Source organism: Coregonus clupeaformis, unplaced genomic scaffold (assembly GCF_020615455.1).
Source record: "Coregonus clupeaformis isolate EN_2021a unplaced genomic scaffold, ASM2061545v1 scaf0860, whole genome shotgun sequence".
Classification (NCBI taxonomy): Eukaryota; Metazoa; Chordata; class Actinopteri; order Salmoniformes; family Salmonidae; genus Coregonus; species Coregonus clupeaformis.
In genome coordinates this window covers 104849-176937 of record NW_025534314.1, presented here as the reverse complement: position 1 = coordinate 176937, position 72089 = coordinate 104849, and the positions used below count along the sequence as shown (strand labels likewise).

General features: G+C 48.3%; 2 protein-coding genes across 3 annotated transcripts; both read left to right on the top strand.

Moving 5' to 3' along the window:
- The first annotated feature begins 3985 nt into the window (after window positions 1-3985).
- LOC121557554 (beta-microseminoprotein) lies at window positions 3986-6132 on the top strand. The gene is made up of 4 exons (XM_041871147.1): window positions 3986-4062; window positions 4336-4447; window positions 4768-4870; window positions 5925-6132. Exons 1-4 carry the CDS (start codon window positions 4057-4059, stop codon window positions 6055-6057), a joined length of 354 nt encoding a protein of 117 aa, XP_041727081.1. The 5' UTR covers window positions 3986-4056; the 3' UTR covers window positions 6058-6132.
- A 14490-nt stretch (window positions 6133-20622) lies between these two features.
- On the top strand, window positions 20623-62394 carry mrpl2 (mitochondrial ribosomal protein L2). Of its 2 annotated transcripts, XM_041871144.2 has the most exons (8): window positions 20623-20716; window positions 24183-24277; window positions 27551-27872; window positions 28725-28866; window positions 49423-49538; window positions 51619-51729; window positions 60951-61024; window positions 61752-62394. In XM_041871144.2, exons 2-8 carry the CDS (start codon window positions 24206-24208, stop codon window positions 61959-61961), a joined length of 1047 nt encoding a protein of 348 aa, XP_041727078.1. In that variant the 5' UTR covers window positions 20623-20716; window positions 24183-24205; the 3' UTR covers window positions 61962-62394. The 2 variants fall into 2 exon arrangements, with proteins under 2 accessions (XP_041727078.1, XP_041727079.1); XM_041871145.2 differs by lacking the exon at window positions 20623-20716 and having other exon boundaries at window positions 24191-24277; window positions 27517-27872.
- Window positions 62395-72089: the final 9695 nt, after the last annotated feature.

Sequence of the window (72089 nt, the reverse complement as noted above, 5' to 3'; positions counted from 1 at the left end):
GGTGTTTTGACTACTGTGTGATATAAAGACATTGGGAGGGGTGTTTTGACTACTGTGTGATATAAAGACATTGGGAGGGGTGTTTTGACTACTGTGTGATATAAAGACATTGGGAGGGGTGTTTTGACTACTGTGTGATATAAAGACATTGGGAGGGGTGTTTTGACTACTGTGTGATATAAAGACATTGGGAGGGGTGTTTTGACTACTGTGTGATATAAAGACATTGGGAGGGGTGTTTTGACTACTGTGTGATATAAAGACATTGGGAGGGGTGTTTTGACTACTGTGTGATATAAAGACATTGGGAGGGGTGTTTTGACTACTGTGTGATATAAAGACATTGGGAGGGGTGTTTTGACTACTGTGTGATATAAAGACATTGGGAGGGGTGTTTTGACTACTGTGTGATATAAAGACATTGGGAGGGGTGTTTTGACTACTGTGTGATATAAAGACATTGGGAGGGGTGTTTTGACTACTGTGTGATATAAAGACATTGGGAGGGGTGTTTTGACTACTGTGTGATATAAAGACATTGGGAGGGGTGTTTTGACTACTGTGTGATATAAAGACATTGGGAGGGGTGTTTTGACTACTGTGTGATATAAAGACATTGGGAGGGGTGTTTTGACTACTGTGTGATATAAAGACATTGGGAGGGGTGTTTTGACTACTGTGTGATATAAAGACATTGGGAGGGGTGTTTTGACTACTGTGTGATATAAAGACATTGGGAGGGGTGTTTTGACTACTGTGTGATATAAAGACATTGGGAGGGGTGTTTTGACTACTGTGTGATATAAAGACATTGGGAGGGGTGTTTTGACTACTGTGTGATATAAAGACATTGGGAGGGGTGTTTTGACTACTGTGTGATATAAAGACATTGGGAGGGGTGTTTTGACTACTGTGTGATATAAAGACATTGGGAGGGGTGTTTTGACTACTGTGTGATATAAAGACATTGGGAGGGGTGTTTTGACTACTGTGTGATATAAAGACATTGGGAGGGGTGTTTTCACTACTGTGTGATATAAAGACATTGGGAGGGGGTGTTTTGACTACTGTGTGATATAAAGACATTGGGAGGGGTGTTTTGACTACTGTGTGATATAAAGACATTGGGAGGGGTGTTTTGACTACTGTGTGATATAAAGACATTGGGAGGGGTGTTTTGACTACTGTGTGATATAAAGACATTGGGAGGGGTGTTTTGACTACTGTGTGATATAAAGACATTGGGAGGGGTGTTTTGACTACTGTGTGATATAAAGACATTGGGAGGGGTGTTTTGACTACTGTGTGATATAAAGACATTGGGAGGGGTGTTTTGACTACTGTGTGATATAAAGACATTGGGAGGGGTGTTTTCACTACTGTGTGATATAAAGACATTGGGAGGGGTGTTACTATCTTATATAAAGCTGTGAACGAGGAGACATAAAACACTTCAACTTGCATTTTGACAAGAAGACTTCTGTCAGCATGGTACGTACCCTAACCCACATCATTTAGTAAGGACCCTAGAGTAGGGCCTCTCTGTTATGAGAGATTATAAGTTATTACGTATCACATGTGAAATGATATCAGTTATGAATTGGCTTTATTATTTCAACTTTAATATCAGACGTTTATTAATAAGTATTTAATAAGTAAATATGTGAGCGCTGTGTGTGTGTGAGCGCTGTGTTGAGTCTGTCAGTGAACGCTGAGGGCCTATTGAAACAACCTAACCCTAACCCTAACCCTAACCCTAACGCACTAAAATCACCCGCACAGGTCTCATTCACCACCAATTGAATGTTCCTTAAAGCAGATGTCAGGTTTCACTTTTAGTCCTGATCGTTGCCAACATTTTGAAAGAATATTTCACCCCCGGTGGGTATTATCATGGGACCCAATGAATCCTGCTTTTTAGGGGCGAATTATCTATTTGACAATCATTCCGTATAACTGAAATAAAGTATTTCCTCGTTGACGTTGGCAAATCTACTGTGGCAATTCACCTTGTATGACTGGAAACTGTATACTAAATACTATACAAATACTGTTGGCTTATTATTATTTATTTTTTGTTTCCAATTTATGTAATCCATCTATAAAAATAATGTTTTCGTAAAAAAAGATCGTCATTTCTTATCAAGATCAGGGGAACGTATCCCTGGACGGTCCATTTTTGAAATGTGTAACTAAGGGCTGGATTCAATCCGTATTGCCGAAGTATCGCGGAAAATCAAGTAACATTTTTAAGGTACACTACCTGTCAAAAGTTTTAGAACACCTTCTCATTCAAGGGTTTTTCTTTATTTTACAATGTTTTACATTGTAGAATAATAGTGAAGACATCAAAACTAGGAAATAACACATATGGAATCATGTAGTAACCAAAAAAGTGTTAAACAAATCAAAATATATTTTATAGCCACCCTTTGTCTTGATGACAGCTTTGCACACTCTTGGCATTCTCTCAACAAGCTTCACCTGGAATGCTTTTCCAACAGTCTTGAAGGAGTTCCCACATATGCTGAGCACTTGTTGGCTGCTTTTCCTTCACTCTGCCGTCCGACTCAACCCAAACCATCTCAATTAGGTTGAGGTCGGGGGATTGTGGAGGCCAGGTCATCTGATGCAGCACTCCATCACTCTCCTTCTTGGTAAAATAGCCCTTACACAGCCTGGAGGTGTGTTGGGTCATTGTCCTGCTGAAAACAAATGATAGTCCCACTAAGCCCAAACCAGATGGGATGGCTTATCGCTGCAGAATACTGTGGTAGCCATGCTGGTTAAGTGTGCCTTGAATTCTAAATAAATCACAGACAGTGTCACCAGCAAGGCACCCCCACACCATAACACCTCCTCCTCCATGATTTACGGTGGGAAATACACATGCGGAGATCATCCGTTCACCCACACCGTGTCTCACAAAGACACAGTGGTTGGAACCAAAAATCTCCAATTTAGACTCCAGACCAAAGGACAAATATCCACCGGTCTAATGTCCATTGCTCGTGTTTCTTGGCCCAAGCAAGTCTCTTCTTATTATTGGTGTCCTTTCGACCATGAAGGCCTGATTCACACAGTCTCCTCTGAACAGCTGATGTTGAGATGTGACTGTTACTTGAACTCTGTGAAGCATTTATTTGGGCTGCAATTTCTTAGGCTGGTAACACTAATGAACTTATTCTCTGCAGCATAGGTAACTTTGGGTCTTCCATTCCTCATGAGAGCCAGTTTCATCATAGCGCTTGATGGTTTTTGCGACTGCACTAAAAGTTATTGAAATGTTCCGTATTGACTGACCTTCATGCCTTAAAGTAATGATGGACTGTCGTTTCTCTTTGCTTTTTTGAGCTGTTCTTGCCCCCCCCACCTTGTCACAACACAACTGATTGGCTCAAATGCATTAAGAAGGAAAGAAATTCCACAAATTAACTTTTAAGAAAGCACACCTGTTAATTGAAATGCATTCCATGTGACTACCTCATGAAGCTGGTTGAGAGAATGCCAAGAGTGTGCAAAGCTGTCATCAAAGCAAAGGGTGGCTATTTGAAGAATCTCAAATATAAAATATATTTTCATTTGTTTAACACTTTTTCGGTTAGTACATGATTCCCTATGTGTTATTTCATAGTTTTGATGTCTTCACTATTATTATACAATGTAGAAAATAGTAAAAATAAAGAAAAACCCTTGAATGAGAAGGTGTTCTAAAACTTTTGACTGGTAGTCTAATTTCCGATTGAGCCGACATATGCAGCATGAATGCAGTCTCCGTGACCACGGGAACATTGTTTATAACTGTCTATCGCGCTGTAACGCTGATTTTCCGCGATACGGAAGGAATAGAGCCCTAAATCAAGTCTAAGTATTTTTACATTCATCTGCCTTACGGTTTCCGATGCTCCTGATAGGTCAATATTTCATTGGGGGCAGGAGTAGGGAACCTAGATGCAGCTGTCTGGTATCATAATCACTTGACACAATAACAATGAGACCAACTGATCTGTTAGTTTATTATTGTGGGTTTTTGGTTGCAAGCAAGTTTGTTTTATCATGCAGGTGAATGTAATCTCCCGTCAGTAGCATTTTAAAGGGATCATTCGGGATTTTGGCAATGAAGCCCTTTATCTACTCCCTCAGAGTGAACTCGTAGCCCTTTATCTACTCGATATAATATTTAACTAACCCTAACCCCAATGAAGCCCTTTATCTACTCCCTCAGAGTGAACTCGTGGATATAATATTTAACGAAAGAAATCCAGCGCTAACCTGCAGGAGCGCGCAAAATTATTTAGTGTTTGTTGCAATCGACCAATCGTGTGTCTGTTTCAGGGTTCTCTCGTCCGTGTGGTAGTGTGTGTTCTGGCGTTGGTGGTCGTGTGCCGAGCTCAATGCTTCTTCCAGGGGCTGGAGACCAAAGACTCCAAGACTCCTCCACCAAAGGGTGAGTCTAGTACTATACTACCACAATATTACTACAATACTATTACAATACTATTACAATACTATTACAATACTATTACAATACTATTACAATACTATTACAATACTATTACAATACTATTACAATACTATTACAATACTACTACAATACTATTACAATGTTAATTCGACAGTAATGTTAGCACTGTAACCAGGATAAGGAGGGTGTGATGCTGTATGCGTTAGGTCATGTTGCTTAAACTGGTGAGTGTGTGTGTGTGTGTGTGTGTGTGTGTGTGTGTGTGTGTGTGTGTGTGTGTGTGTGTGTGTGTGTGTGTGTAGGGTGTGTGGATAAGGAGGGAAAGCAGCATGTGTTCGGTTCTTCATGGGTGAAGGACTGCTACGACTGTTCCTGCTCCGAGGAAGGCATCGGCTGCTGCAACAAGTAACACCAAATATCTCTTTCAAATTCAAATAAGCTTTATTGGCATGAGTATAACCCTATCTGTCTATACTTCTCTGAGAGATGCACTAGTTATATTGAGAGATGGAACTCAGCAAACAAGAGCCTGATTTGACCCCCCTCTCGCTCTCTCTCGATCTGTCTTCACCCCCCTCTCTCTCCCCCTCTCTCTCTCCCCCTCTCCCTCTCTCTCTTTCTCCCTCTCCCTTTCTGTCTCCACCCCCCGCTCTCTCTCTCACCCTCGATCTGTCTCCACCCCCTCTCCCTCCCAACCACCGCCCCTCTCTCTCCCTTTCTCTTTCTCTCTCCTCTCTCCTTCTACCTCTCCCTCTCTCCCTTCTACCTCTCCCCCTCTCCCTCTCTCCCGTCTTCCTTCTACCTCTCCCCCTCTCCCTTCTACCTCTCCTTCTCCCCCTCTCCCTTCTTCCTTTTCTCTCTCTGTCACCACCCACCTCTCTCCCCCTCTCCCCCTCTCCCTTCTACCTCCTTCTTCCTTCTACCTCTCCCCCTCTCCCTTCTACCTCTCCCTCTCTCCCGTCTTCCTTCTACCTCTCCCTCTCTCCCTCTCCCTTCTACCTCTCCCTCTCTCCCGTCTCCCTTCTACCTCTCCCCCCTCTCCCCTTCTCCCTTCTACCTCCCTCTCCCTTCTACCTCTCCCCCTCTCCCTTCTACCTCACCCCCTCTCCCGTCTTCCTTCTACCTCTCCCGCTCTCCCTTCTACCTCACCCCCTCTCCCGTCTTCCTTCTACCTCTCCCCCTCTCCCTTCTACCTCACCCCCTCTCCCGTCTTCCTTCTACCTCTCCCTCTACCTCCCTCTCCCTTCTACCTCTCCCCCTCTCCCCTTCTTCCTTCTACCTCTCCCCCTCTCCCTTCTACCTCACCCCCTCTCCCGTATTCCTTCTACCTCTCCCTCTCTCCCCCTTTCCCTTCTACCTCTATCTTCTGCCTCTCCCTCTCTCCCGTATTCCTTCTACCTCGCCCTCTCCCCCCCTCTCCCCTCTCCCCCTCTCCCTTCTACCTATCTTTCCATCTCAGGATCCCAACGGTGGTGAATCTCCCTTCAGAGTGTGAGCTGGTGGTGGACAGAAACGCCTGCTCATCCAGAGTGGTGATGAGGTCAGACAAGACCAAGGACTGTGACCAAGGACCCATCAGTATGATCTTATAAAAACACGGTTTAATGTACACACCAACATATATAGAAGGAACTTACATCAAATAAAACAAGGCAATAGTGAACATGTCTATGTTTATTTGTTTATTTGGATCCCCATTAGCTTTTTCAGAAGCAGCAGTTACTCTTCCTGGGTTCCACAAAAAAACACAAAACATGACAAGTAACAAAACACTGATACATTGACAGATAAGGACAGTAACACAAATGTAAAATCTAATGATATACAAACAATGCAACAAAAAAATACAAACAATACAAAAAATGTTTTGTGTTAGTGTGTTTGTGTGTCGCCTTACAGTCCCTGCCGTTCCATGAGTTGTTCTTTAATCTGTTTTTTAAATGTCATTTTGATGTTTGGAAGGGAGTTCCATGCGATCATGGCTCTGTATAAAACTGTGCGTTGCATTTAATTCGTGGAGGAAAATGTTGGTTCCACTGATATTGGCAACTACTATAATGACTTTTTCATTGGCAAGATTATCAAATTTATGCATGACATGCCAACAACAAACGCTGACACTACACATCCAAGTATATCTGACCAAATTATAAAAGACAAGCTTTGTAATTTTGAATTCCTTAAAGTGAGTGTGGAAGAGGTGAAAAAATTATTGTTGTCTATCAACAATGACAAGCCACCGGGGTCTGACAACTTGGATGGAATTTACTGAGGATAATAGTGGACGATATTACCACTCCTATTTGCCATATCTTCAATCTAAGCCGACAAGAAAGTGTGTGCCCTCAGGCCTGGAGGGAAGCAAAAGTCATTCCGCTACCCAAGAATGGTAAGGCCCCCTTTGCTGGCTCAAATAGCCGACCAATCAGCCTGTTAACAACCCTTAGTAAACTTTTGGAAAAAAACGTGTTTACCAGATACAATGCTATTTTACAGTAAACAAATTGACAACAGACTTTCAGCATGCTTATAGGGAAGGGCATTCAACATGCACATGCAACTTACACAAATGACAAATTGATGATAGGAATATTGTGGGAGCTGTTTTGTTGGACTTCAGTGTGGTTTTTGACATTATCGATCATAGTCTGCTGCTGGAAAAACGTGTGTGTTATGGCTTTACACCCCCTGCTATATTGTGGATAAAGAGTTACCTGTCTAACAGAACACAGAGGGTGTTCTTTAATGGAAGCCTCTCCAACACAATCCAGGTAGAATCAGGAATTCCCCAGGGCAGCTGTCTAGGCCCCTTACGTTTATCAATCTTTACTAACGACATGCCACTGGCTTTGAGTAAAGCCAGTATGTTTATGTATGCGGATGACTCAACACTATACTCGTCAGCTACTACAGCGAGTGAAATTACTGCAACAATTAACAAAGAGCTGCAGTTAGTTTCAGAGTGGATGGCAATAAATAAGTTAGTCCTAAATATTTCAAAAACTAAAAACATTGTATTTGGGACAAATCATTCACTAAACCCTAAACCTAACTAAATCTTGTAATGAATACTGTGGAAATTGAGCAAGTTGAGGTGATTGGAGTAACCCTGGTTGGCACTGTACACACGTACACATGGATTTTGTATTGTAGATATGTGGTAGTAGAGTAGTGGCCTGAGGGCACACAGTTAATATGTTGTGAAAAGTGTTATGAAATGTACTGTAATATAATATTTGTAATTATATATAACTGCCTTATGTTGCTGGACCCCAGGAAGAGTAGCTAATGGGGATCCTTAATAAATGCAAAATAAAAATAATTCCACTCTAAAATGTGCAGTTTTGTTACAAAACACAATGCCACATATGTCTCAAGTTTTGAGGGAGATTGCAATTTACATTCTGACTGCAGGAATGTCCACCAGAGCTGTTTCCAGAGAATTGAATGTTCATTTCTCTACCATAAGCCGCATCCAACATCTGAGACCAGCCACCTGGACAGCTGATGAAGCTGTGGGTTTGCACAACCAAAGGATTTCTGCACAAACTGTCAGAAACCGTCTCAGGGAAGCTCATCTGCATGCTGGTCGTCCTCACAAGTGTCTTGACCTGACTGCAGTTCAGCTTCATTACCAACTTCAGTGGGCAAATGCTCACCTTCGATGGCTACTGGCATGCTGGAGAAGTGTGCTCTTCATGGATGAATCCCGGTTTCAACTGTACCGGGCAGATGGCAGACAGTGTGTATGGCGTTGTATGGGCGAGCGGTTTGCTGATGTCAATGTTGTAAACAGAGTGCCCCATGGTGGCAGTGGGGTTATGGTATGGACAGGCATAAGCTACGGACAATGAACACGATTGCATTTTATCGATGGCAATTTGAATGCACAGAGATACCGTGACGAGATCCTGAGGCCCATTGTTGTGCCATTCATCCGCCGCCATCACCTCCTGTTTCAGTATGATAATGCACGGCCCCATCTTGCAAGGATCTGTACACAATTCCTGGAAGCTGAAAATGTCCCAGTTCTTCCATGGCCTGCATACTCACCAGACATGTCACCCATTGAGCATGTTTGGGATGCTCTAGATTGACGTATATGACAGCGTGTTCCAGTTCCCGCCAATATCCAGCAACTTCGCACAGCAATTGAAGAGGAGTGGGACAACATTCCACAGGCCACAATCAACAGCCTGATCAACTCAATGCGAAGGAGATGTGTCACGCTGCATGAGGCAAATGGTGGTCACACCAGATACTGACTGGTTTTCTGATCCACACCCCTACGGTATCTGTGACCAACAGATGCATATCTGTATTCCCAGTCATGTGAAATCCATAGGTTAGGGCCTAATGAATTTATTTCAATTGACTGATTTCCTTATATGAACAGTTACTCAGTAAAATCTTTGAAATTGTTGCATGTGGCATTTATATTTTTGTTCAGTGTATATATACAGTGCCTTCAGACAGTATTCACACCCCTTGACTTTTTTGACATTTTGTTGTGTTACAGCCTGAATTGAAAATGGATTAAATTGAGATTTTGTGTCACTGGCTTACACACAATACCCCATAATGTCAATGTGGAATTATGTTTTTAGACATTTTTACAAATGAATTAAAAATGAAAGCTGAAATGTCTTAAGTACTCAACCCCTTTGTTATGGCAAGCCTAAATACGTTCAGGAGTGTCACGGTTTCGGCCGAGGCTGCTCCTCCTCCTGGTTCGGGCAGGCTTCGGCGATCGCCGTCCCCGGAGTACTAGCTGCCACCGCTCTATGTTTCGTCATTCGATTGCTTTTGTCTGTCTGTATCACCTGTGTCCATTTGTGTGTTGATTGCGTGTCTTATAAGTTCCTTGTTTTGTTCTAGTATGATTGTGTGTTGTTAATTGCTGCCACAGTGTCGGAGCTACGTCTTTGCTCCCTGTTTTGTTTTGTGTTTTAGTGTTTACGCGTGTGCGTAATTTTCCCTCGCCTCTTTGTGTTTTTGAGGTCGGAGGTTTTCCTATTATACTTTGGACTATTAAATACTGTTGGACTTAACCTCAGTGTCCTGCGCCTGACTCCTCCACCACATCCACATCGGTTTAGTGACAGAACAACACACCACCATGGAGTCAGCAGGAACAGCGGCGGCACCCGAATCCCTGGAGGACCGGATCAACTACCAGGACACCATGATCCGGCAACTCGGGGCCGCCATGGAAGAGGTGTCCAACACTCTGCGCCGATTGGTGAATCGAGAGGTGCCCACGCACTCTTACAACATCCCATCACCAACGGCCAGTCCTCCTCTCTCAGCACCGGAACCCAGTGGCATTCGGCTCTCGCTCCCGAGGGCATATGACGGTTCTGCAGCCGGGTGTCAGGGATTCCTCCTGCAGGTGGAACTTTACCTTGCCACCATACACCCGGCGCCTCGGGATACGAGAGCGTCTCCGCCCTCATCTCCTGTCTATCCGGCAAGGCGTTGGAGTGGGCCAACGCCGAATGGAGGGGAATAGACGCCGCAACCATCACCTACGCTGAGTTCTCCCGCCGCTTCAGGGCTGTCTTCGATCATCCACCTGAGGGGAAAGCGGCGGGAGAGCGTCTGTTCCACCTCCGACAGGGGAAGAGGAGCGCACAGGAGTTCGCACTGGAGTTCCGGACACTAGCGGCGGATGCGGGGTGGAATGAGAGGGCCCTCATCGACCACTACCGGTGTAGCCTACGAAGGGACGTTCGTCGTGAGCTGGCCTGCAGGGTCACCAACCTGTCGTTCGACCAGTTGGTGGACATTTCCATCCGTCTAGACACCCTGCTGGCTACCCGCGGACGTCCCGAGTGGGGGTCGTCCATTCCACCCTCCAGCACCTCCGAGCCGATTCCCATGGAGCTCGGGGGTGCTGGCGCTAGAGAGAGGAGGAGAGGGAACCCGAGGGGGGCCATCCCCTGCACCACCTGTGGTCGTGGAGGACACACCGTGGCCAGGTGCTGGGGAGGGTCTCCTGGGAGAGGTGACAACAGGCCACGCACTGGGGAGTCATTTCAGGTGAGTAGGCGGCCCGCTTACACAGATCTTTCTGTTGGTCACATGAGTATTCCTGTGAGATTTCCACAGGTGGCACCTCATTCCCAGCATAAGGCGCTAGTAGATTCAGGCGCAGCTGGGAACTTTATTGATCAGGCATTTTGTGGTAGGTTAGGAATTCCCCTTCAGCCGGTAGAAGCTCCATTTCCTGTCCACGCATTAGACAGCCGGCCGTTGGGGTCGGGTCTGATCAGGGATGTCACAGCACCACTGACGATGACGACGCAGGGGGGTCATGAGGAGATCATTCAGTTTTATCTGATTAACTCTCCTGCGTACCCCGTGGTGTTGGGCCTTCCCTGGTTAAGCACCCATGATCCTACCATAGCGTGGCAACAGAGGGCTCTTATGGAGTGGTCTGCCCAGTGTGTAGGGAGATGTCTAGGTGTTTCCGTAGGGGCGACCTCGGTAGAGAGTCCGAACCAAGTGCCCACACTGCGCATTCCCCCTGAGTATGAGGATTTAGCACTCGTGTTTAGCAAATCGAGGGCAGCACGGCTACCTCCTCATAGACAAGGGGACTGTGCGATAAATCTCCAGACAGGAGCAGCTCTTCCCCGGAGTCGTGTGTATCCCCTGTCTCAAGAGGAAACAGCGGCTATGGAGACTTACATAGCCGAGTCCTTGGCACAGGGATACATACGGTCCTCCACTTCCCGGTCTCCTCGAGTTTCTTCTTTGTGAAGAAGAAGGACGGGGATTGCGCCCGTGTATTGATTACCGTAGTCTCAATCAGATCACAGTTAAATACAGTTACCCACTTCCACTGATTGCGACGATGACGGAGTCATTACGCCGGGACGCGGTTCTTCACAAAGTTGGATCTCAGGAGCGCGTACAATCTGGTGCGCATTAGGGAGGGGGATGAATGGAAAACAGCATTTAGCACCACCTCGGGTCATTACGAGTATCTCGTCATGCCATACGGGTTAATGAATGCTCCTTCAGTCTTCCAATCCTTTGTAGACGAGATTTTCCGGGACATGCATGGGCAGGGTGTAGTAGTTTACATCGACGACATCCTAGTGTATTCTTCTACACGAGCCGAGCATGTAGCCCAGGTGCGCGAGTGTTGAGAAGACTGTTGGAGCATGACTTGTATGTCAAGGCAGAGAAATGCCTGTTCTTCCAGGAGTCCGTCTCCTTTTTGGGTTATCGGTTGTCTGCGTCTGGCGTGGAGATTGAGGTAGACCGGGTATCGGCCGTGCGTAATTGGCAAACTCCAACCACTGTAAAAGAGGTGCAGCAGTTCGTGGGTTTTGCTAATTACTACCGGAGGTTTATTCGGGGTTTTGGACAGGTTGCAGCTCCCATTACGTCCCTGCTAAAGGGGGGTCCGGTTCGTTTGCAGTGGTCGGCTGAGGCGGACAGGGCATTTGTCAAACTAAAGAACCTGTTCACCTCGGCTCCTGTGCTGGCGCATCCGGATCCCTCTATACCATTCCAAGTAGAGGTAGACGCGTCCGAGACCGGTATTGGGGCAGTTCTGTCACAACGGTCCGGCACGCCACCTAAACTCCGCCCCTGTGCGTTCTACTCCAAGAAGCTCAGCTCGGCGGAGCGTAACTATGATGTTGGGGACAGGGAGCTGTTAGCCGTAGTCCAGGCCCTAAAGGTGTGGAGGCATTGGCTTGAGGAGGCTCAACACCCTTTCCTCATTCTGACTGATCACCGTAACCTGGAGTACATCCGGGCAGCTAGGAGATTGAACCCTCGTCAGGCTAGGTGGAACATGTTCCTAACCCGGTTCGTTTTTAAGATCACATACATCCCTGGGTCCCAGAATGGTAAGGCAGACGCCCTGTCCCGGCGGTATGACACAGAGGAGAGGTCCAACGAGCCTACTTCCATATTGCCGGAGTCTTGTTTGGTGGCTCCGGTGGTATGGGAGGTCGATGCGGAAATCGAGCGGGCACTGCGTACCGACCCTACTCCCCCCGAGTGTCCTGTGGGGCGGATGTACGTTCTGCTCGAGATTCGTGATCGACTGATTTATTGGGCTCATACATCACCCTCCTCTGGACATCCAGGTATTGGCCGGACCGTGCACTGTCTTAGCATGAAATACTGGTGGCCAACGTTAGCTAGGGATGTGAGGGTTTATGTCTCCTCCTGCTCGGTGTGTGCCCAGTGTAAGGCGCCTAGACATTTGCCCAGGGGTAAGCTACATCCCCTGCCCATTCCACAACGACCATGGTAACCGATCTTCCCCCCTCCCAGGGGAATACCACCATTTTGGTCGTTGTGGATCGGTTTTCCAAGGCCTGTCGTCTCCTTCCCATGCCGGGTCTCCCTACTGCCCTACAAACCGCTGAGGCCCTATTTACCCATGTCTTCCTGCACTATGGGGTCCCCAAGGATATAGTGTCTGACCGAGGTCCCCAGTTCACCTCCAGAGTTTGGGGGGCGTTCATGGAACGGTTGGGGGTCTCGGTAAGCCTTACCTCGGGGTACCACCCAGAGAGCAATGGGCAGGTGGAACGTGTCAACCAGGATGTGGGTAGGTTTTTGAGGTCCTATTGCCGGGACCGGCCGGAGGAGTGGTCTAGGTTCATCCCTGGGCAGAGATGGCCCAGAACTCTCTCCGCCACTCCTCCACCAATTTAACACCTTTCCAGTGTGTTTTAGGTTATCAGCCGGTCCTGGCACCATGGCACGAGATCCAGATCGAGGCCCCTGCGGTGGACGAGTGGATTCGGCGCTCGGAGGAGACGTGGGACGCTGCCCATGTCCATCTGCAGCGTGCCATCCGTCAACAAAAGGCGAGCGCCGACCGCCACCGCAGTGAGGGACCGGTGTACGCACCGGGAGATCGAGTCTGGCTCTCGACTCGAAACCTGCCCCTCCGCCTGCCCTGCCGGGAAGCTGGGTCGGGCGGTTTGTGGGGCCCTTCAAAGTCCTGAGAAGATTGAACGAGGTGTGTTACAGGTTACAACTGCCTATAGAGTATAAAAATATTAACCCCTCGTTCCATGTGTCTCTTCTCAGGCCGGTGGTAGCTGGCCCACTCCAAGAAGATGAGATAGGAGAGACCCCTCCGCCCCCTTTGGACATCGAGGGGGCCCCGGCGTACAGGATCCGGACCATCTTGGACTCGAGGCGCCGGATGAGTGGTCTCCAGTATCTCGTGGAGTGGGAGGGGTACGGTCCGGAGGAACGGTGCTGGGTGCCCAGGAGGGACATACTCGATCCATCCCTCCTGACTGAGTTTCACCATGGGCATCCCATGCTCCCGGGTCCGCGTCCTCCTGGCCGTCCCCGAGGCCGGGGTCGGCGCACGGCTGGTGCCGCGCGTCAAGGGGGGGGTACTGTCACGGTTTTTGCCGAGGCTGCTCCTCCTCCTGGTTCGGGCAGGCTTCGGCGATCGCCGTCCCCGGAGTACTAGCTGCCACCGCTCTATGTTTCGTCATTCGATTGCTTTTGTCTGTCTGTATCACCTGTGTCCATTTGTGTGTTGATTGCGTGTCTTATAAGTTCCTTGTTTTGTTCTAGTATGATTGTGTGTTGTTAATTGCTGCCACAGTGTCGGAGCTACGTCTTTGCTCCCTGTTTTGTTTTGTGTTTTAGTGTTTATGCGTGTGCGTAATTTTCCCTCGCCTCTTTGTGTTTTTGAGGTCGGAGGTTTTCCTATTATACTTTGGACTATTAAATACTGTTGGACTTAACCTCAGTGTCCTGCGCCTGACTCCTCCACCACATCCACATCGGTTTAGTGACAAGGAGTAAAGATGTGTGTAACAAATCACATAATAAGTTGCATGGACACACTCTGTGTGCAATAATAGTGTTTAAAATGATTTTTGAATGACTACCTCATCTCTGTACCCCACACATACTGTACAATTATCTGTAAGGTCCCTCAGCCGAGCAGTGAATTTCAAACACAGATTCAACCACAAAGACCAGGGAGGTTTTCTAATGCCTCGCAAAGAAGGGGACCTATTGGTAGATGAGTAAAGAAAAACATGGTGAAGTTATTAATTACACGTTGAATGGTGCATCAATACACTACAAATATAGAGGCATCCTTCCTAACTCAGTTGCCGGAGATGAAGGAAACCGCTGAAGAATTTCACTATGAGGCCAATGATGACTTAAAAACAGTTACAGAGTTTAATGGCTGTGATAGGAGAAAACTGAGGATGGATCAACAACATTGTAGTTACTCCCCAATACTAACCTAATAGACAGACTGAAAAGAAGGAAGCCTGTAAAGAATAGAAACATTCCTAAACATGCATCTTGTTTGCAACAATGCACTTAAGTAATACTGCAAAAAACAATTTGGCAAATAAATTAACTCTATGTATTGAATACAAAGCGTTATGTTATTTATTTATTTTGGGGGTAGAACACAACACATCACTGAGTACCACTATTCATATTTTCAAGCATGGTGGCTGCATCATGTTTTTGTTTTTTTTACCCCGTTTTCTCCCCAATTTCGTGATATTCAATTGGTAGTTACAGTCTTGTCCTCGGCTCGCTGCAACTCCCCTACGGACCCAGGAGAGGCAAAGGTCGAGAGCCAAGCGTCCTCTGAAACACGACCCTGCCAAGCCGCACTGCTTCTTGACACACTGCTCGCTTAACCTGGAAGCAAGCCGCACCATGTGTCGGAGGAAACACTGTCCAGCTGGCAACCGAAGTCAGCTTGCAGGCACCCAGCCCGTCATAAGGAGTCGCTAGAGCGCGATGGGACAAGGAAATCCTGGCTGGCCACACCCTCCCCTAACCCAGACGACGCTGGGCCAATTGTACGCCGCCTCATGGGTCTCCCGGTCACAGCTGGCTGTGATACAGCCTGGGATCGAACCTGGGGCTGTAGTGATGCCTCAAGCACTGCAATGCAGTGCCTTAGACCGCTGTGCCACTCGGGAGGCCTGGCTGCATCATGTTATGGGTATGCTTGTCATCGGCAAGGACTAAGGAGTTTTTTTTGATAAAAATAAAGGAAATATAGCTATAAGCAAAAGCAAAATTCAAGCCTAAAACCTGGTTCAGTGTGCTTTCTGGGAGACAAATGAACCTTTCAGCAGGACAATAACCTAAAACACAAGGAGTTGCTTACCAAGACGACGTTAAATGTTTCTGAGTAGCCTAGTTACAGTTTTGACTTAAATCGGCTTGAAAATCTATGGCAAGACTTGAAAATGGCTGTCTTGCAATGATCAACAATCAACTTGACAGAGCTTGAAGAATTTTTAAAAGAATAATGGGCAAATATTGTACAATCCGGGTATGCAAAACTTTTATAGACTACCCAAAAAAACTCACAGCTGTAATTGCCTCCAAAGGTGCTTCTTCAAAGTATTGACTCAGAGGTGTGAATAGTTATGTAAATGATATATTTATGTATTTAATTTTCAATGAATTAGTAAACATTTCTAAAATCAAGCGCTCACTTTGTCATTATGGAGTATTGTGTGTAGATGGAGACTTTTAAAAAATCAGTTTTGAATTCAGTCTGTAACACAACAAAATGTGGAATAAGTCAAGGGGTATGAATACTGTCCTCTGTGACTTCCCAGAGCAAAATGTGGAATAAGTCAAGGGGTTTGAATACTGTCCTCTGTGACTTCCCAGAGCAAAATGTGGAATAAGTCCAGGGGTTTGAATACTGTCCTCTGTGACTTACCAGAGCAAAATGTGGAATAAGTCAAGGGGTTTGAATACTGTCCTCTGTGACTTCCCAGAGCAAAATGTGGAATAAGTCAAGGGGTTTGAATACTGTCCTCTGTGACTTCCCAGAGCAAAATGTGGAATAAGTCAAGGGGTGTGAATACTGTCCTCTGTGACTTCCCAGAGCAAAATGTGGAATAAGTCAAGGGGTTTGAATACTGTCCTCTGTGACTTCCCAGAGCAAAATGTGGAATAAGTCAAGGGGTGTGAATACTGTCCTCTGTGACTTCCCAGAGCAAAATGTGGAATAAGTCAAGGGGTGTGAATACTGTCCTCTGTGACTTCCCAGAGCAAAATGTGGAATAAGTCAAGGGGTTAGAATACTGTCCTCTGTGACTTCCCAGAGCAAACTATTAGCAGGTCTTGTCCTGGAGGCAGAACTGAGCGATTTCCGCTTAGATAGGCCAACTGCAAAGTCAAAATTGGCTATATTGTAAAAATGCACAAAAAAGACAAATGTTTACTTTAATGTTAGGGTTAGGCATTAGGGTTAGTAGTATGGTTAAGGTTAGGGTTAAGGTTAAGGTTAGGATTAAGGTTAGGGTTAGGCATTAGGGTTAGTAGTATGGTTAAGGCTAGGGTTAGGGTTAGGGTTAGGGTTAGGGTTAGTAGTATGGTTAAGGTTAGGATTAAGGTTAAGGTTAGGGTTAGGGTTAGTAGTATGGTTAAGGTTAGGATTAAGGTTAGGGTTAGGGTTAGTAGTATGGTTAAGGTTATGGTTAAGGTTAGGGTTAGGGTTAGGGTTAGTAGTATGGTTAAGGTTAGGGTTAGGCATTAGGGTTAGCAGTATGGTTAAGGTTAGGGTTAAGGTTGGGTTAGGTTAGGGTTAGGGTTAGGGTTACATTGTATGACTTTGTGGCTGTGTCAGGTAGTGAATTCAATTCAATGCCTATTCCACGTTGTAATTGTCTTTGTGTTACCCCTGTATCTGTAACTCTCTCTCTCTCTCTCTCTCTCTCTCTCTCTCTCTCTCTCTCTCTCTCTCTCTCTCTCTCTCTCTCTCTCTCTCTCTCTCTCCCTATCTCTCCATCCCTCTCTCCCTCCCTCTCTTTCCATCTCTCTGTTTCTCTGTCCCTCTCTCTGTCCCTCTCTCTCCATCCCTCTCTCTGTCCCTCTCTCTCCGTTCCTCTCTCTGTCCCTCTCTCTCCCCTGTCTCTCTCTCTCTCTCTCTCTCTCTCTCTCTCTCTCTCTCTCTCTCTCTCTCTCTCTCTCTCTCTCCCTATCTCTCCCTATCTCTCCATCCCTCTTTCCATCTCTCCATCCCTCTGTACCTATCTCTCTTTCCATCTCTCCGTTTCTCTGTCCCTCTCTCTGTCCCTCTCTCTCCGTCCCTCTCTCTGTCCCCCTCTCTCCATCCCTCTCTCTGTCCCTCTCTCTCCATCCCTCTCTCTCTCTATCCCTCTATCTGTCCCTCTCTCTCCATCCCTCTCTCTCTCCCTCTCTCCATCTCTCTCTCTCCCTCTCTCCATGTCTCTCTCTCCCTCTCTCCATGTCTCTCTCTCCCTCTCTCCATCTCTCTCTCCCTCTCTTCATCTCTCTCCCTGTCTCTCTCTCTCGCCCTCTCTCCATGTCTCTCTCTCTCCCTCTCTCCCTCTCTCCATGTCTCTTTCTCTCTCTCCCTCTCTCCATGTCTCTCTCTCCCTCTCTCCATCTCTCTCTCCCTCTCTTAATCTCTCTCCCTGTCTCTCTCTCTCTCCCTCTCTCCATCTCTCTCTCTCCCTCTCTCCCTCTCTCTCTCTCCCTCTCTCCTTGTCTCTTTCTCAATCTCTCCATGTCTCTCTCTCCCTCTCTCCATCTCTCTCTCCCTCTCTTCATCTCTCTCCCTGTCTCTCTCTCTCTCCCTCTCTCCATCTCTCTCTCTCCCTCTCTCCCTCTCTCTCTCTCCCTCTCTCCATCTCTCTCCCTCCCTCTCTCCATGTCTCTTTCTCTCCATCTCTCTCTCTCCTTCTCTCTATCTCTTTCCATGTCTCTCTCTCTCGCTCTCTCTCCATGTCTCTCTCTCTCCCTCTCTCCATGTCTCTCTCTCCCTCTCTCCATCTCTCTCTCCCTCTCTCCCTCTCTCTCCCTATCTCTCTCCCTCTCTCTCTCCCTCTCTCTCTCCCTCTCTCCCTCTCTCTCTCCCTCTCTCTCTCTCTCTCTCTCTCTCTCTCTCTCTCTCTCTCTCTCTCTCTCTCTCTCTCTCTCTCTCTCTCCGTCTCTCCATGTCTCTCTCTCTCTCCCTCTCTCCATGTCTCTCTCTCCCTCTCTCCATCTCTCTCTCCCTCTCTTCATCTCTCTCCCTGTCTCTCTCTCTCTCCCTCTCTCCATCTCTCTCTCCCTCTCTCCCTCACTCTCTCTCCCTCTCTCCCTCTCTCTCTCCCTCTCTCTCTCTCTATCCCTCTCTCCATCTCTCTCTCTCCCTCTCTCCATTTCTCTCTCTCCCTCTCTCCATCTCTCTCTCTCCCTCTCTCAATTTTCTCTCTCCCTCTCTCCATCTCTCTCTCTCCCTTTCTCCATCTCTCTCTCCCTCTCTCCATCTCTATCTCTCCCTCTCTCTCCATGTCTCTCTCCCTCTCTCCATCTCTCTCCATGTCTCTCTCTCTCTCTCCCTCTCTCCATGTCTCTCTCTCTCTCCCTCTCTCTATGTCTCTCTCTCCCGCTCTCCATCTCTCTCTCTCCCTTTCTCCATCACTCTCTCCCTCTCTCCATCTCTCTCTCTCCCTTTCTCCATCTCTCTCTCCCTCTCTCTCTCTCCCTCTCTCTCCATGTCTTTCTCCCTCTCTCCATCTCTCTCCATGTCTCTCTCTCTCCCTCTCTCCATGTCTCTCTCTCTCTCTCCATGTCTCTCTCCCTCTCTCCATGTCTCTCTCCATGTCTCTTTCTACGTCTCTCTCTCCCTCTCTCCATGTCTCTCTCTCCCTCTCTCTCTCCATCTCTCTCCCTCCCTCTCTCCATGTCTCTCTCTCTCTCTCTCTCTCTCCATCTCTCTCTCCCCCCTTCTCCATCTCTCTCTCTCCCTCTCTCCATCTCTCTCCAGCTCTGTCAGGAAGAATGGGCCAAAATTCACCCAACTTATTGTGGGAAGCTTGTAGAAGGCTACCCGAAACGTTTGACCCAGGTTAAACAATTTAAATGCAATGCTAGCAAATACTAATTGAGTGTATGTAAACTTCTGACCCACTGGGAATGTGATGAAAGAAATCAAAGCTTAAATAAATCCTTCTCTCTACTATTATTCTGACATTTCACATTCTTAAAATAAAGTGGTGATCCTAACTGACCTAAGACAGGGAATTTTTACTAGGATTAAATGTCAGGAATTGTGAAAATCTGAGTTTAAATGTATTTGGCTAAGGTGTATGTAAACTTCTGACTTCAACTGTACATACTGTATTACCTCGATTACCTCGTACCCCTGCACATCAACTCAGCACTGGTACTTCCTGTATATAACCATGTTATTACCTCGTACCCCTGCACATCAACTCAGCACTGGTACACACGCACACATATATAAACACACATATACATATACAGTACCAGTCAGCAGTTTGGACACACCTACTCATTCAAGGGTTTTTCTTTATTTTTTACTATTTTCTACATTGTAGAATAATAGTGAAGACATCAACACTATGAAATAACACATATGGAATCATGTAGTAACCAAAGAAATGGGCTTAGTGGGACTATCATTTGTTTTTCAACAGGACAATGACCCAACACACCTCCAGGCTGTGTAAGGGCTATATTACCAAGAAGGAGAGTGATGGAGTGCTGCATCAGATGACCTGGCCTCCACAATCACTCGACCTCAACCCAATTGAGATGGTTTGGGATGAGTCGGACGGCAGAGTGAAGGAAAAGCAGCCAACAAGTGCTCAGCATATATGGGAACTCCTTCAAAACGGTTGGAAAAGCATTCCTCATGAAGCTGGTTGAGAGAATGCCAAGAGTGTGCAAAGCTGTCATCAAGGCAAAAGGTGTCTATTTGAAGAATCTCAAATATAAAATATATTTTGATTTGTTTAACACTTTTTTGGTTACTGCATGATTCCATATGTGTTATTACATAGCTTTGATGTCTTCACTATTATTCTACAATGTAGAAAATAGTAAAAAATAAAGAAAAACCCTTGAATGAGTAGGTGTGTCCAAACTTTTGACTGGTAGTGTATAAATATTCATCATTGTCTTAGACCACCAGCTCCATTAAAACTAGTCAAACTAGACAGTAAAACTAGTCAGTAAACATGCATAAATGTCTTTAGGTCTCATTTTTCCACCTTTACTGCAATATATGTTTTATTTGATCGTTCAATACCCCGCCCAGCTGGTGGGGGTAATGCACCATTAACATTGCATGCCAACCGCTGTTAAATCCCATCGAAGAAGAAGAACGAACACCACAGAAGAAGAAGAAGCTTCTGACGTCAAATATGTGCGACCCAACGTGTTAGCTGAAGGACAAGCAGAATCGAGTGGAGTGGTCGCACGAAATAACTTCAGGTGGCTATGTAGCTCATTAAATTCACGACTTTCAGCAATGAATGCCCAAATTAATACTGTATTTACATTGACGCTACGGGCTACGTCGTTAGCTACGAGATTCACACAGTAGGCAGCGTTAGCTAGCTAACGTTATCACAAGCAGACAGAACAATTGGTCCGTTATTAGCTAGTTACGATAACTTATCAAATTAGCTAGACATAGCTTGATACATTATATTGTATAAACATGCTATTCACGTTTAAGAGTTGAAGATGTATACTGTAGGTTACTGCTCAGAACGTCGTATCAGTTCGCTAGCTAGCTAACTAGCCGAGTCTAAATTTATAGCTAGTAATTTACAGCAGGGTTTCCCAAACTCGGTCCTAGCCCGGTGTTGTCTAGCCCATAAGAAGCTTGTTGCTGCTCTGTCATTCAACCTGGTTATTTGACTGACACCTGATTAGGTCATTCAACCTAGTAACATGACTGATCTTGTTGTAGGTAGTTAACATATTAATTCAACCTAATAAAGTGACAGATTGTTGTAGTTACAGGGCTGGATTAGGGCACCAGATTGAGGCGGTATTTTCTGAGCTAAACTGACCAAGACGCACCTCTAACTAGGGGTGGGCGATATATCAAATTAATTTGAATTGTTTTTGCGCGTCATTCAAAATGCCAGTATTGCAGAATCAAGTTTTTATGAGCGTTTATGTCCACTTGTTCTAATGTTGACTTTTTGGTCACATCTCGTTCGCTCCTTCTGTGCTGTGCACCTTCCCATTTACACCAGAGATCTGTATATAATGATGAGATGATCATGTTTACGCCCTAACAATGGGAGTTGTCCCAAAGGCGGGAATACAGCCGACAAGTTTAGGTTCAAAATAAGAGCATAGAAACGCATTGGGTTTATTTTGGACAGATTTTGGCGAGAGTGAAACCTTTTGCTTTGCCTCTTTCTCCCAAGCCCCTCCCCCTCACAACAACAAAGATGAGAGCTCACTTCTTCCTCTCTGACAAATGGTTTCAACTCGCTATTTGAGGTTTGGTCCAACAGAATCGGTAAAATGGACACCGAAACACATGGAGACATTATTTTGCTGTAATAGAGGAGGAGTTAACCTTTCGAACCATACCCTGTTTATGTTTCAACTCCTCAGATTTCGAGCAGAGCAGACACTACTAAAACGGATGTACCAATTTTCTGGAAAATTAATGCTCAGTTGGTCGCGCCCGCATTACGGTATCGCTAGCAGCATTTTTGTCAAATAAAGATTGTTATACTAGCTGTTTAGTCTGTTTTTATAAATGTGCAATAAGCAGAAAACTATTATATAAGGAATTGGCAACTCGTTCTCATTCTGAGAAATAAGGTAGGCCACTTCATTTCAACATCTGATCAAAGTGGACAGGCTAACATGCGGTTCAATAGTTGGAGACGGACAGAAGGTTGTGTTCATAACAATTCAACCGTTTTTCCTTGTTAGCTGTATTCAGAGCTTGTGAAATTATACCTAGATCCAAGTTGGCTAAATTTGAAACATAAATATTAGCTGGCTTCTCACTAGCGCTTGTGTTTGTGCTTGAGAGATTGTTTATGAGACCGGTGTTAATTTTCTATAATGCCTGCTACATTATTAGTGAATGTGCATTATGCATGGTTCTGGTTAGAAATTTTTATTTTTATTTTTTGTCATTTTAGCAGACACTCTTATCCAGAGAGACTTACAGTTAGTGAGTGCATACATTTTCATACTGGCCCCCCGTGGGAGACGAACCCACAACCCTGGCGTTGCAAGCGCCATGCTCTACCAATTGAGCTACAGGGTTACAAAAACGTTATTGCAAAAAAAGCAGGTACAACTATTTTGATAAAATAATTACATTATTAGTGGGTATTATGGTTGTGGAAGGCATATATTCAGCCTAGGTATAATTTCACAAACTCTGAATTCATTAGATTATTGCTGACTGTTTGAAATGCAGTGTATTTGACCTTTTAATTGTACAACAAAGCTTATTTAGAGAACATTTAAAAAATCGAGATGTATATTGTCAATCGCCCATGAGTTTGAAAAAATTGAGATATGAGTTTCAGTCCGTATCGCCCAGCCCTAGCTCCAACACATAATTCTGCCCCAAAACAATGAAAACTTCTCTGACCCAGTGGCATATGGGCTATTTACGTGAGCACTGATGCCGCCCATGATAAGCAGTGCCTACCCATGATAAGCAGTGCCTACTTTGCCAAAATATTTATGTTGTTATTGCGCTGTTTCCTCCCGCATGCTGTTGGAAGACCAAATAAGCTAAAGTAATATGAAGATTGGGACACACGTGATGCTTCATGATAATCATAGATGGATTTAATGTGAGCGTTTCTAGCATTAACACAAATGACTAACATGAACACGTTCATTGAACATTTGGCAATGTGAAACCAACCAGACCAAATGGGGAAAAAAGGCAATATAACAAATAATCAAACTCTGATTCGAACAGTGTGTGTACTGGGGGACTGTATAGCTCAGAACTGAGTGAAAACGCCTGTAGCATGTTAACAAACACCATCTCCTGAAAACAGAAGTCAAAATATAGTTGACATTATTTAATGAACTTACTCACGACTGCTGTGTGGGAGTGTCCCACCATCTCTGTGGGCTATATGTTCATGAGTCAGGACTATGGGTTAATAAAGACTGTGACTATGTTCATGAGTCAGGACTATGGGTTAATAAAGACTGTGACTATGTTCATGAGTCAGGACTATGGGTTAATAAAGACTGTGACTATGTTCATGAGTCAGGACTATGGGTTAATAAAGACTGTGACTATGTTCATGAGTCAGGACTATGGGTTAATAAAGACTGTGACTATGTTCATGAGTCAGGACTATGGGTTAATAAAGACTGTGACTATGTTCATGAGTCAGGACTATGGGTTAATAAAGACTGTGACTATGTTCATGAGTCAGGACTATGGGTTAATAAAGACTGTGACTATGTTCATGAGTCAGGACTATGGGTTAATAAAGACTGTGACTATGTTCATGAGTCAGGACTATGGGTTAATAAAGACTGTGACTATGTTCATGAGTCAGGACTATGGGTTAATAAAGACTGTGACTATGTTCATGAGTCAGGACTATGGGTTAATAAAGACTGTGACTATGTTCATGAGTCAGGACTATGGGCTAATAAAGACTGTGACTATGTTCATGAGTCAGGACTATGGGTTAATAAAGACTGTGACTGCCTGGTTTACAAACGGAACCACGTGGATGGGTATTCATGAAATTGCATTGCGGGCTGACAATAGGCTACACTAGTCTAGATTTGTGTGGCAGGATGTTTTATTTTTTGGTCTCGCCTAGGGAGGCAGAACGGTCAGGACCGGGCCAGTGTAGCTAGCTAACATTATTAATTCATTCAACCCGGTCTAGGATTCAACCTAATGATGTGAATGTTATTCATCCATCAGGGTTTCTTCTGGACATTGTCGTCATGGCGGTATCATCACTATCGCGGGCTCTGCGCTCGCTGTCCTTCTCCCGGCCGGCTCTATTACCTACCCAGGTAGGCTCTAGTCAAACGGATATCGGTTATAGATATGTACTGTTTGCGCTATATATGATATGTGTTGACCAGCTGACTCCTATGAATGTTTAGACAGTAGGACAGCGCATAGTCAGGCAGGACTCAGGCCAGATATATATATATATATATATATATCATACATACATACATACAGCTGCGGAAAGAATTAAGAGACCACTGCAAAATTATCAGTTTCTCTGGTTTGACTATTTATAGGTATGTGTTTGGGTAAAAAAAAACATTTTTATTTTATAAACTACTGACAACATTTCTCCCAAATTCCAAATAAAAATATTGTCATTTAGAGCATTTATTTGCAGAAAATGACAACTGGTCAAAATAACAAAAAATATGCAGTGTTGTCAGACCTCGAATAATGCAAAGAAAATAAGTTAATGTTCATTTTTAAACAACACAATAGCAATGTTTTAACTTAGGAAGACTTCAGAAATCAATATTTGTTGGAATAACCCTGATTTTCAATCACAGCTTTCATGCGTCTTGGCATGCTCTCCCCCAGTCTTTCACATTGATGTTGGGTGACTTTATGCCACTCCTTGCGCAAAAATTCAAGCAGCTCGGCTTTGTTTGATGGCTTGTCACCATCCATCTTACTCTTGATCACATTCCAGAAGTTTTCAATGGGGTTCAGGTCTGGAGATTGGGCTGGCCATGACATGGTCTTGATCTGGTGGTCCTCCATCCACACCTTGATTGACCTGGCTGTGTGGCATGGCACATTGTCCTACTGGAAAAACCAATCCTCCGAGTTGGGGAATAATGTCAGAGCAAAAGAAAGCAAGTTTTCTTCCAGGACAACCTTGTACGTGGCTTGATTCATGCGTCCTTCACAAAGACAAATCTGCCCGATTCTAGCCTTGCTGAAGCACCCCCAGATCATCACCGATCCTCCACCAAATTTCACAGTGGGTGCGAGACACTGGCTTGTAGGCCTCTCCAGGTCTCCGTCTAACCATTAGACGACCAGGTGTTGGGCAAAGCTGAAAATTGGACTCATCAGAGAAGATGACTTTACTCCAGTCCTCTACGGTCCAATCCTTATGGTCTTTTGCAAACCTCAGCCTGGCTCTTCTTTGCTTCTCATTGATGAAGGGCTTTTTTCTAGCTTTGCACGACTTCAGCCCTGCTTCTAGGAGCCTGTTTCGAACCGTCCTCGCCGTGCACTTCATCCCAGCTGCCGTTTGCCATTCTTTTTGTAGGTCACTTGATGTCATCCTACGGTTGTTGAGTGACATTCGAATGAGTTGGCGGTCATCCCGGTCCGTAGAGAGTCGTTTTCGCCCTCTGCCGGTCTGTAGCTTTGTTGTCCCCAATGTCTGCTGCTTGACCTTGTTCTTATGAACCACCGTCTTTGAAATGTTAAGGATGGAAGCAACCTGACGCTCACTGTATCCCTCTGCCAGTAAAGCCAGAATTGAACCTTTATTTTCCTCACTCAAAACGTTCCTTTTCAACTCTTTTGGCATGGTCAATAGTTATTTTTTGATTAATATTACTTTTGAGGTACTATTAGCACTGTTTTTGCCATCCAGCTGGTCCTATTGCAAGAGGATAGTGATGACCACAGCAGTGGTTTTTATACTTTTCCTCGTTAAATAAGATTTGGTTCATGTGATCACCTAATCAGTACCTAATTCAGTAGAATGAGGTGTGCCTGTGTTGGAATTCAACAGACACTGGAATGGAATGGGTGTCATACATGTAGAGATGCTGATTTAAGAGATGTGCAGTGGTCTCTTCATTTTTCCACAGCTGTATATAAGTCAGTGTATTCAGACCCCTTGGCTTTTTCCACATTTTGTTACGTTACAGCCTTATTCTAAAATTGATTCAATTGTTTTTCCCCTTCATCAATCTACACACAATACCCCAAAATGAAAAAGCAAAAACTGATTTTTAGAAATTTTTGCAAATATATTACAAATAAAAAACAGATCACATTTACGTAAGTATTCAGACCCTTTACTCCGTACTTTGTTGAAGCACCTTTGGCAGCGATTACAGCCTTGAGTCTTCTTGGGTATGACGCTACAAGCTTGGCACACCTGTATATGGGGAGTTTCTCCCATTCTTCTCTGCAGATCCTCTCAAGCTCTGTCAGGTTGGATGGGGAGCGTTGCTGCACAGCTATTTTCAGGTCTCTCCAGAGATGTTCGATCGGGTTCCAGTCCGGGCTCTGGCTGGGCCACTCAAGGACATTCAGAGACTTGTCCTGAAGCCACTCCTGCATTGTCTTGGCAGTGTGGTTAGGTTCATTGCCACCACCATGCTTCACCGTAGGGATGGTGCCAGTTTTCCTCCAGACGTGACGCTTGGCATTCAGGCCAAAGAGTTCAATCTTGGTTTCATCAGACCAGAGAATCTTGTTTCTCATAGTCTGAGAGTCCTTTAGGTGCCTTTTGGCAAACTCCAAGCGGGCTGTCATGTGCCTTTTACTGAGGAGTGGCTTCCGTCTGGCCACTCTACCATAAAGGCCTGATTGGTGGAGTGCTGCAGAGATGGTTGTCCTTCTGGAAGGTTCTCCCATCTCCACAGAGGAACTCTAGAGCTCTGTCAGATTGATCGTTAGGTTCTTGGTCACCTCCCTGACCAAGGCCCTTCTCCCCCGATTGCTCAGTTTGGCCGGGCGGCCTGCTCTAGGAAGAGTATTGGTGGTTCCAAACTTTTTCCATTTAAGAATGATGGAGGCCACTGTGTTCTTGGGGACCTTCAATGCTTTAGACATTTTTTGGTACCCTTCCCCAGATCTGTGCCTCAACACAATCCTGTCTCAGAGCTCAACGGACAATTCCTTCGACCTCATGGCTTGGTTTTTGCTCTGACATGCACTGTCAACTGTGGGACCTTATATAGACAGGTGTGTGCCTTTCCAAATCATGTCCAATCAATTGCATTTTCCAAAGGTGGACTCAAATCAAGTTGTAGAAACATCTCAAGGACGATCAATGGAAACAGGATGCACCTGAGCTCAATTTCAAGTCTCATAGCAAAGGGTCTGAATACTTATGTAAATAAGTTATTTCTGTTTTCTAAAAACCTGTTTTTCGCGTTGTCATTATGGGGTATTGTGTGTAGACTGATGAGGAAAAGCATTTGATCCATTTTAGAAAAAGGCTGTAACGTAACAAAATGTTGAAAAAGTCAAGGGGTCTGAATACTTTCTGAATGGACTGTGTGTGTCTGTGTTATGTTCATAGACAGTAGGACAGACTGTCTGTGTTATGTTCATAGACAGTAGGACAGACTGTGCTCCGGGCCCAGACCAGCTCCATGTTGTCTCCCCCTCTAACCTGCTCTGGGTGGAGAGGCACTGTGCTCCGGGCCCAGACCAGCTCCATGTTGTCTCCCCCTCTAACCTGCTCTGGGTGGAGAGGCACTGTGCTCCGGGCCCAGACCAGCTCCATGTTGTCTCCCGCTCCTCTAACCTGCTCTGGGTGGAGAGGCTTCCTGACTACAACCTGTCTGGAGCAGAACAGAAACACATGGAAACAGAGGGAGAAATACTCCATTAGGCCTATAGGCATGAAGAAGACTGGAGGCAGAGATCACTCAGGTAAGCCTAACCCCTACTCTCTACCCCTAACCCCTACTCTCTACCCCTAACCCCTACTCTCTACCCCTAACCCCTACTCTCTACCCCTACCACTCTCCCCTAACCCTACTCTCTACCCCTAACCCCTACTTCTCTAACCCCTACTCTGCCCTACCTCTTCTACCCTAACCCCTACTTCTCCCCTAACCTCTACTCTCTACCCCTACTCTCTCCCCTAACCCCTACTCTCTACCCCTAACCCTTTATCTCTCCCTAACCCTACTCTCTACCCCTAACCCCTACTTCTACCCCCTAACCCTTTCTCTACCCCTAACCCCTACTTCTACCCCTAACCCCTACTCTCCCCTACCCCTACTTCTACCCCTAACCCCTACTTCTACCCCTAACCCCTACTCTCTACCCCACCCTACTCTCTACCCCTAACCCCTACTCTCTACCCCTAACCCCTCTTCCCCTAACCCCTACTCTCTACCCCTAACCCCTACTCTCTACCCCTAACCCCTACTCTCTACCCCTAACCCCTTATCTCTACCCCTAACCCCTTATCTCTACCCATAGTACACCATCAGACAGACTGATCCTAACACAGTGAGACTGACTGGGACAGACTGATCCTAACACAGTGAGACTGACTGGGACAGACTGATCCTAACACAGTGAGACTGACTGGGACAGACTGATCCTAACACAGTGAGACTGACTGGGACAGACTGATCCTAACACAGTGAGACTGACTGGGACAGACTGATCCTAACACAGTGAGACTGACTGGGACAGACTGATCCTAACACAGTGAGACTGACTGGGACAGACATATCATTGATTGAGCTATATTTCCCAACTGACCTATAGGGAGGGTTCGTACGCATGGCATTGGAGGAGGCCATAAACAGAGATACCGTTGGATTGACTTCCAACGTCTCCGCTATGAACCAGGCAGAGAGGAGCAGACCTTCGAGGAGAGGGTGGTGGAGGTCCGGTATGACCCCTGCAGGTATGAGAATTACTCTTAACCTTACCCTGTTGTTGCCCCCCCACCTCCCACCTTACCCTGTTGCTGCCCCCCCACCTTACCCTGTTGTTGCCCCCCCACCTTACCCTGTTGTTGCCCCCCCACCTTACCCTGTTGTTGCCCCCCCACCTTACCCTGTTGTTGCCCCCCCCACCTTACCCTGTTGTTGCCCCCCACCTTACCCTGTTGTTGCCCCCCACCTTACCCTGTTGTTGCCCCCCCACCTTACCCTGTTGTTGCCCCCCCACCTTACCCTGTTGTTGCCCCCCACCTTACCCTGTTGTTGCCCCCCACCTTACCCTGTTGTTGCCCCCCCACCTTACCCTGTTGTTGCCCCCCACCTTACCCCTGTTGTTGCCCCCCACCTTACCCTGTTGTTGCCCCCACCTTACCCTGTTGTTGCCCCCCCACCTTACCCTGTTGTTGCCCCCCACCTTACCCTGTTGTTGCCCCCCACCTTACCCTGTTGTTGCCCCCCCACCTTACCTTGTTGTTGCCCCCCACCTTACCCTGTTGTTGCCCCCCCACCTTACCCTGTTGTTGCCCCCCACCTTACCCTGTTGTTGCCCCCCCCCCACCTTACCCTGTTGTTGCCCCCCCACCTTACCCTGTTGTTGCCCCCCCACCTTACCCTGTTGTTGCCCCCCCACCTTACCCTGTTGTTGCCCCCCACCTTACCCTGTTGTTGCCCCCCCACCTTACCCTGTTGTTGCCCCCACCTTACCCTGTTGTTGCCCCCCCCACCTTACCCTGTTGTTGCCCCCCACCTTACCCTGTTGTTGCCCCCCCCACCTTACCCTGTTGTTGCCCCCCCCACCTTACCCTGTTGTTGCCCCCCCCACCTTACCCTGTTGTTGCCCCCCCACCTTACCCTGTTGTTGCCCCCTCCCACCTTACCCTGTTGTTGCCCCCCACCTTACCCTGTTGTTGCCCCCCCCACCTTACCCTGTTGTTGCCCCCCACCTTACCCTGTTGTTGCCCCCCCACCTTACCCTGTTGTTGCCCCCCCACCTTACCCTGTTGTTGCCCCCCACCTTACCCTGTTGTTGCCCCCACCTTACCCTGTTGTTGCCCCCCACCTTACCCTGTTGTTGCCCCTCCCACCTTACCCTGTTGTTGCCCCCCCACCTTACCCTGTTGTTGCCCCCCCCCTTACCCTGTTGTTGCCCCCCCACCTTACCCTGTTGTTGCCCCCCCCACCTTACCCTGTTGTTGCCCCCCCACCTTACCCTGTTGTTGCCCCCCCCACCTTACCCTGTTGTTGCCCCCCCCCCCACCTTACCCTGTTGTTGCCCCCCCACCTTACCCTGTTGTTGCCCCCCCCCACCTTACCCTGTTGTTGCCCCCCCACCTTACCCTGTTGTTGCCCCCCCACCTTACCCTGTTGTTGGCCCCCACCTTACCCTGTTGTTGCCCCCCCCACCTTACCCTGTTGTTGCCCCCCACCTTTCCCTGTTGTTGCCCTCCCACCTTACCCTGTTGTTGCCCCCCCACCTTACCCTGTTGTTGGCCCCCCACCTTACCCTGTTGTTGCCCCCCACCTTACCCTGTTGTTGCCCCCCCACCTTACCCTGTTGTTGCCCCCCCACCTTACCCCTGTTGATGCCCCCCACCTTACCCTGTTGTTGCCCCCCACCTTACCCTGTTGTTGTCCCCCCACCTTACCCTGTTGTTGCCCCTCCACCTTACCCTGTTGTTGCCCCCCACCTTACCCTGTTGTTGCCCCCCCACCTTACCCTGTTGTTGCCCCCCACCTTACCCTGTTGTTGCCCCCCACCTTACCCTGTTGTTGCCCCCCACCTTACCCTGTTGTTGCCCCCCCACCTTACCCTGTTGTTGCCCCCACCTTACCCTGTTGTTGCCCCCCCACCTTACCCTGTTGTTGCCCCCCACCTTACCCTGTTGTTGCCCCCCACCTTACCCTGTTGTTGCCCCCCACCTTACCCTGTTGTTGCCCCCACCTTACCCTGTTGTTGCCCCCCACCTTACCCTGTTGTTGCCCCCCACCTTACCCTGTTGTTGCCCCCCACCTTACCCTGTTGTTGCCCCCCACCTTACCCTGTTGTTGCCCCCCCACCTTACCCTGTTGTTGCCCCCACCTTACCCTGTTGTTGTCCCCCACCTTACCCTGTTGTTGCCCCCCCACCTTACCCTGTTGTTGCCTCCCACCTTACCCTGTTGTTGCCCCCCACCTTACCCTGTTGTTGCCCCCCCACCTTACCCTGTTGTTGCCCCCACCTTACCCTGTTGTTGCCTCCCCACCTTACCCTGTTGTTGGCCCCCCACCTTACCCTGTTGTTGCCCCCCACCTTACCCTGTTGTTGCCCCCCCACCTTACCCTGTTGTTGCCCCCCACCTTACCCTGTTGTTGCCCCCCACCTTACCCCTGTTGTTGTCCCCCCTACCTTACCCTGTTGTTGCCCCCCCACCTTACCCTGTTGTTGCCCCCCCACCTTACCCTGTTGTTGCCTCCCCACCTTACCCTGTTGTTGCCCCCACCTTACCCTGTTGTTGCCCCCCACCTTACCCTGTTGTTGCCCCCCCACCTTACCCTGTTGTTGCCCCCACCTTACCCTGTTGTTGTCCCCCCCACCTTACCCTGTTGTTGCCCCCCACCTTACCCTGTTGTTGCCCCCCCACCTTACCCTGTTGTTGCCCCCACCTTACCCTGTTGTTGTTCCCCCCACCTTACCCTGTTGTTGCCCCCCACCTTACCCTGTTGTTGCCCCCCACCTTACCCTGTTGTTGCCCCCCCCACCTTACCCTGTTGTTGCCCCCCACCTTACCCTGTTGTTGCCCCCCACCTTACCCTGTTGTTGCCCCCCCACCTTACCCTGTTGTTGCCCCCCCACCTTACCCTGTTGTTGCCCCCCACCTTACCCTGTTGTTGGCCCCCCACCTTACCCTGTTGTTGCCCCCCCACCTTACCCTGTTGTTGCCCCCCACCTTACCCTGTTGTTGCCCCCCCACCTTACCCTGTTGTTGCCCCCCACCTTACCCTGTTGTTGCCCCCCACCTTACCCTGTTGTTGCCCCCCACCTTACCCTGTTGTTGCCCCCCCACCTTACCCTGTTGTTGTCCCCCCACCTTACCCTGTTGTTGCCCCCCCACCTTACCCTGTTGTTGCCCCCCCACCTTACCCTGTTGTTGCCCCCCACCTTACCCTGTTGTTGCCCCCCACCTTACCCTGTTGTTGCCCCCCACCTTACCCTGTTGTTGCCCCCCACCTTACCCTGTTGTTGCCCCCCACCTTACCCTGTTGTTGTTGCCCCCCACCTTACCCTGTTGTTGTCCCCCACCTTACCCTGTTGTTGCCCCCCACCTTACCCTGTTGTTGCCCCCCCACCTTACCCTGTTGTTGCCCCCCACCTTACCCTGTTGTTGCCCCCCACCTTACCCTGTTGTTGTCCCCCACCTTACCCTGTTGTTGTCCCCCCACCTTACCCTGTTGTTGCCCCCCCACCTTACCCTGTTGTTGCCCCCCACCTTACCCTGTTGTTGCCCCCCACCTTACCCTGTTGATTCCCCCACCTCCTGTTGTCCCCCCCACCTTACCCTGTTGTTGCCCCCACCTTACCCTGTTGTTGCCCCCCACCTTACCCTGTTGTTGCCCCCCACCTTACCCTCCTGTTGTTGCCCCCCACCTTACCCTGTTGTTGCCCCCCACCTTACCCCTGTTGTTGCCCCCACCTTACCCTGTTGTTGCCCCCCCACCTTCACCCCTGTTGTTGCCCCCCACCTTACCCTGTTGTTGCCCCCCACCTTACCCTGTTGTTGCCCCCCACCTTACCCTGTTGTTGCCCCCCCACCTTACCCTGTTGTTGCCCCCACCTTACCCTGTTGTTGCCCCCCACCTTACCCTGTTGTTGCCCCCCACCTTACCCTGTTGTTGCCCCCCACCTTACCCTGTTGTTGCCCCCCACCTTACCCTGTTGTTGCCCCCCACCTTACCCTGTTGTTGCCCCCCACCTTACCCTGTTGTTGCCCCCACCTTACCCTGTTGTTGCCCCCCCCACCTTACCCTGTTGTTGCCCCCCCACCTTACCCTGTTGTTGCCCCCCCACCTTACCCTGTTGTTGCCCCCCCACCTTACCCTGTTGTTGCCCCCCCACCTTACCCTGTTGTTGCCCCCCCACCTTACCCTGTTGTTGCCCCCCACCTTACCCTGTTGTTGCCCCCCCACCTTACCCTGTTGTTGCCCCCACCTTACCCTGTTGTTGCCCCCCCACCTTACCCTGTTGTTGCCCCCCACCTTACCCTGTTGTTGCCCCCCCACCTTACCCTGTTGTTGCCCCCCCCACCTTACCCTGTTGTTGCCCCCCACCTTACCCTGTTGTTGCCCCCACCTTACCCTGTTGTTGCCCCCACCTTACCCTGTTGTTGTCCCCCACCTTACCCTGTTGTTGCCCCCCCACCTACCCTGTTGTTGCCCCCCACCTTACCCTGTTGTTGCCCCCCACCTTACCCTGTTGTTGCCCCCCCACCTTACCCTGTTGTTGCCCCCACCTTACCCTGTTGTTGCCCCCCACCTTACCCTGTTGTTGCCCCCCACCTTACCCTGTTGTTGCCCCCCACCTTACCCTGTTGTTGCCCCCCCACCTTACCCTGTTGTTGCCCCCCCACCTTACCCTGTTGTTGCCCCCCACCTTACCCTGTTGATGTCTCCCACCTTACCCTGTTGTTGCCCCCCCACCTTACCCTGTTGTTGTCCCCCCACCTTACCCTGTTGTTGCCCCCACCTTACCCTGTTGTTGCCCCCCCACCTTACCCTGTTGTTGCCCCCCACCTTACCCTGTTGTTGCCCCCCACCTTACCCTGTTGTTGCCCCCCACCTTACCCTGTTGTTGCCCCCCCACCTTACCCTGTTGTTGCCCCCCACCTTACCCTGTTGTTGCCCCCCACCTTACCCTGTTGTTGCCCCCCCACCTTACCCTGTTGTTGCCCCCCCCACCTTACCCTGTTGTTGCCCCCCACCTTACCCTGTTGTTGCCCCCCACCTTACCCTGTTGTTGCCCCCCACCTTACCCTGTTGTTGCCCCCCACCTTACCCTGTTGTTGCCCCCCCACCTTACCCTGTTGTTGCCCCCCCACCTTACCCTGTTGTTGCCCCCCACCTTACCCTGTTGTTGCCCCCCCCCACCTTACCCTGTTGTTGCCCCCCACCTTACCCTGTTGTTGCCCCCCACCTTACCCTGTTGTTGCCCCCCACCTTACCCTGTTGTTGCCCCCCACCTTACCCTGTTGTTGCCCCCCACCTTACCCTGTTGTTGCCCCCCCACCTTACCCCTGTTGTTGCCCCGCCCCTTTACCTACCCTGTTGTTGCCCCCCACCTTACCCTGTTGTTGCCCCCCCACCTTACCCCTGTTGTTGCCCCCCACCTTACCCTGTTGTTGCCCCCACCTTACCCTGTTGTTGCCCCCCACCTTACCCTGTTGTTGCCCCCCCACCTTACCCTGTTGTTGCCCCCCACCTTACCCTGTTGTTGCCCCCCACCTTACCCTGTTGTTGCCCCCCACCTTACCCTGTTGTTCCCCCCCACCTTACCCTGTTGTTGTCCCCCACCTTACCCCTGTTGTTGCCCCCCACCTTACCCTGTTGTTGCCCCCCACCTTACCCTGTTGTTGCCCCCCACCTTACCCTGTTGTTGCCCCCCACCTTACCCTGTTGTTGCCCCCACCTTACCCTGTTGTTGCCCCCCACCTTACCCTGTTGTTGCCCCCCACCTTACCCTGTTGTTGCCCCCCACCTTACCCTGTTGTTGCCCCCACCTTACCTGTTGTTGCCCCCCCACCCACCTTACCCTGTTGTTGCCCCCCACCTTACCTGTTGTTGCCCCCCCACCTTACCCTGTTGTTGCCCCCCACCTTACCCTGTTGTTGCCCCCCACCTTACCCTGTTGTTGCCCCCACCTTACCCTGTTGTTGCCCCCCCACCTTACCCTGTTGTTGCCCCCCACCTTACCCTGTTGTTGCCCCCCACCTTACCCTGTTGTTGCCCCCCACCTTACCCTGTTGTTGCCCCCCACCTTACCCTGTTGCTGCCCCCCACCTTACCCTGTTGTTGCCCCCCCCACCTTACCCTGTTGTTGCCCCCCCACCTTACCCTGTTGTTGCCCCCCACCTTACCCTGTTGTTGCCCCCCACCTTACCCTGTTGATGCCCCCCCCACCTTACCCTGTTGTTGCCCCCCCACCTTACCCTGTTGTTGCCCCCCACCTTACCCTGTTGTTGCCCCCCACCTTACCCTGTTGTTGCCCCCCCACCTTACCCTGTTGTTGCCCCCCACCTTACCCTGTTGTTGCCCCCACCTTACCCTGTTGTTGCCCCCCACCTTACCCTGTTGTTGCCCCCCCACCTTACCCTGTTGTTGCCCCCCCACCTTACCCTGTTGTTGCCCCCCCACCTACCCCTGTTGTTCCCCCACCTTACCCTGTTGTTGCCCCCCACCTTACCCTGTTGTTGCTCCCCACCTTACCCTGTTGCCCCCCACCTTACCCTGTTGTTGCCCCCCCACCTTACCCTGTTGTTGCCCCCCACCTTACCCTGTTGATGCCCTCCCCACCTTACCCTGTTGTTGCCCCCCACCTTACCCTGTTGTTGCCCCCCCCACCTTACCCCTGTTGTTGCCCCCCACCTTACCCTGTTGTTGCCCCCCACCTTACCCTGTTGATGCCCCCCCACCTTACCCTGTTGTTGCCCCCCCCACCTTACCCTGTTGATGCCCCCCCACCTTACCCTGTTGTTGCCCCCCACCTTACCCTGTTGTTGCCCCCCACCTTACCCTGTTGATGCCCCCCCACCTTACCCTGTTGTTGCCCCCCACCTTACCCTGTTGATGCCCCCCACCTTACCCTGTTGTTGCCCCCCCCACCTTACCCTGTTGATGCCCCCCCACCTTACCCTGTTGTTGCCCCCCCACCTTACCCTGTTGTTGCCCCCACCTTACCCTGTTGTTGCCCCCCCACCTTACCCTGTTGTTGCCCCCCCCACCTTACCCTGTTGTTGCCCCCCCACCTTACCCTGTTGTTGCCCCCACCTTACCCTGTTGTTGCCCCCCCACCTTACCCTGTTGTTGCCCCCCACCTTACCCTGTTGTTGCCCCCCACCTTACCCTGTTGTTGCCCCCCCCCTTACCCTGTTGTTGCCCCCCCACCTTACCCTGTTGTTGCCCCCCCACCTTACCCTGTTGCTGCCCCCCACCTTACCCTGTTGTTGCCCCCCCACCTTACCCTGTTGATGTCTCCCACCTTACCCTGTTGTTGCCCCCCCACCTTACCCTGTTGTTGCCCCCCACCTTACCCTGTTGTTGCCCCCCCACCTTACCCTGTTGTTGCCCCCCACCTTACCCTGTTGATGCCCCCCACCTTACCCTGTTGTTGCCCCCCACCTTACCCTGTTGATGCCCCCCCACCTTACCCTGTTGTTGCCCCCCACCTTACCCTGTTGATGTCTCCCACCTTACCCTGTTGTTGCCCCCCCCACCTTACCCTGTTGTTGCCCCCCACCTTACCCTGTTGTTGCCCCCCACCTTACCCTGTTGTTGCCCCCCCACCTTACCCTGTTGTTGCCCCCACCTTACCCTGTTGTTGCCCCCCCACCTTACCCTGTTGTTGCCCCCCACCTTACCCTGTTGATGCCCCCACCTTACCCTGTTGATGCCCCCCACCTTACCCTGTTGTTGCCCCCCACCTTACCCTGTTGTTGCCCCCCACCTTACCCTGTTGTTGCTCCCCCACCTTACCCTGTTGTTGCCCCCCCCACCTTACCCTGTTGTTGCCCCCCCCACCTTACCCTGTTGTTGCCCCCCACCTTACCCTGTTGTTGCCCCCCACCTTACCCTGTTGTTGCCCCCACCTTACCCTGTTGTTGCCCCCCACCTTACCCTGTTGTTGCCCCCCCACCTTACCCTGTTGATGCCCCCCACCTTACCCTGTTGTTGCCCCCACCTTACCCTGTTGTTGCCCCCCCACCTTACCCTGTTGTTGCCCCCCACCTTACCCTGTTGTTGCCCCCCACCTTACCCTGTTGATGCCCCCCCCACCTTACCCTGTTGTTGCCCCCCACCTTACCCTGTTGTTGCCCCCCACCTTACCCTGTTGTTGCCCCCCCACCTTACCCTGTTGTTGCCCCCCCACCTTACCCTGTTGTTGCCCCCCACCTTACCCTGTTGTTGCCCCCCCACCTTACCCTGTTGTTGCCCCCCCCACCTTACCCTGTTGTTGCCCCCCACCTTACCCTGTTGTTGCCCCCCACCTTACCCTGTTGTTGCCCCCCCACCTTACCCTGTTGTTGCCCCCCCACCTTACCCTGTTGTTGCCCCCCACCTTACCCTGTTGTTGCCCCCCCACCTTACCCTGTTGTTGCCCCCCACCTTACCCTGTTGTTGCCCCCCACCTTACCCTGTTGTTGCCCCCCCACCTTACCCTGTTGATGCCCCCCACCTTACCCTGTTGTTGCCCCCCCCACCTTACCCTGTTGTTGGCCCCCACCTTACCCTGTTGTTGCCCCCCCACCTTACTCCTGTTGTTGCCCCCCACCTTACTCCTGTTGTTGCCCCCCCACCTTACCCTGTTGTTGCCCCCCACCTTACCCTGTTGTTGCCCCCCCCACCTTACCCTGTTGTTGCCCCCCACCTTACCCTGTTGTTGCCCCCCCACCTTACCCTGTTGTTGCCCCCCACCTTACCCTGTTGTTGCCCCCCCCATCTACCCCTGTTGTTGCTTCCCCCACCTTACCCTGTTGTTGCCCCCCCCACCTTACCCCTGTTGTTGCCCCCCCCACCTTACCCTGTTGTTGCCCCCCACCTTACCCTGTTGTTGCCCCCCACCTTACCCTGTTGTTGCCCCCCCACCTTACCCTGTTGTTGCCCCCCACCTTACCCTGTTGTTGCCCCCCCACCTTACCCCTGTTGTTGCCCCCACCTTACCCTGTTGTTGCCCCCCACCTTACCCTGTTGTTGCCCCCCACCTTACCCTGTTGTTGCCCCCCACCTTACCCTGTTGTTGCCCCCCCACCTTACCCTGTTGTTGCCCCCACCTTACCCTGTTGTTGCCCCCCCACTTACCCTGTTGTTGCCCCCCACCTTACCCTGTTGTTGCCCCCCACCTTACCCTGTTGTTGCCCCCCCACCTTACCCTGTTGTTGCCCCCCCCTCCTGTTGTTCTCCCACCTTACCCTGTTGTTGCCCCCCACCTTACCCTGTTGTTGCCCCCCCACCTTACCCTGTTGTTGCCCCCCACCTTACCCTGTTGTTGCCCCCCCACCTTACCCTGTTGTTGCCCCCCACCTTACCCTGTTGTTGCCCCCCACCTTACCCTGTTGTTGCCCCCCACCTTACCCTGTTGTTGCCCCCCCACCTTACCCTGTTGTTGGCCCCCCACCTTACCCTGTTGTTGGCCCCCCACCTTACCCTGTTGCTGCCCCCCCACCTTACCCTGTTGTTGGCCCCCCACCTTACTCCTGTTGTTGCCCCCACCTTACCCTGTTGTTGCCTTCCCCACCTTACCCTGTTGTTGCCCCCCCCACCTTACCCTGTTGATGCCCCCCCCACCTTACCCTGTTGTTGGCCCCCCCCACTTTACCCCTGTTGTTGCCCCCCCCACCTTACCCTGTTGTTGCCCCCCACCTTACCCTGTTGTTGCCCCCCACCTTACCCTGTTGTTGCCCCCCACCTTACTCCTGTTGTTGTCCCCCCCACCTTACCCTGTTGTTGCCCCCACCTTACCCTGTTGTTGCCCCCACCTTACCCTGTTGTTGCCGCTCACCTTACCCTGTTGTTGCCCCCCACCTTACCCTGTTGTTGCCCCCCCCACCTTACCCTGTTGTTGCCCCCCACCTTACCCTGTTGTTGCCCCCCCACCTTACCCTGTTGTTGCCCCCCACCTTACCCTGTTGTTGCCCCCCCACCTTACCCTGTTGTTGCCCCCACCTACCCTGTTGTTGCCCCCCCACCTTACCCTGTTGTTGCCCCCCCCACCTTACCCTGTTGTTGCCCCCCACCTTACCCTGTTGTTGCCCCCCCACCTTACCCTGTTGATGCCCCCCCACCTTACCCTGTTGTTGCCCCCCACCTTACCCTGTTGTTGCCCCCACCTTACCCTGTTGTTGCCCCCCCACCTTACCCTGTTGTTGCCCCCCACCTTACCCTGTTGTTGCCCCCCCCTACCTTACCCTGTTGTTGCCCTACCTTACCCTGTTGTTGCCCCCCACCTTACCCTGTTGTTGCCCCCCCCATTACCCTGTTGTTGCCCCCCACCTTACCCTGTTGTTGCCCCCCCACCTTACCCTGTTGTTGGCCCCCCACCTTACCCTGTTGTTGCCCCCCCACCTTACCCTGTTGTTGCCCCCCCACCTTACCCTGTTGTTGCCCCCCACCTTACCCTGTTGTTGGTCCCCCCACCTTACCCTGTTGTTGCCCCCCACCTTACCCTGTTGTTGCCCCCCCACCTTACCCTGTTGTTGCCCCCCCACCTTACTCCTGTTGTTGCCCCCCACCTACCCTGTTGTTGTCCCCCACCTTACCCTGTTGTTGCCCCCCACCTTACCCTGTTGCCCCCCACCTTACCCTGTTGTTGCCCCCCCACCTTACCCTGTTGTTGCCTCCCACCTTACCCTGTTGTTGCCCCCCACCTTACCCTGTTGTTGCCCCCCACCTTACCCTGTTGTTGCCCCCCCACCTTACCCTGTTGTTGCCCTCCCACCTTACCCTGTTGTTGCCCCCACCTTACCCTGTTGTTGCCCCCCACCTTACCCTGTTGTTGCCCCCCCCACCTTACCCTGTTGTTGCCCTACCTTACCCTGTTGTTGCCCCCCACCTTACCCTGTTGTTGCCCCCCACCTTACCCTGTTGTTGCCCCCACCTTACCCTGTTGTTGCCCCCCCACCTTACCCTGTTGTTGCCCCCCCACCTTACCCTGTTGTTGCCCCCACCTTACCCTGTTGTTGCCCCCCACCTTACCCTGTTGTTGCCCCCCACCTTACCCTGTTGTTGCCCCCCACCTTACCCTGTTGTTGCCCCCCACCTTACCCTGTTGTTGCCCCCCACCTTACCTCTGTTGTTGCCCCCCACCTTACCCTGTTGTTGCCCCCTCACCTTACCCCTGTTGTTGCCCCCCACCTTACCCTGTTGTTGCCCCCCACCTTACCCTGTTGTTGGCCCCCCACCTTACCCTGTTGTTGGCCCCCCCACCTTACCCTGTTGTTGCCCCCCCCACCTTACCCTGTTGTTGCCCCCCACTTTACCCTGTTGTTCCCCCCACTACCCTGTTGTTGCCCCCCACCTTACCCTGTTGTTGGCCCCCCACCTTACCCTGTTGTTGGCCCCCACCTTACCCTGTTGTTGCCCCCACCTTACCCTGTTGTTGCCCCCCACCTTACCCTGTTGTTGGCCCCCACCTTACCCTGTTGTTGCCCCCCACCTACCCTGTTGTTGCCCCCCACCTTACCCTGTTGTTGCCCCCCACCTTACCCCTGTTGTTGGCCCCCCCACCTTACCCTGTTGTTGGCCCCCCACCTTACTCCTGTTGTTGGCCCCCCACCTTACCCTGTTGTTGGCCCCCCCCCACCTTACCCTGTTGTTGGCCCCCCACCTTACCCTGTTGATAAGGTGGGTGCCGGAGGAGATGGCTGCCGTTTTACGGCTCCTAACCAATTGTGTGTGTTTTTTTCGCGTTATTTGTAACTTATTTTTTACATAATGTTTCTGCCACCGTCTCTTATGACCAAAAAGAGCTTCTGGATATCAGGACAGCGATTACTCACCTCGTATAGGACGAAGATTTTTCTTTAACGAGTCTGACGCGAAGGATTTACTTCAGAAACCCGACAAGGCCCAAATCCCTGTCATTCGCATTAGAAAGAGACGGAGATATCGGGGATGTAGGTCGGGGTGCCTTGTAAGGATCCGACGGCGAGTGCGGTCTGTGTATATTTGTAAATAACAGCTGGTGCACAAAATCTAATTATAAGGAAGTCTCAAGGTATTGCTCGCCTGAGGTATCTCATGATAAGCTGTAGACCACACTATTTACCAAGAGATTTTTCATCTATTTTTCATAGCTGTCTATTTACCACCACAAACTGATGCTGGCTCAACGAGCTGTATAAGGCCATAAGCAAACAAAAAATGCTCATCCAGATGCAGCGCTCCTAGTGGCCGGGGACTTTAATGCAGGGAAACTTAAATCCGTTTTACCTAATTTCTACCAGCATGTTAAATGTGCAACCAGAGGGAAAAAAACTCTAGACCACCTTTACTCCACACACAGAGATGCATACAAAGCTCTCCCTCGCCCTCCATTTGGCAAATCTGACCATAACTCTATCCTCCTGATTCCTGCTTACAAGCTAAAACTAAAGCAGGAAGTACCAGTGACTCGCTCAATACAGAAGTGGTCAGATGATGCAGATGCTAAGCTACAGGACTGTTTTGCTAGCACAGACTGGAATATGTTCAGAGATTCTTCCGATGGCATTGAGGAGTACACCACATCAGTCACTGGCTTCATCAATAAGTGCATCGATGACGTCGTCCCCACAGTGACTGTACGTACATACCCCAACCAGAAGCCATGGATTAAAGGTAACATCCGCACTGAGCTAAAGGGTAGTAGAGCTTCCGCTTTCAAGGAGCGGGACTCTAACCCGGACGCTTATAAGAAATCCCGCTATGCCCTCCGACGAACCATCAAACAGGCAAAGCGTCAATACAGGACTAAGATCGAATCGTACTACACCGGCTCTGACGCTCGTCGGATGTGGCAGGGCTTGAAAACTATTACAGACTACAAAGGGAAGCACATCCGCGAGCTTCCCAGTGACACGAGCCTACCAGACGAGTTAAATTACTTCAATGCTCGCTTCGAGGGAAGCAACACTGAAGCATGCATGAGAGCATCAGCTGTTCAGGACGGCTGTGTGATCACGCTCTCCGTAGCCGATGTGAGTAAGACCTTTAAACAGGTCAACATTCACAAGGCTGCAGGGCCAGACAGATTACCAGGACGTGTACTCAGAGCATGCGCTGACCAACTGGCAAGTATCTTCACTGACATTTTCAACCTCTCCCTGTCTGAGTCTGTAATACCAACATGTTTCAAGCAGACCACCATAGTCCTTGTGCCCAAGAACACTAGGGTAACCTGCCTAAATGACTACCAACACGTAGCACTCACATTTGTAACCATGAAGTGCTTTGAAAGGCTGGTCATGGCTCACATCAACACCATTATACCAGAAACCTTAGACCCACTCCAATTTGCATACCGCCCCAACAGATCCACAGATAACGCAATCTCTATTGCACTCCACACTGCCCTTTCCCACCTGGACTAAAGGAACACCTACGTGAGAATGCTATTCTTTGACTACAGCTCAGCATTCAACACCATAGTGCCCTCAAAGCTCATCACTAAGCTAAGGACCCTGGGATTAAACACCTCCCTCTGCAACTGGATCCTGGACTTCCTGACGGGCCGCCCCCCCAGGTGGTAAGGGTAGGTAACAACTCTGATCCTCAACACGGGGGCCCCTTAGGGGTGCGTGCTCAGTCCCTTCCTGTACTTCCTGTTCACCCATGACTGCATGGCCAAGCACGACTCCAACACCATCATTAAGTTTGCTGACGACAGAACAGTGGTAGGCCTGATCACCAACAATGATGAGACAGCCTATAGGGAGGAGGTCAGAGACCTGGCCATGTGGTGCCAGGATAACAACCTCTCCCTCAACGTGATCAAGACAAAGGAGATGATTGTGGACTACAGGAAAAGGAGGACTGAGCACGCCCCCATTCTCATCGACGGGGCTGTAGTGGAGCAGGTTGAGACCTTCAAGTTCCTTGGTGTCCACATCACCAACAAACTATCATGTTCCAAACACACCAAGACAGTCGTGAAGTGGGCACGACAAAGCCTATTCCCCCTTAGGAGACTGAAAAGATTTGGCATGGGTCCTCAAATCCTCAAAAAGTTATACAACTGCACCATCGAGATCATCCTGACTGGTTGCATCACCGCCTGGTATGGCAACTGCTCGGCCTCCAACCGCAAGGCACTACAGAGGGTAGTGCGTACGGCCCAGTACATCACTGGGGCCAAGCTTCCTGCCATCCAGGACCTCTATACCAGGCGGTGTCAGAGGAAGGCCCTCAAAATTGTCAAAGACTCTAGCCACCCTAGTCATAGACTGTTCTCTCTGCTACCGCACGGCAAGCGGTACCGGAGTGCCAAGTCTAGGTCCAAGAGACTCCTGAACAGCTTCTACCCCCAAGCCATAAGACTCCCGAACAGCTAATCAAATTGCTACCCGGACTATTTGCATTGTTCACCCCACCCCCTCTTTTTACGCTGCTGCTACTCGCTGCTTATTATCTATGTATAGTCACTTTAATAACTCTACCTACATGTACATATTACCTCAATTACCTCGACTAACCTGTGCCCCCGCACATTGACTCTGTACCGGTACCCCCTGTATATAGCCTCGCTACTGTTATTTTTTACTTATCTATTTTTTTACATAACACTTTTATTTTTCTTAAAACTCCATTGTTGGTTAAGGGCTTGTAAGTATTTCACTGTAAGGTTTACACCTGTTGTATTCGGCAAATGTGACTAATGAAATTAGATTTTATCCCCCTACATTCAACAACTACAGCACTTACACAAATGACTGATGATTGGCTGAGAGAAATTGATGATTAAAGGTTGTGGGGGCTGTTTTGTTAGACTTCAGTGTCGGCTGCTGGAAAAACGTACAGTGGGGGAAAAAAGTATTTAGTCAGCCACCAATTGTGCAAGTTCTCCCACTTAAAAAGATGAGAGAGGCCTGTAATTTATCATAGGTACACGTCAACTATGACAGACAAAATGAGGGAAAGAAATCCAGAAAATCACATTGTAGGATTTTTAATGAATTTATTTGCAAATTATGGTGGAAAATAAGTATTTGGTCAATAACAAAAGTTTCTCAATACTTTGTTATATACCCTTTGTTGGCAATGACACAGGTCAAACGTTTTCTGTAAGTCTTCACAAGGTTTTCACATACTGTTGCTGGTATTTTGGCCCATTCCTCCATGCAGATCTCCTCTAGAGCAGTGATGTTTTGGGGCTGTCGCTGGGCAACACGGACTTTCAACTCCCTCCAAAGATTTTCTATGGGGTTGAGATCTGGAGACTGGCTAGGCCACTCCAGGACCTTGAAATGCTTCTTACGAAGCCACTCCTTCGTTGCCCGGGCGGTGTGTTTGGGATCATTGTCATGCTGAAAGACCCAGCCATGTTTCATCTTCAATGCCCTTGCTGATGGAAGGAGTTTTTCACTCAAAATCTCACGATACATGGCCCCATTCATTCTTTCCTTTACACCAGGGGTGTCAAACTCATTTTAGCTCAGGGGCCACATGGAGGAAAATCTCCTCCCAAGTGGGCCGGACCGGTAAAATCATGGTATATATAACTTAAAAACAACAACTTCAGATTGTTTTCTTTGTTTTAATACGATCAACATACAACATAAAGCTGGAGCCTGAGGACAGTGTGTCCAAAATAGTACAAGCACAACATCACTATTAATCATAAAACACCTCAAGTTTATTTGAAAATTCTAAACAAAAAGAACACACAAACACACAATGCCTCAGTGATTCACATAACTGTTTCACAGATCACAGAACTATATCAGGGTGTCATTTCTCAGGCAGAAATGTAGATACAAATAATGAAATCCTGTTCCCCAAACAAGTGCAAGAACCACAGAGTCAAGAATAGGTTAAATATACAAATAAAATAAAATCAATTAAAAACAATAGCACATCAACATAAAAACATATAAACATAAAGCTGGAGCCTGAGGACAGTGTGTCCAAAAGGACAACATCACTATTAATCATAAAACACCTCAAGTTATTTGAAATTCTGAGGACAAACAACACACAAACACACAATGCCTCAGTGATTCACAGAAGTATATCACAGAACTATATCAGGGTGTCTCATGCAGCACTTTAAGTGGGGTTGCATAGTTTATTTGACTCCTGATACCTGGCATCTTTTAGCTTTCACCAGCGCATCAATATCAGGGCGTCACATCCTGAGTGGCAGCCAACTTCAGGATGTGATTCAAGTGCTTGTGCGTGAGCCTTGAGCGCAGCTTTGTTTTATTTATGCTCATTACAGAGAACTTGCTCACAAAGATATGTGGTTCCAAACATGCACAACAGTTTTGCAGCGAGGGCTGTCAAGTTGGGGTAACCTGGCAAGAGATTCTGATAAAATGTGTCCAAGCCAGCTGCTTTTTTCCCGATCATTGAGGGCGCACCATCTGTAGCCAGGCTGACAGCGCGGGACCAGTCCACTCCGACCCTGTCCAGCGCGCCGACGAGTGCAGTGAAAATATCAGCTGCTGTCGTTGTATCTGTCATCGGCACCAACTCCACGAACTCCTCCGTGACGGTCAATGTGTCATCAACTCGCGGATGAAAATGGCCAGTTGTGCAACATCTGTAATGTCCGTGCTTTCATCAATTGCAACCAAAACGCAATAAATGACTTTACTTTTTGCTTCAACTGGCTGTCCAAATCCACTGAAAGATCGGAAATCCTGTCTGCAACTGTGTTTCTTGTCAGGCTGATATTTGCAAAAAGCCTGGTGCTTTTCAGGGCACACAATCTCTGCTGCCTTCATCATGCATGTTTTTACAAATTCACCCTCACTAAATGGTTTTGAAGCCACTACGATTTCATTAGCAATGAGGTAGCTAGCTTTCACTGCAGCGTCACTGATGTCTCGGCTGTGAGTAAACACAGACTGCTGTTTCTTCAGACCCACCAACAGTTCATTCACCTTCTCTCTTCTCCGCTGTCCTTGAAAGTTGTCATATTTGTCGGCATGAAGACTCACATAGTGGCGACGAAGGTTATATTCTTTCAGCACTGCAACATGCTGTGAACACACCAAACATACAGCTTTCCCATTCAATTCCGTGAATAAATAGAAGGATGACAATTTTTTCTTGGAACACTCTGCACTCTGCGTCCACTTTTCTCTTTTTTGACAGAGACATATTGGGGCAATGAGGGTGCCAAAGCACATAATGTTAAAAGTAGAAGCCGTAATAAATATCGCGGGCAAAACAAAGTAGCTCATCCGGACTGGCTGCACTTGCTTGACCTATTTGCTCTGCCCCGGTATAAACAGTTTGCTTGCTTAACACAATTGCTATTGCGCCATACAGTGGACACAATTGGAACAGCAGTTTCTTTTATTGAAAAATTGCAGCTCATTTTTATACTTTACAAAATCATCTTGCGGGCCGGATTAAACCCGTTTGCGGGCCTGATCCAGCCCGCGGGCCGGACGTTTGACACCCCTGCTTTACACGGATCAGTCGTCCTGGTCCCTTTGCAGAAAAACAGCCCCAAAGCATGATGTTTCCACCCCCATGCTTCACAGTAGGTATGGTGTTCTTTGGATGCAACTCAGCATTCTTTGTCCTCCAAACACGACGAGTTGAGTTTTTACCAAAAGGTTCTATTTTGGTTTCATCTGACCATATGACATTCTCCCAATCCTCTTCTGGATCATCCAAATGCACTCTAGCAAACTTCAGACGGGCCTGGACATGTACTGGCTTAAGCAGGGGGACACTTCTCTGCACTGCAGGATTTGAGTCCTGGCGGCGTAGTGTGTTACTGATGGTAGGCTTTGTTACTTTGGTCCCAGCTCTCTGCAGGTCATTCACTAGGTCCCCCCGTGTGGTTCTGGGATTTTTGCTCACCGTTCTTGTGATCATTTTGACCCCACGGGGTGAGATCTTGCGTGGAGCCCCAGATCGAGGGAGATTATCAGTGGTCTTGTATGTCTTCCATTTCCTAATAATTGCTCCCACAGTTGATTTCTTCAAACCAAGCTGCTTACCTATTGCAGATTCAGTCTTCCCAGCCTGGTGCAGGTCTACAATTTTGTTTCTGGTGTCCTTTGACAGCTCTTTGGTCTTGGCCATAGTGGAGTTTGGAGTGTGACTGTTTGAGGTTGTGGACAGGTGTCTTTTATACTGATAACAAGTTCAAACAGGTGCCATTAATATAGGTAACGAGTGGAGGACAGAGGAGCCTCTTAAAGAAGAAGTTACAGGTCTGTGAGAGCCAGAAATCTTGCTTGTTTGTAGGTGACCAAATACTTTTTTTCCACCATAATTTGCAAATAAATTCATAAAAAATCCTACAATGTGATTTTCTGGATTTTTTTCTCTCAATTTGTCTGTCATAGTTGACATGTACCTATGATGAAAATTACAGGCCTCTCTCATCTTTTTAAGTGGGAGAACTTGCACAATTGGTGGCTGACTAAATACTTTTTTCCCCCACTGTATGTGTTATGGCTTTACACCCCCTGCTATATTGTGGATAAAGTTACCTGTCTAACAGAACACAGTGGGTGTTCTTTAATTGAAGCCTTTCCAACATAATCCAGGTAGAATCAGGAATTCCCCAGGGCAGCTGTCTAGGCACCTTACTTTTTTCAATCTTTACTAACGGCATGCCACTGGCTTTGAGTAAAGCCACTGTGTCTATGTCTCCCGAGTGGCGCAGTGCTCTAAGGCACGGGAGATCCTGGTTCGAATCCAGGCTCTGTCGTAGCCGGCCGCGACCGGGAGACCCATGGGGCGGCGCACAATTGGCCCAGCGTCGTCCAGGGTAGGGGAGTCTGTCCATAATAAAGCGTTACAATGCATTCTTAACAGCACTATCAACAAGGCAGGTCCTACAGGCCCTAGTTTTATCGCACCTGGACTACTGTTCAGTCTTGTGGTCAGGTGCCACAAAGAGGGACTTAGGAAAATTTCAATTTGCTCAGAACCGGGCAGCATGGCTTGCCCTTGGATGTACACAGAGAGCAAACATTAATAATATGCATGTCAATCTCTCCTGGCTCAAAGTAGAGGAGAGATTGACTTCATCACTACTTGTATTTGTGAGAGGTATTGACATGTTGAAAGCACCGAGCTGTCTGTTTGAACTACTAGCACACAGCTCAGACACCCATGCATACCCCACAAGACATGCCACCAGAGGTCTCTTCACAGTCCCCAAGTCCAGAACAGACTATGGGGAGGTGCACAGTACTACATAGAGCCATGACTACATGGAACTCTGTTCCATATCAGGTAACTGATGCAAGCAGTAGAATCAGATTTAAAAAACAGATAAAAATACACCTTATGGAACAGCGGGGACTGTGAAGCAACACAGACATAGACACATGCATACACACACATGATAACATACGCACTATACACACACGTACACATGGATTTTGTGTTGTAGATATGTGGTATTGGAGGAGGGGCCTGAGGGCGGCAGGTAGCTTAGTGGTTAAGAGCGTTGTGCCAGTAACCGAAAGGTCGCTGGTTCTAATCCCCGAGCCGACTAGGTGAAAAATCTGTCGGTGCCCTTGAGCAAGGCACTTAACCCTAATTGCTCCTGTAAGTCGCTCTGGATAAGAGCGTCTGCTAAATGACTAATTATTATTATAATTGTGAAATCTGTTATGAATGTATTATAATGTTTTTAAAATTGTATAACTGCCTTAATTTTGCCAGACCCCAGGAAGAGTAGCTGCTGCATTGGCAGGAACTAATGGGGATCCATAAAAAATAAAAATACTCCTCAGTAAAAGGCATGACAGCCCGCTTGGAGTTTGCCAAAAGGCACCTAAAGGACTCTCAGACCATGAGAAACAAGATTGTCTGGTCTGATAAAACCAAGATTGAACTCTTTGGCCTGAATGCCAAGCATTATGTCTGGAGGAAACCTGGCATGGTGGTGGCAGCATCATGCTGTGGGGATGTTTTTCAGCGGCAGGGATTGGGAGACTAGTCAGGATCGAGGGAAAGATATACAGAGCAAAGTACAGAGATCCTTGATGAAAACCTGCTCCAGAGCGATCAGGACCTCAGACTGGGGCGAAGGTTCACCTTCCAACAGGACAATGACCCTAAGCACACAGCCAAGACAACACAGGAGTGGCTTTGGGACAATTCTCTGAATGTCCTTGAGTGGCCCAGCCAGAGCTCGAACTTGAACGCGATCGAACATCTCTGGAAAGACCTAAAAAGAGCTTTCCAGCGACGCTCCCAATCCAACCTGACAGAGCTTAAGAGGATCTGCAGAGAAGAATGGGAGAAACTCCCCAAATACAGGTGTGCCAAGCTTGTAGCGTCATACCCAAGAAGACTCTAAGCTTTAATCGCTGCCAAAGGTACTTCAACAAAGTACTGAGTAAATGGTCTGAATAATTATACAAATGTGATATTAAAGTTTTTGTATTTTTAATAAATGTGCAAACATTTCTAGACCTGTTTTTGCTTTGTCATTATGGGGTATTGTGTGTAGATTAATGGAGGGGTGGGGGGGACAATTTAAGGCTGTAACGTAACAAAATGTGGAAAAAGATGTATATCTACTGGTCTTTCTCTATGTGAATCTAGAAGACGTCTGCTGTCTCAGTGATATATCTACTGGTGTTTCGTAACAGATCTGCAGAAATAGCTCTGGTGGCAGGAGGGAAGAGGAAGCGTTGGATCATTGCTACAGAGAACATGCAAGTAGGAGACCTCATTAAAACCTCTGGGATTATCGGCCGCATGGCAGGTAAGAGCTTCATTTACCAGCTAAGCACACGTTCTCATTTACAGCAACGACCTGGGGAATAGTTACAGGGGAGAGGAATTGGGATGAATGAGCCAATTGGAAGCTGGGGAAGATTAGATGGCCAGATTGGGAATTTTATTCAGGGTTAGACCCACCGGTCCTCTCCACAAGATAATGGAGCTGTCTCTAACCCACCTGTCCTCTCCACAAGATAATGGAGCTGTCTCTAACCCACCTGTCCTCTCCACAAGATAATGGAGCTGTCTCTAACCCACCTGTCCTCTCCACAAGATAATGGAGCTGTCTCTAACCCACCTGTCCTCTCCACAAGATAATGGAGCTGTCTCTAACCCACCTGTCCTCTCCACAAGATAATGGAGCTGTCTCTAACCCACCTGTCCTCTCCACAAGATAATGGAGCTGTCTCTAACCCACCTGTCCTCTCCACAAGATAATGGAGCTGTCTCTAACCCACCTGTCCTCTCCACAAGATAATGGAGCTGTCTCTAACCCACCTGTCCTCTCCACAAGATAATGGAGCTGTCTCTAACCCACCTGTCCTCTCCACAAGATAATGGAGCTGTCTCTAACCCACCTGTCCTCTCCACAAGATAATGGAGCTGTCTCTAACCCACCTGTCCTCTCCACAAGATAATGGAGCTGTCTCTAACCCACCTGTCCTCTCCACAAGATAATGGAGCTGTCTCTAACCCACCTGTCCTCTCCACAAGATAATGGAGCTGTCTCTAACCCACCTGTCCTCTCCACAAGATAATGGAGCTGTCTCTAACCCACCTGTCCTCTCCACAAGATAATGGAGCTGTCTCTAACCCACCTGTCCTCTCCACAAGATAATGGAGCTGTCTCTAACCCACCTGTCCTCTCCACAAGATAATGGAGCTGTCTCTAACCCACCTGTCCTCTCCACAAGATAATGGAGCTGTCTCTAACCCACCTGTCCTCTCCACAAGATAATGGAGCTGTCTCTAACCCACCTGTCCTCTCCACAAGATAATGGAGCTGTCTCTAACCCACCTGTCCTCTCCACAAGATAATGGGAGCTGTCTCTAACCCACCTGTCCTCTCCAAAAGATAATGTAGCTGTCTCTAACCCACCTGTCCTCTCCAAAAGATAATGGAGCTGTCTCTAACCCACCTGTCCTCTCCACAAGATAATGGAGCTGTCTCTAACCCACCTGTCCTCTCCACAAGATAATGGAGCTGTCTCTAACCCACCTGTCCTCTCCACAAGATAATGGAGCTGTCTCTAACCCACCTGTCCTCTCCACAAGATAATGGAGCTGTCTCTAACCCACCTGTCCTCTCCACAAGATAATGGAGCTGTCTCTAACCCACCTGTCCTCTCCACAAGATAATGGAGCTGTCTCTAACCCACCTGTCCTCTCCACAAGATAATGGAGCTGTCTCTAACCCACCTGTCCTCTCCACAAGATAATGGAGCTGTCTCTAACCCACCTGTCCTCTCCACAAGATAATGGAGCTGTCTCTAACCCACCTGTCCTCTCCACAAGATAATGGAGCTGTCTCTAACCCACCTGTCCTCTCCAAAAGATAATGTAGCTGTCTCTAACCCACCTGTCCTCTCCAAAAGATAATGGAGCTGTCTCTAACCCACCTGTCCTCTCCACAAGATAATGGAGCTGTCTCTAACCCACCTGTCCTCTCCACAAGATAATGGAGCTGTCTCTAACCCACCTGTCCTCTCCACAAGATAATGGAGCTGTCTCTAACCCACCTGTCCTCTCCACAAGATAATGGAGCTGTCTCTAACCCACCTGTCCTCTCCACAAGATAATGGAGCTGTCTCTAACCCACCTGTCCTCTCCAAAAGATAATGGAGCTGTCTCTAACCCACCTGTCCTCTCCACAAGATAATGGAGCTGTCTCTAACCCACCTGTCCTCTCCAAAAGATAATGGAGCTGTCTCTAACCCACCTGTCCTCTCCACAAGATAATGGAGCTGTCTCAAGTCTGTTATAATGGATCTGTTGTCTCCTGTCTAATGTGTAATGTATGTCTGTATAATATTGTAATGTTTCTGTCATGATGTCCTCTCCAGTTTCAGCTAAAGAAGGAGACTCGTTCCCCCTGGGAGCTCTTCCTGTTGGAACTCTGGTCAACAACCTGGAACTGTATCCTGGGAAAGGAGCCACCTACATCCGTGCTGCAGGTAACCTTCACCACTGACCTCTAACCTCTATCCGTGCTTTTACCCCTGACCTCTAACCCCTATCCGTGTTGCAGGTAACCTTTACCCCTGACCTCTAACCCCTGACCCCTATCCGTGCTGCAGGTAACCTTTACCCCTGACCTCTAACCCCTGACTCCTATCCGTGCTGCAGGTAACCTTTACCCCTGACCTCTAACCCCTATCCGTGCTGCAGGTAACCTTTACCCCTGACCTCTAACCCCTGACCCCTATCCGTGCTGCAGGTAACCTTTACCCCTGACCTCTAACCCCTATCCGTGCTGCAGGTAACCTTTACCCCTGACCCCTAACCCCTATCCGTGCTGCAGGTAACCTTTACCCCTGACCTCTAACCCCTATCCGTGCTGCAGGTAACCTTTACCCCTGACCTCTAACCCTGACCCCTATCCGTGCTGCAGGTAACCTTTACCCCTGACCTCTAACCCCTATCCGTGCTGCAGGTAACCTTTACCCCTGACCTCTAACCTCCCCCTATCCGTGCTGCAGGTAACCTTTACCCCTGACCTCTAACCTCTATCCGTGCTGCAGGTAACCTTTACCCCTGACCTCTAACCCTCTATCCGTGCTGCAGGTAACCTTTACCCCTGACCTCTAACCCCTATCCGTGCTGCAGGTAACCTTACCCTGACCTCTAACCCCTATCCGTGCTGCAGGTAACCTTTACCCCTGACCTCTAACCCTGACCCCTATCCGTGCTGCAGGTAACCTTTACCCCTGACCTCTAACCCCTATCCGTGCTGCAGGTAACCTTTACCCCTGACCTCTAACCCCTATCCGTGCTGCAGGTAACCTTTACCCCTGACCTCTAACCTCTATCCGTGCTGCAGGTAACCTTTACCCCTGACCTCTAACCCCTATCCGTGCTGCAGGTAACCTTTACCCCTAACCCCCGACCTCTAACCCCTATCCATGCTGCAGGTAACCTTTACCCCTGACCTCTAACCCCTAACCCCTATCCGTGCTGCAGGTAACCTTTACCCCTGACCTCTAACCCCTATCCGTGCTGCAGGTAACCTTTACCCCTGACCTCTAACCCCTATCCGTGCTGCAGGTAACCTTTACCCCTGACCTCTAACCCCTAACCCCTATCCGTGCTGCAGGTAACCTTTACCCCTGACCTCTAACCCCTAACCCCTATCCGTGCTGCAGGTAACCTTTACCCCTGACCTCTAACCCCTATCCGTGCTGCAGGTAACCTTTACCCTGACCTCTAACCCCTATCCGTGCTGCAGGTAACCTTTACCCCTGACCTCTAACCCCTATCCGTGCTGCAGGTAACCTTTACCCTGACCTCTAACCCCTGCTCCTATCCGTGCTGCAGGTAACCTTTACCCTGACCTCTAACCCCCTATCCGTGCTGCAGGTAACCTTTACCCCTGACCTCTAACCCCTAACCCCTATCCGTGCTGCAGGTAACCTTTACCCCTGACCTCTAACCCCTAACCCCTATCCGTGCTGCAGGTAACCTTTACCCCTGACCTCTAACCCCTATCCGTGCTGCAGGTAACCTTTACCCCTGACCTCTAACCCCTGACCCCTATCCGTGCTGCAGGTAACCTTTACCCCTGACCTCTAACCTCTAACCCCTATCCGTGCTGCAGGTAACCTTTACCCCTGACCTCTAACCTCTAACCCTATCCGTGCTGCAGGTAACCTTTACCCCTGACCTCTAACCCCTACCTATCCGTGCTGCAGGTAACCTTTACCCTGACCTCTAACCCCTATCCGTGCTGCAGGTAACCTTTACCCCTGACCTCTAACCCGACCCCTATCCGTGCTGCAGGTAACCTTTACCCCTGACCTCTAACCCCATCCGTGCTGCAGGTAACCTTTACCCCTGACCTCTAACCCCTATCCGTGCTGCAGGTAACCTTTACCCTGACCTCTAACCCCTATCCGTGCTGCAGGTAACCTTTACCCCTGACCTCTAACTCCCTATCCGTGCTGCAGGTAACCTTTACCCTGACCTCTAACCCCTATCCGTGCTGCAGGTAACCTTTACCCCTGACCTCTAACCCCTATCCGTGCTGCAGGTAACCTTACCCCTGACCTCTAACCCCTATCCGTGCTGCAGGTAACCTTTACCCCTGACCTCTAACCCCTATCCGTGCTGCAGGTAACCTTTACCCCTGACCTCTAACCCCTATCCGTGCTGCAGGTAACCTTTACCCCTGACCTCTAACCCTAACCCCTATCCGTGCTGCAGGTAACCTTTACCCCTGACCTCTACTAACCCCTATCCGTGCTGCAGGTAACCTTTACCCTGACCCTCCCTAACCCCTATCCGTGCTGCAGGTAACCTTTACCCCTGACCTCTAACCCCCTATCCGTGCTGCAGGTAACCTTTACCCCTGACCTCTAACCCCCCTATCCGTGCTGCAGGTAACCTTTACCCCTGACCTCTAACCCCCTATCCGTGCTGCAGGTAACCTTTACCCCTGACCTCTAACCCCTATCCGTGCTGCAGGTAACCTTTACCCTGACCTCTAACCCCTATCCGTGCTGCAGGTAACCTTTACCCCTGACCCCTAACCCCTATCCGTGCTGCAGGTAACCTTTACCCTGACCTCTAACCCCTATCCGTGCTGCAGGTAACCTTTACCCCTGACCTCTAACCCCTATCCGTGCTGCAGGTAACCTTTACCCCTGACCTCTAACCCCTATCCGTGCTGCAGGTAACCTTTACCCCTGACCTCTAACCCCTATCCGTGCGCAGGTAACCTTTACCCCTGACCTCTAACCCCTATCCGTGCTGCAGGTAACCTTTACCCTGACCTCTAACCCCCTATCCGTGCTGCAGGTAACCTTTACCCTGACCTCTAACCCTGACCCTATCCGTGCTGCAGGTAACCTTTACCCCTGACCTCTAACCCTCCTATCCGTGCTGCAGGTAACCTTTACCCTGACCTCTAACCCTACCCCTATCCGTGCTGCAGGTAACCTTTACCCCTGACCTCTAACCCACCCCTATCCGTGCTGCAGGTAACCTTTACCCCTGACCTCTAACCCCTATCCGTGCTGCAGGTAACTTTACCCCTGACCTCTAACCCCTATCCGTGCTGCAGGTAACCTTTACCCCTGACCTCTAACCCCCTATCCGTGCTGCAGGTAACCTTTACCCCTGACCTCTAACCCTACCCTATCCGTGCTGCAGGTAACCTTTACCCCTGACCTCTAACCCTGACCTCTATCCGTGCTGCAGGTAACCTTTACCCCTGACCTCTAACCCCTATCCGTGCTGCAGGTAACCTTTACCCCTGACCTCTAACCCCTAACCCCTATCCGTGCTGCAGGTAACCTTTACCCTCGACCTCTAACCCCTGACCCCTATCCGTGCTGCAGGTAACCTTTACCCCTGACCTCTAACCCCTATCCTTGCTGCAGGTAACCTTTACCCTGACCTCTAACTCCTATCCGTGCGCAGGTAACCTTTACCCCTGACCTCTAACCCCTGACTCCTATCCGTGCTGCAGGTAACCTTCACCCCTGACCTCTAACCCCTAACCCCTATCCGTGCTGCAGGTAACCTTTACCCCTGACCTCTAACTCCTATCCGTGCTGCAGGTAACCTTTACCCCTGACCTCTAACCCCTGACTCCTATCCGTGCTGCAGGTAACCTTTACCCCTGACCTCTAACCCCTGACCCCTATCCGTGCTGCAGGTAACCTTTACCCCTGACCTCTAACCCCTATCCGTGCTGCAGGTAACCTTTACCCCTGACCTCTAACCCCTGACCCCTATCCGTGCTGCAGGTAACCTTTACCCCTGACCTCTAACCCCTATCCGTGCTGCAGGTAACCTTTACCCCTGACCTCTAACCCCTGACCCCTATCCGTGCTGCAGGTAACCTTTACCCCTGACCTCTAACCCCTGACTCCTATCCGTGCTGCAGGTAACCTTTACCCCTGACCTCTAACCCCTATCCGTGCTGCAGGTAACCTTTACCCCTGACCTCTAACCCCTATCCGTGCTGCAGGTAACCTTTACCCCTGACCTCTAACCCCTGACCCCTATCCGTGCTGCAGGTAACCTTTACCCTGACCTCTAACCCCTATCCGTGCTGCAGGTAACCTTACCCCTGACCTCTAACCCTGACTCCTATCCGTGCTGCAGGTAACCTTTACCCCTGACCTCTAACCCTGACCCCTATCCGTGCTGCAGGTAACCTTTACCCCTGACCTCTAACCCCTATCCGTGCTGCAGGTAACCTTTACCCCTGACCTCTAACCCCTATCCGTGCTGCAGGTAACCTTTACCCCTGACCTCTAACCCCTAACCCCTATCCGTGCTGCAGGTAACCTTTACCCCTGACCTCTAACCTCTAACCCCTATCCGTGCTGCAGGTAACCTTTACCCCTGACCTCTAACCCCTAACCCCTATCCGTGCTGCAGGTAACCTTTACCCCTGACCTCTAACCCCTATCCGTGCTGCAGGTAACCTTTACCCCTGACCTCTAACCCCTATCCGTGCTGCAGGTAACCTTTACCCCTGACCTCTAACCCCTATCCGTGCTGCAGGTAACCTTTACCTCTAACCCCTGACCCCTATCCGTGCTGCAGGTAACCTTTACCCCTGACCTCTAACCCCTATCCGTGCTGCAGGTAACCTTTACCCCTGACCTCTAACCCCTATCCGTGCTGCAGGTAACCTTTACCCCTGACCTCTAACCCCTATCCGTGCTGCAGGTAACCTTTACCCCTGACCTCTAACCCCTATCCGTGCTGCAGGTAACCTTTACCCCTGACCTCTAACCCCTATCCGTGCTGCAGGTAACCTTTACCCCTGACCTCTAACCCCTGACCCCTATCCGTGCTGCAGGTAACCTTTACCCCTGACCTCTAACCCCTATCCGTGCTGCAGGTAACCTTTACCCCTGACCTCTAACCCCTATCCGTGCTGCAGGTAACCTTACCCCTGACCTCTAACCCCTATCCGTGCTGCAGGTAACCTTTACCCCTGACCTCTAACCCCTAACCCTATCCGTGCTGCAGGTAACCTTTACCCCTGACCTCTAACCCCTATCCGTGTGTAGGTAACCTTTACCCCTGACCTCTAACCCCTGACTCCTATCCGTGCTGCAGGTAACCTTACCCCTGACCTCTAACCCTATCCGTGCTGCAGGTAACCTTTACCCCTGACCTCTAACCCCTATCCGTGCTGCAGGTAACCTTTACCCTGACCTCTAACCCTATCCGTGCTGCAGGTAACCTTTACCCCCTGACCTCTAACCCCTATCCGTGCTGCAGGTAACCTTTACCCCTGACCTCTAACCCCTATCCGTGCTGCAGGTAACCTTTACCCCTGACCTCTAACCCCTATCCGTGCTGCAGGTAACCTTTACCCCTGACCTCTAACCCCTATCCGTGCTGCAGGTAACCTTTACCCCTGACCTCTAACCCTATCCGTGCTGCAGGTAACCTTTACCCCTGACCTCTAACCCCTATCCGTGCTGCAGGTAACTTTTACCCCTGACCTCTAACCCCTATCCGTGCTGCAGGTAACCTTTACCCCTGACCTCTAACCCCTATCCGTGCTGCAGGTAACCTTTACCCCTGACCTCTAACCCCTGACCCCTATCCGTGCTGCAGGTAACCTTTACCCCTGACCTCTAACCCCTATCCGTGCTGCAGGTAACCTTCACCCCTGACCTCTAACCCCTATCCGTGCTGCAGCTTAACAAACAATCTCCATGTCATACATTAGAAGTGGAATAACAATAGTAATTAGTTTTTTAGTCTGATCACTATTGAGAAATGATATTGAGTCTGATCACTATTGAGAAATGATATTATTGAGTCTGATCACTATTGAGAAATGATATTATTGAGTCTGATCACTATTGAGAAATGATATTATTGAGTCTGATCACTATTGAGAAATGATATTATTGAGTCTGATCACTATTGAGAAATGATATTGAGTCTGATCACTATTGAGAAATGATATTATTGAGTCTGATCACTATTGAGAAATGATATTATTGAGTCTGATCACTATTGAGAAATGATATTGAGTCTGATCACTATTGAGAAATGATATTATTGAGTCTGATCACTATTGAGAAATGATATTGAGTCTGATCACTATTGAGAAATGATGTTATTGAGTCTGATCACTATTGAGAAATGATATTATTGAGTCTGATCACTATTGAGAAATGATATTATTGAGTCTGATCACTATTGAGAAATGATATTGAGTCTGATCACTATTGAGAAATGATATTGAGTCTGATCACTATTGAGAAATGATATTATTGAGTCTGATCACTATTGAGAAATGATATTATTGAGTCTGATCACTATTGAGAAATGATATTATTGAGTCTGATCACTATTGAGAAATGATATTGAGTCTGATCACTATTGAGAAATGATATTATTGAGTCCGATCACTATTGAGAAATGATATTATTGAGTCTGATCACTATTGAGAAATGATATTGAGTCTGATCACTATTGAGAAATGATATTATTGAGTCTGATCACTATTGAGAAATGATATTGAGTCTGATCACTATTGAGAAATGATATTATTGAGTCTGATCACTATTGAGAAATGATATTTGAGTCTGATCACTATTGAGAAATGATATTTTGAGTCTGATCACTATTGAGAAATGATATTTTGAGTCTGATCACTATTGAGAAATGATATTATTGAGTCTGATCACTATTGAGAAATGATATTATTGAGTCTGATCACTATTGAGAAATGATATTATTGAGTCTGATCACTATTGAGAAATGATATTATTGAGTCTGATCACTATTGAGAAATGATATTATTGAGTCTGATCACTATTGAGAAATGATATTATTGAGTCTGATCACTATTGAGAAATGATATTTTGAGTCTGATCACTATTGAGAAATGATATTTGAGTCTGATCACTATTGAGAAATGATATTATTGAGTCTGATCACTATTGAGAAATGATATTGTTGAGTCTGATCACTATTGAGAAATGATATTTGAGTCTGATCACTATTGAGAAATGATATTATTGAGTCTGATCACTATTGAGAAATGATATTATTGAGTCTGATCACTATTGAGAAATGATATTATTGAGTCTGATCACTATTGAGAAATGATATTGAGTCTGATCACTATTGAGAAATGATATTATTGAGTCTGATCACTATTGAGAAATGATATTGAGTCTGATCACTATTGAGAAATGATATTATTGAGTCTGATCACTATTGAGAAATGATATTATTGAGTCTGATCACTATTGAGAAATGATATTATTGAGTCTGATCACTATTGAGAAATGATATTATTGAGTCTGATCACTATTGAGAAATGATATTATTGAGTCCGATCACTATTGAGAAATGATATTTTGAGTCTGATCACTATTGAGAAATGATATTATTGAGTCTGATCACTATTGAGAAATGATATTTTGAGTCTGATCACTATTGAGAAATGATATTATTGAGTCTGATCACTATTGAGAAATGATATTATTGAGTCTGATCACTATTGAGAAATGATATTATTGAGTCTGATCACTATTGAGAAATGATATTGAGTCTGATCACTATTGAGAAATGATATTATTGAGTCTGATCACTATTGAGAAATGATATTGAGTCTGATCACTATTGAGAAATGATATTTTGAGTCTGATCACTATTGAGAAATGATATTTTGAGTCTGATCACTATTGAGAAATGATATTATTGAGTCTGATCACTATTGAGAAATGATATTATTGAGTCTGATCACTATTGAGAAATGATATTATTGAGTCTGATCACTATTGAGAAATGATATTATTGAGTCTGATCACTATTGAGAAATGATATTATTGAGTCTGATCACTATTGAGAAATGATATTATTGAGTCTGATCACTATTGAGAAATGATATTATTGAGTCTGATCACTATTGAGAAATGATATTATTGAGTCTGATCACTATTGAGAAATGATATTTTGAGTCTGATCACTATTGAGAAATGATATTGAGTCTGATCACTATTGAGAAATGATATTGAGTCTGATCACTATTGAGAAATGATATTATTGAGTCTGATCACTATTGAGAAATGATATTATTGAGTCTGATCACTATTGAGAAATGATATTGAGTCTGATCACTATTGAGAAATGATATTATTGAGTCTGATCACTATTGAGAAATGATATTATTGAGTCTGATCACTATTGAGAAATGATATTATTGAGTCTGATCACTATTGAGAAATGATATTGAGTCTGATCACTATTGAGAAATGATATTATTGAGTCTGATCACTATTGAGAAATGATATTGAGTCTGATCACTATTGAGAAATGATATTATTGAGTCTGATCACTATTGAGAAATGATATTTGAGTCTGATCACTATTGAGAAATGATATTATTGGAGTCTGATCACTATTGAGAAATGATATTATTGAGTCTGGATCACTATTGAGAAATGATATTATTGAGTCTGATCACTATTGAGAAATGATATTGAGTCTGATCACTATTGAGAAATGATATTATTGAGTCTGATCACTATTGAGAAATGATATTGAGTCTGATCACTATTGAGAAATGATATTATTGAGTCTGATCACTATTGAGAAATGATATTATTGAGTCTGATCACTATTGAGAAATGATATTATTGAGTCTGATCACTATTGAGAAATGATATTGAGTCTGATCACTATTGAGAAATGATATTGAGTCTGATCACTATTGAGAAATGATATTATTGAGTCTGATCACTATTGAGAAATGATATTATTGAGTCTGATCACTATTGAGAAATGATATTATTGAGTCTGATCACTATTGAGAAATGATATTGAGTCTGATCACTATTGAGAAATGATATTATTGAGTCTGATCACTATTGAGAAATGATATTATTGAGTCTGATCACTATTGAGAAATGATATTATTGAGTCTGATCACTATTGAGAAATGATATTATTGAGTCTGATCACTATTGAGAAATGATATTATTGAGTCTGATCACTATTGAGAAATGATATTATTGAGTCTGATCACTATTGAGAAATGATATTATTGAGTCTGATCACTATTGAGAAATGATATTATTGAGTCTGATCACTATTGAGAAATGATATTATTGAGTCTGATCACTATTGAGAAATGATATTATTAAGTCTGATCACTATTGAAACAGTTTTATTGTGGTTGTTGAAGGTACGAGTGGAGTGTTACTTCGTAAAGTCAACGGAACAGCGATTGTACAGCTGCCATCTAAACAGCAAATTCAGGTAATATAACTGTTATATATTCTATAACTGTTGTCCTCTGGTTTGTCTGTCCATAGTCTCATTTACACTTTACCGTGAGTTTCGTCATCTGATCATTAAGATCCAATCACTATCGGATCAACGTTTGTTGCATCTACACATTGTATTAAAATGTATCTTATCCTTCCACTGTGTCCACATTCAGACCATATTATCTGGTGCCTCCCTTATTTGACTGATATTCTTTCAAAATAATATGAACGTATTTATTTTAAGACAATTACTGATGTCATATATCAATGGTGCTACCTGTCAATGATTTTAGGGGCCTGTATGATGATGATTTTAAATGGTTTGACCATCTAGATCTGTTTACTAACTGCACCTCACCAGATCTAGATTCTAGAAGCTGATGCTCTGACTGCACCTCACCAGATCTAGATTCTAGAAGCTGATGCTCTGACTGCACCTCACCAGATCTAGATTCTAGAAGCTGATGCTCTGACTGCACCTCACAGATCTAGATTCTAGAAGCTGATGCTCTGACTGCACCTCACCAGATCTAGATTCTAGAAGCTGATGCTCTGACTGCACCTCACCAGATCTAGATTCTAGAAGCTGATGCTCTGACTGCACCTCACCAGATCTAGATTCTAGAAGCTGATGCTCTGACTGCACCTCACCAGATCTAGATTCTAGAAGCTGATGCTCTGACTGCAGTTCACCAGCTGTTGTCTTCTGTTTCCAGGTGATTGAGACATGCATGGCAACAGTGGGACGGGTGTCCAACATCGATCACAACAAACGGATCATTGGTAAAGCTGGCAGGAACCGTTGGCTCGGCATCCGGCCCTCCAGCGGCTTGTGGAAGAGGAAAGGCGGCTGGGCCGGACGCAAGATCAAACCACTACCCCCCATGAAGAGTTATATTAACCTGCCTTCAGTGTCTGCCAACTGACCATGACACTTCTATCTGCTCTGTATCTGTCAACTAACAATGACACTTCCATCTGCTCTGTATCTGTCAACTAACAATGACACTTCCATCTGCTCTGTATCTGCCAACTAACAATGACACTTCCATCTGCTCTGTATCTGTCAACTAACAATGACACTTCCATCTGCTCTGTATCTGTCAACTAACAATGACACTTCCATCTGCTCTGTATCTGTCAACTAACAATGACACTTCCATCTGCTCTGTATCTGTCAACTAACAATGACACTTCCATCTGCTCTGTATCTGTCAACTAACAATGACACTTCCATCTGCTCTGTATCTGTCAACTAACAATGACACTTCCATCTCCTCTGTATCTGTCAACTAACAATGACACTTCCATCTGCTCTGTATCTGCCAACTAACAATGACACTTCCATCTGCTCTGTATCTGTCAACTCATACACTTCCATCTGCTCTGTGTCTGTCAACTAACAATGACACTTCCATCTGCTCTGTATCTGTCAACTAACAATGACACTTCCATCTGCTCTGTATCTGCCAACTAACAATGACACTTCCATCTGCTCTGTATCTGTCAACTAACAATGACACTTCCATCTGCTCTGTATCTGCCAACTAACAATGACACTTCCATCTGCTCTGTATCTGCCAACTAACAATGACACTTCCATCTGCTCTGTATCTGTCAACTAACAATGACACTTCCATCTGCTCTGTATCTGTCAACTAACAATGACACTTCCATCTGCTCTGTATCTGCCAACTAACAATGACACTTCCATCTCCTCTGTATCTGCCAACTAACAATGACACTTCCATCTGCTCTGTGTCTGTCAACTAACAATGACACTTCCATCTGCTCTGTATCTGTCAACTAACAATGACACTTCCATCTGCTCTGTGTCTGCCAACTAACAATGACACTTCCATCTGCTCTGTATCTGCCAACTAACAATGACACTTCCATCTGCTCTGTATCTGTCAACTAACAATGACACTTCCATCTGCTCTGTATCTGCCAACTAACAATGACACTTCCATCTGCTCTGTATCTGTCAACTAACAATGACACTTCCATCTGCTCTGTATCTGTCAACTAACAATGACACTTCCATCTGCTCTGTGTCTGTCAACTAACAATGACACTTCCATCTGCTCTGTATCTGTCAACTAACAATGACACTTCCATCTGCTCTGTATCTGTCAACTAACAATGACACTTCCATCTGCTCTGTGTCTGTCAACTAACAATGACACTTCCATCTGCTCTGTATCTGTCAACTGACCATGTGCTAAACTCTGTATGCAACAGGACTGGCATGGCAGGAGACACCACCTCTTCTCTCTTTTTAGATTGAACAGAGGCAGTTATGTTAATGTACAGAGCTTTGTCTGTGTCAGTGATTACTCTTTAAGACACTCAATGATTTCAGTTCTTTAGTCTCATGACAATGTTTTAGTCTGTTATGACATGGATTTTGTGAAATGATGTAATTGTCTGAATTGTTGCTAGAGAATAGACAAGGTCCCACACTTCATTAAACACAGCTGCTGCTTGGAAGAGCATGAAGCCAAACATTAGAAAACTCCATCCATAGTGAAACATTCAAAGGTCAACCCATGTTCTCTTTAATGGGATTTAGAAATACTGTCATATTTAAAACAAGGTTTGTGCAAAGACACAAAAGCAGGATGAATGAGTTGCTAGACTAGTTGTCCAACAACCTCCTTAGAGACCCCCTGGAGTTGGGGCAGACAACCTCCTTAGAGACCCCCTGGAGTTGGGGCAGACAACCTCCTTAGAGACCTCCTGGAGTTGGGGCAGACAACCTCTTGTTGGAATCTTCATACGTAGACAACAGGGGTCTATTAAAGTTATTCCATATACAGACAACAGGGGTCTATTAAAGTTATTCCATATACAGACAACAGGGGTCTATTAAAGTTATTCCATATACAGACAACAGGGGTCTATTAAAGTTATTCCATATACAGACAACAGGGGTCTATTAAAGTTATTCCATATACATCTCCCGTCTGGACTACTGCAACTCGCTGTTGGCTGGCCTCCCTGCCTGTGCCATTAAACCCCTACAACTCATCCAGAATGCCGCAGCCCGTCTGGTGTTCAACCTTCCCAAGTTCTCTCACGTCACCCCCCTCCTCCGCACACTCCACTGGCTTCCAGTTGAAGCTCGCATCCGCTACAAGACCATGGTGCTTGCCTATGGAGCTGTGAGGGGAACGGCACCTCTGTACCTTCAGGCTCTGATCAGTCCCTACACCCAAACGAGGGCATTGCGTTCATCCACCTCTGGCCTGCTGGCTCCCCTTCCTCTGCGGAAGCATAGCTCCCGCTCAGCCCAGTCAAAACTGTTTGCTGCTCTGGCACCCCAATGGTGGAACAAGCTCCCTCACGACGCCAGGACAGCGGAGTCACTCACCACCTTCCGGAGACATTTGAAACCCCACCTCTTTAAGGAATACCTGGGATAGGATAAAGTAATCCTTCTAACCCCCCCAAATTGTAAAGTGGTTATCCCACTGGCTATAGGGGTGAACGTACCAATTTGTGAGTCGCTCTGGCTAAGAGCGTCTGCTAAATGACGTTAATGTGCCCTTGAGCAAGGCACTTGACCCTAATTGCTCCTGTAAGTCGCTCTGGTTAAGAGCGTCTGCTAAATGACTAAAATGTAAAATGTAAAAATACAGACAACAGGGGTCTATTAAAGTTATTCCATATACAGACAACAGGGGTCTATTAAAGTTATTCCATATACAGACAACAGGGGTCTATTAAAGTTATTCCATATACAGACAACAGGGGTCTATTAAAGTTATTCCATATACAGACAACAGGGGTCTATTAAAGTTATTCCATATACAGACAACAGGGGTCTATTAAAGTTATTCCATATACAGACAACAGGGGTCTATTAAAGTTATTCCATATACAGACAACAGGGGTCTATTAAAGTTATTCCATATACAGACAACAGGGGTCTATTAAAGTTATTCCATATACAGACAACAGGGGTCTATTAAAGTTATTCCATATACAGACAACAGGGGTCTATTAAAGTTATTCCATATACAGACAACAGGGGTCTATTAAAGTTATTCCATATACAGACAACAGGGGTCTATTATTAAAGTTATTCCATATACAGACAACAGGGGTCTATTATTAAAGTTATTCCATATACAGACAACAGGGGTCAATTAAAATTATTCCATATATAGACAACCACGTCCTATTAAAATTATTCCATACATGTACAACAGCATCCTATTAAAGTTATCCCATACATAGACAACAGTGGTCAATTAAAATTATTCCATACAAAGACAAAGTCAATACTTTTGCAGCAATTACAGCTGCAAGTCTTTTGGGGTATGTCTCTATAAGCTTGGCACATCTAGCCACTGGGATTTTTGCCCATTCTTCAAGGCAAAACTGCTCCAGCTCCTTCAAGTTGGATGGGTTCCGCTGGTGTACAGCAATCTTTAAGTCATACCACAGATTCTCAATTGGATTGAGGTCTGGGCTTTGACTAGGCCATTCCAAGACATTTAAATGTTTCCCCTTAAACCACTCGAGTGTTGCTTTGGTAGTATACTTAGGGTCATTGTCCAGCTGAAAGGTGAACCTCCGTCCCAGTCTCAAATCTCTGGAAGACTGAAACAGGTTTCCCTCAAGAATTTCCCTGTATTTAGCGTCATCCATCATTCCTTCAATTCTGACCAGTTTCCCAGTCCCTGCTGATGAAAAACATCCCCACAGTATGATGCTGCCACCACCATGCTTCACTGTGGGGATAGTGTTCTCGGGGTGATGAGAGGTGTTGGGTTTGCGCCAGACATAGCGTTTTCCTTGATGGCCAAAAAGCTCAATTTTAGTCTCATCTGACCAGAGTACCTTCTTCCATATGTTTGGGGAGTCTCCCACATGGCTTTTGGCGAACACCAAACATGTTTGCTTATTTTTTTCTTTAGGCAATGTATTTTTTCTGGCCACTCTTCCGTAAAGCCCAGCTCAGTGGAGTGTACAGCTTAAAGTGGTCCTATGGACAGATACTCCAATCTCCGCTGTGGAGCTTTGCAGCTCCTTCAGGGTTATCTTTGGTCTCTGTTGCCTCTCTGATTAATGCCCTCCTTGCCTGGTCTGTGATTTTTGGTGGGCGGCCCTCTCTTGGCAGGTTTGTTGTGGTGCCATATTCTTTCCATTTTTATATAATGGATTTAATGGTGCTCCGTGGGATGTTCAACGTTTCTGATATATTTTTATAACCCAACCCTGTGTCACGATCGTCGTATGAGTGAGTAGACCAAGGCGCAGCGTTGCAGGCAAACATACTCATTTATTAATCGAAACAAAATAACAAAAGACGGAAACGTGACAGTACGTGGTATAACACAACCAACTCGAAACAAGAACCCACAAACACAAAGTGAAAACAGACAGTTTAAATATGGCTCCCAATCAGAGACAACCAGCTGACACTTGTTGCCTCTGATTGGGAGTCACTTAGGCCAACACAGAAAACAACAACCTAGAACACCCAACATAGAAACAACCCACACAGAACGAACACACCCTGGCTCAACATACAGAGTCCCGGAGCCAGAGCGTGACAGTACCCCCTAAGGGCGCGGACTGCGACCGCGCTCAAAAGAGCAAAACGGGAGGGCTGGGTGGGCATACCTCCTCGGCGGCGGTTCCGGCTCGGGCTTGACCAAAACCCTTCAACAAACCCCCCATAGCGCCCCTGGTCCGGTCTGGCCCTGCTGGCTGGAGCTGGACTGGACGTAGCAGGAGCGGTAGGCTTCAGCTCCTTAGTGGAGCAGTTGAGCGGTACCTGAATTGGCACCGATGACTCAGGCACGGGTTGTGCCGGACTGACGACTCGCTCCCTGGCTTGGTGCAGTAGCAGGAACGGGCTGGACCAGGCTGACGACGCGCACCCCCTGGCTTGGCGCGTGAGGCAGGAACGGACCGGACCTGGCTGACGATGCGCCCCCTTGGCTTGGTGCGTGGAGCAGCGACGGGCCGGACCTGGCTGACGACTCGCACCCCGGGCTTGGTGCGAGTAGCAGGAACGGGCTGAACCAGGCTGACGACTCGTACCCCTGACTTGGTGCGAGTGGCAGGAACGGGCTGGGCCGGGCTGGCGACTCGCACCGTAGGTTTGGTGCGAGTGGCAGGAACAGGCCGGGCCGGGCTGGCGACTCGCACCGTAGGTTTGGTGCGAGTGGCAGGAACAGGCCGGGCCGAGCTGGCGACGCACACCGTAGGTTTGGTGCGTGGAGCAGGGACAGGCCGGGCTGGGCTGGCGACGCACACCGTGGGCTTTGTGCGTGGAGCAGGGACAGGCCGGGCTGGGCTGGCGACGCACACCGTAGGCTTTGTGCGTGGAGCAGGGACAGGCCGGGCTGGGCTGGCGACGCACCCCGTAGGCTTGGTGCGAGTGGCAGGAACAGGCCGGACCGTACTGGGAACACACACCACTGGTCCTACACCGGGATCTGGAACGGGCCGGACCGGACTGGTAACACACCCCAGTACCTCTCGCCGTGCCTCTCCACCTTCCATCCCCTCTTTGACCAGTGGCCCCCGTAACCTGGCGGCCTCCTCTGCCAACCTTCTGCACCACTCTATCCCGTACACCTGCTGCCCCGACGTCGTGAGCCCCCCCCTAAAAATTTTCTGGGGGTCTCTCCTCCCCGTGGACCAGGTCTCCATCATTCTCGCCCAATTCTCGCTCATCTGTTTCCACCTCTCGCCATTCAGCTCCTCAATGGGCTTGACCCAGTCGAAGCTGCCACGGAGATCTGCCAGCGATGGCTCCTGGACACGCTGCTTGGTCTGGTTTAGGTGGGTTCTTCTGTCCGCGTGTCGTTTGAGCTGCGTGTTTTGCGCTCTACATGTTTTGTTTTACGCATGTTGCGTACTGTTCTCGCCTCTGTATTTCGAGGTCGTGTAGTGATTATTGTTCACTTAACTATAGTAAAGTTTGTTGGACTAAACCTCTGTGTCCTGCGCCTGACTCCTCATCACATCCACATCGGTGCCAAACTGACACCCTGATCTGTACTTCTCCACAACTTTGTCCCTGACCTGTTTGGAGAGCGCCTTTCAGATTTTTTTTACATTTACATTTTTAGTCATTTAGCAGACGCTCTTATCCAGAGCGACTTACAGTTAGTGAGTGCATTCATTATTTTTTTTATTTTTTCATACTGGCCCCCCGTGGGAATCAAACCCACAACCCTGGCGTTGCAAACGCCATGCTCTACCAACTGAGCTACATCCCTGCCTGCCATTCTCTCCCCTACCCTGGACGAATTGTGCGCCGTCGCATGGGTCTCCCGGTCGCGGCCGGCTACGACAGAGCCTGGATTCTGTATGTGGAGAAGGTAATGTCGTGGGGAGCTGGGGTTTGTTTTGTTGTACTCCTGGGAGGCCGTAGATATCCATCAATGTGCTTTGGAGGGGGCTAGGTGGATTTCAAAATGTGGTTATGTTTTTTGCACATAGGTAAAGGGATAAAAACTCCATCGGACACCCCTGTCCAATTCTGTATGTGGAGAAGGTAATGTCTTGGGGAGCTGGGGTTTGTTTTGTTGTACTCCTGGGAGGCCGTAGATATCCATCAATATGCTTTGGGGGGGCTAGGTGGATTTCAAAATGTGGTTAGGGTTAGGGGTTAGGGGTTGGGGTTAGGGTTAGGGTTTAGAGTTAGGGTTAGGTACAGGTTAGGGTTAGGGTTAGGGTTAGGTACAGGGATAAAAACTCCATCGGACACCCCTGTCCAATTCTGTATGTGGAGAAGGTAATGTCGTGGGGAGCTGGGGTTTGTTTTGTTGTACTCCTGGGAGGCCGTAGATGTCCATCGATGTGCTTTGGAGGGGGCTAGGTGGATTTCCAAATTTGGTTAGGTACAGGGATAAAAACTCAATTGGACACCCCTGTCCAATTCTGTATGTGGAGAAGGTAATGTCTTGGGGAGCTGGGGTTTGTTTTGTTGTACTCCTGGGAGGCCGTAGATATCCATCAATATGCTTTGGGGGGGGCTAGGTGGATTTCAAAATGTGGTTAGGGTTAGGGGTTAGGGTTAAGGTTAGGTTAGGGTTAGGGTTTAGGGTTAGAGTTAGGGTTAGGTACATGTTAGGGTTAGGGTTAGGTACAGGGATAAAAGCTCAATTGGACACCCCTGTCCAATTCTGTATGTGGAGAAGGTAATGTCGTGGGGAGCTGGGGTTTGTTTTGTTGTACTCCTGGAAGGCCGTAGATGTCCATCGATGTGCTTTGGAGGGGGCTAGGTGGATTTCAAAATGTGGTTATGTTAGGGTTAGGGTACAGGGATAAAAACTCAATTGGACACCCCTGTCCAATTCTGTATGTGGAGAAGGTAATGTCGTAGGGTTAGGGTTAGGGTTTAGGGTTAAGGGTTAGGGTTAGGGTTAGGGGTTAGGGTTAGGGTTAGTGGTTAGGGTTAGGGTTAGTGGTTAGGGTTGGGGTTAGGGTTAGGGTTAGTAGGGTTAGGGGTTAGGGTTAGGGGTTAGGGTTAGGGTTGGGGGTTAGGGTTGGGGTTAGGTTAGGGTTAGGGTTTAGGGTTAGGGTTAGTATGGTATGGGTTAGGGTTAGGGTTAGTATGGTATGGGTTAGGGTTGGGGTTAGGGTTAGGGTTAGTATGGTATGGGTTAGGGTTAGGGTTAGTATGGTATGGGTTAGGGTTAGGGTTAGTATGGTATGGGTTAGGGTTAGGGTTATGGTTAGGGTTAGTATGGTATGGGTTAGGGTTGGGGTTAGGGTTAGGGTTAGGGTTAGTATGGTATGGGTTAGGGTTAGGGTGCATGGTAGATGCATGGTATGGGTTAGGGTTAGGGTTAGTATGGTATGGGTTAGGGTTAGTATGGTATGGGTTAGGGTTAGGGTTAGGGTTAGCATGGTATGGGTTAGGGTTAGGGTTAGTATGGTATGTGACTGGACCAGTTGTTAGATGATAACGCAGCTTCCTCCTCTAACTCTACTAACCCAGCTTCCTCCTCTAACTCTACTAACCCTAACCCAGCTTCCTCCTCTAACTCTATTAACCCTAACCCAGCTTCCTCCTCTAACTCTACTAACCCAGCTTCCTCCTCTAACTCTACTAACCCTAACCCAGCTTCCTCCTCTAACTCTATTAACCCTAACCCAGCTTCCTCCTCTAACTCTACTAACCCAGCTTCCTCCTCTAACTCTACTAACCCAGCTTCCTCCTCTAACTCTATTAACCCTAACCCAGCTTCCTCCTCTAACTCTATTAACCCTAACCCAGCTTCCTCCTCTAACTCTATTAACCCTAACCCAGCTTCCTCCTCTAACTCTATTAACCCTAACCCAGCTTCCTCCTCTAACTATATTAACCCTAACCCAGCTGCCTCCTCTAACTCTATTAACCCTAACCCAGCTTCCTCTAACTCTATTAACCCTAACCCAGCTTCCTCCTCTAACTCTATTAACCCTAACCCAGCTTCCTCCTCTAACTCTATTAACCCTAACCCAGCTTCTCCTCTAACTCTAACCCTAATCCAGCTTCCTCCTCTAACTCTATTAACCCTAACCCAGCTTCCTCCTCTAACTCTACTAACCCTAACCCAGCTTCCTCCTCTAACTCTATTAACCCTAACGCAGCTTCCTCCTCTAACTCTATTAACCCTAACCCAGCTTCCTCCTCTAACTCTACTAACCCTAACCCAGCTTCCTCCTCTAACTCTACTAACCCTAACCCAGCTTCCTCCTCTAACTCTATTAACCCTAACCCAGCTTCCTCCTCTAACTCTATTAACCCTAACCCAGCTTCCTCCTCTAACTCTATTAACCCAGCTTCTCCTCTAACTCTACTAACCCTTAACTTAGCTTCCTCCTCTAACTCTATTAACCCTAACCCAGCTTCCTCCTCTAACTCTATTAACCCTAACCCAGCTTCCTCCTCTAACTCTATTAACCCTAACCCAGCTTCCTCCTCTAACTCTATTAACCCTAACGCAGCTTCCTCCTCTAACTCTACTAACCCAGCTTCCTCCTCTAACTCTACTAACCCTAACCCAGCTTCCTCCTCTAACTCTATTAACCCTAACCCAGCTTCCTCCTCTAACTCTACTAACCCAGCTTCCTCCTCTAACTCTACTAACCCAGCTTCCTCCTCTAACTCTACTAACCCAGCTTCCTCCTCTAACTCTATTAACCCTAACCCAGCTTCCTCCTCTAACTCTATTAACCCTAACCCAGCTTCCTCCTCTAACTCTATTAACCCTAACCCAGCTTCCTCCTCTAACTCTATTAACCCCTAACCCAGCTGCCTCTCTAACTCTATTAACCCTAACCCAGCTTCCTCCTCTAACTCTATTAACCCCACCCCAGCTTCTCCTCTAATCTATTAACCTAACCCAGCTTCCTCTCTAACTCTACTAACCTAACTCAGCTTCCTCCTCTAATCTACTAACCTAACCCAGCTTCTAACTTCTATCTCTCTCTACTCACTCCTAACCCAGCTTCCTCCTCTAACTCTATTAACCCTAACCCAGCTTCCTCCTCTAACTCTATTAACCCTAACCCAGCTTCCTCCTCTAACTCTATTAACCCTAACCCAGCTGCCTCCTCTAACTCTACTAACCCTAACCCAGCTTCCTCCTCTAACTCTATTAACCCTAACCCAGCTTCCTCCTCTAACTCTATTAACCCTAACCCAGCTTCCTCCTCTAACTCTATTAACCCAGCTTCCTCCTCTAACTCTATTAACCCTAACCCAGCTTCCTCCTCTAACTCTATTAACCCTAACCCAGCTTCCTCCTCTAACTCTATTAACCCCTAACCCAGCTTCCTCCCTCTAACTCTATTAACCCTAACCCAGCTTCCTCCTCTAACTCTACTAACCCTAACCAAGCTCCTCCTCTAACTCTATTAACCCTAACTCCAGCTTCCTCCTCTAACTCTATTAACCCTAACCCAGCTTCCTCCTCTAACTCTATTAACCCTAACCCAGCTTCTCCTCTAACTCTTATTAACCCTAGCAGCTTCCTCCTCTAACTCTATTAACCCTAACAGCTTCCTCCTCTAACTCTATTAACCCTAACCCC

Coding starts and splice junctions, on each gene's coding strand:
- LOC121557554 (XM_041871147.1), top strand. Junction 4,448..4,767: donor CAAGACTCCTCCACCAAAGG/GTGAGTCTAGTA, acceptor GTGTGTGTGTAG/GGTGTGTGGATAAGGAGGGA. Junction 4,871..5,924: donor GGCATCGGCTGCTGCAACAA/GTAACACCAAAT, acceptor TTTCCATCTCAG/GATCCCAACGGTGGTGAATC.
- mrpl2 (XM_041871144.2), top strand. CDS start 24,206: ATGGCGGTATCATCACTATCGCGGGCTCTGCGCTCGCTGTCCTTCTCC. Junction 24,278..27,550: donor CGGCTCTATTACCTACCCAG/GTAGGCTCTAGT, acceptor TTATGTTCATAG/ACAGTAGGACAGACTGTGCT. Junction 49,539..51,618: donor GATTATCGGCCGCATGGCAG/GTAAGAGCTTCA, acceptor TGTCCTCTCCAG/TTTCAGCTAAAGAAGGAGAC.